The sequence below is a fragment of the Panicum virgatum genome, chromosome 2K (assembly GCF_016808335.1).
Source record: "Panicum virgatum strain AP13 chromosome 2K, P.virgatum_v5, whole genome shotgun sequence".
NCBI classification, from domain to species: Eukaryota; Viridiplantae; Streptophyta; class Magnoliopsida; order Poales; family Poaceae; genus Panicum; species Panicum virgatum.
Genome location: NC_053137.1, coordinates 34,293,234 through 34,363,247, shown reverse-complemented (window position 1 = coordinate 34,363,247; position 70,014 = coordinate 34,293,234). Strand labels below are relative to the sequence as shown.

The window sequence follows — 70,014 nt, the reverse complement described above, 5'->3', positions numbered from 1 at the left end:
CATTTGCTGCAATAACACAGTCAGCCTAAAGAAAAGTTCTCACAAAAGGGAAATGGTACTCGACAAAAGTACTCACCATAGAAAACTTGGTGAATTCCCGGACAACAGCCGGGAATTTCTTCATGTTCTCAACCGTTAGCTGCGGATCATCCTCAAGCTGCTCACCGTGATAGTACTCAAAAGGAGGAGGGGATGCCTTAATATCCTCTAGAAGGCTATCACTCGACTCCCCGTCAACCCCTGGCGAAGCACCTGCTGTCCTATCCTCGTGAAGTAGTCGAGCAAATGGAAGAGCCTTTGAACCTTTGTAAGGAGGAATGATGGGCTCACCAACAGGAATCTCCTCCGAAGGATGCGACCCCGCCCCAACAGCCCTCCTCGAAGACTCTTCCACATCAGAAGGAGTAGCAGCAGCAGGAGACCTCTCCTCAACCACCCACCTCTACTTAGGTGCAGGACCAGGACTATAATCAAAGGCAAAGATGTCAGACAGCAAAACTCAGAACGAGACAGAAACCACTCGACGGGTTACCTAACTTCACTGCTAATCCTCCTCTTCTGCACAGTTGTCCTCAGCTTCTTAGGGTAACTAGTCCCAACTTCGGGCCCCGGACTCCCCTCACGGGAAAGAGACCCGACTCCTCCCGACTTCCCCTTCACCAGCTCCGCAAGGGGAACCCAATCATCGTAGTCAGAACTCGACAGAGTCTCCGAAACAATTGGATCCAGATCGGGCCGATAATCATGAGGCTGCAAATGAGCGCTAGGCGTCATATGGCTCGGCCGATGAACCTTTGGCAACAGAGGATCACTCCAATAGATCAATAAATCATCCTACAAAAAGACCCAGAGTCAGCCAAAACGCGAAAGGACAGTTCAAAAGCACCCGATGTTACAGAACTTTACCTGTTTTGGCGGATTTTTCACATGGAATAGATCTGGAAGCACAGGAATGGAACTAACACCTTCAAAAAGGTTATAAAGAAGCACCATAGCTTCATCTCGACCGGTCATCTCCGACGAAAATCGAGAGGGATCATACAGTCCCATATACTTAAATCCAAGACGACTGCGACACTGCAAGGGCTGAACCGGCCTCCTAAGCCAGGACGAAACAACTGTAGCCCTAGTCACCCCCTCCCTTTGCTGCTTAGCAATCCGCTGGAGAAGCTCTCCCACCTGATCAGCATTACCAGCAGGCACACACCACTTGTGACGCTATTTCAAAGGCCCAGGAGTCCTCTCTGGAAGGGCAGGAGCATGGTTATCGATATAAAACCACTCCACTTTCCAATCCCCAATCTGACGGCGCAGAGAATATGGGATATACTTCTCCGCCATGCCAGGGTGAAACTGGAGATCAGCACCCCCCACCCTTGCAATATTCCTAAGATTGGGATACGGATTCAAGGAAAAGAGACTTTTGAAAAGATCAAAATGGGGATGAATCCCAAGAAATGCCTCACATAGCTGGACAAAAATAGCTATATGCAGGATTGAGTCAGGGGTCAAATGATGAAGCTGAATCCCCCAGAAGAAAAGAAGACCCCGCAAGAAGTCGCAAGCAGGAATGGCAAGGCCCCGCTCAACAAAAGCTTTGAAAAGAACAATTTCAGAAGTCTTTTCAAATGGCCTCCCGTGACCCTTGGTCGACTGCCACTAAACCAAAGTCCTAGATTGCAAAAGATGGCAGCTAACAAGGGATGAGATTGCAGCTTCCGACAACTTACTCTTCTTCCAACCATCAGCCATCATCGCCTCCTTCTCGGACATTTGGCGCTTAGACTTCTTCGGCGCCATCCGGAAGGTCACGAGCCTCTTCTCACGCATATGCTCGGGGCAGAGAAATTAAGGAAAGATAGAAGACGACGAGATGGCTAGAGGCACGAATAGGTGAAAATACAGATCGGATCACCACAGTTAAATAATAAGGTCAGTGGCATTTCCGAAAATATTAGAAAGATCAAAGGTCGAAGAGACAGCCTCGGTTTGGGAACCTTAACCCTAAATCAAGGGATTTCAAGTCAAGGCTTGGGGGCTGCGTGACATGCGTCATAAATGGCAACTTTTTTCAAAAAAAGACCCTGAAGACAAAAGTAATCCTCAGCCTGACCCTTCGGCTCAACCTAAGGCTCGGGGGCTACTCCATATGGAGCGCGAGTATATCCCGCACCATATCAGAAGAAGAAATTCGGGGCTAGAGCACCTCATAGCCTCGACGCAGCCAGGGAAGTACTCGGAAGACTACTCGAGGTGCCCAATGGACTTCAAGCCAGAGCAATGGATTCCAGAAGCACTCGAAAGCACTTGATCGACATCTTCAGAAGTACTCAATGCCTGCAGGACTCAACTACGAAGAGCTCGGGGGCTTGTCAGACCTGGAGCAGCAGGACTGCTCACGGGCATGGAATATTCTAGAGTAGAGAGTACTGCATGGGTACATCCTGCATCTATTGTAACTACTCGTACAGCAGTAGGACTAGCCTAAGTATTAGGAAACTACCCGACCCACGCGGAGTAGAACTCTAAACGTACTCGGCTAGGACTTTTCATGTAACCCTGTTCCCCAGACTATATAAGAGCGAACAGGGACCCCTCCAAATCATCGAACAATACCAGAGGGAATACAAACCACCACACAGAACGTAGGGTATTACGCTCCGGCGGCCCGAACCTGTCTAAATCCTTGTGTTCCTTGCACCATCGTGTTCTGGTCTCGGTGAGTCCCTACTCACAACTACTCTCCTCGGGATACCCCTCGGAGAACCCGACGGTAAAACACCGACAACGACTCCTGAAGAAGTAACCCCTTGGGAGGGGGAGCTCATGTCTCCGGTGATGAAATCTTCTCTTTCATCCAATTTTGAAGCACTCGAATTATTATATATCGGAATCTTACTCGGGTGGATCCATCATGGCCTTTATTGGGTGTAAGACCGGGGATCGACTCGAATATTCATCTTCTGCCAACACGAGTGGTGAACTGAGTTAGAGCTCGGGCGAACCCATCCTAGCCTTTATTGGGTGTAAGACCGGGGGTAAGCCCAATAGATGACTCGAGTCAGAGCTCGGGCGAACCCATCCTAGCCTTTATTGGGTGTAAGGCCGGGGGTAAGCCCAATAGATGACTCGAGTCAGAGCTCGGACGAACCCATCCTAGCCTTTATTGGGTGTAAGACCGGGGATAAGCCCAATAGATGACTCGTTTGAGTAACTGGCATGCTTAATACATATTGGAAAGGATTTTGCTCGTGTTGGTTCTCTTTTTGGTTGTCTTTGTTGGCAGAAGTTGTAGGTGCTCCGAGTGCTTTGCGAAGAGTGCTACATTGGAAACTCGAGTGTTTTTCTTTGGGATGCAGGAAGCATTTTGAATGGATTTTTTGGTCAGTAGAATCAATTGTCGACTGCTTTGGTTGAGAAGGAGGTGCAGCCTTGTCGCGATGTCATTTTCGCGGATTGTACCCGTAGATATCAGGTATCCGGTAATTAGATGTCGGACTATAGGCTTCGACTTCCTCATGGTCTTCCCTTTTGTTGAAGATGACTGTTTTTGCATTGCGGCCAATGTTGATAACATTGTGTAAGTCACTATTAGAGTAGTCGAACGAATCGCCAAATTGTTGATGATGCTTTGTCTTGAGAATCATCTTCGGCTTCTTGTCTAGATGGACGGTGAACGTGATTCCCGGTGGATGATTTTTATGGCTAGCTGTTGCTGCTTCGGTTATCTCCGGTTCAGAGAGGAATTCATCGTAGTCCAAGTCTTCTGGTGTTGTAGAATCACTTCTTCGGTTTGTGGCATCCGAAAGAAAAGCCATGAAAATTTCGCGATTGTGGCCGCGAATTTTCGAGTTGACGTTGTCTTCCTTGAGCGAGAGACCCTGCTGGAATGGTAGTTCTTCGTCTTCCGAAAATTGTTGCTTCTCTTCCTGATTTGAGGACTTCAGTTCTCCTTTTATAGTGACTGTAAAGATCGACTTCTTGTCGGATTCGGTCTTTTTGTCCAAATCGGGTTGTGGTATGAGTCGGTCTTGAACCGAAACCGGGTAGACTTCCTTGTCTTGTTTGTCTCGGGGGGTGAGTCCGAGAGTGTGTTGCAGAAAGTCTTCGTTATGTGGGATGTGATCCACTGGGGGCCATCCGCCTTCGATTCAAACTGATAGTTCATTTATGAATTTGTTGTATTTGTCCAAATTGTCATGTTTTTCTGAAGAACATATCTGCGGCATGCGGTGATCTTCTTGCGGGGTAGGAGAATTCAGAGTTTGAACAATGTTACACCAGTGACTCATGTAGTCTTCGATTGAAATAGAGTCTTCTGTAGGGTGAGATTGTGATAAATGTTGATTCAATGATCTGTTTTGCGAATCAACCCACAACTTCTTTGCTTTAGATTGCTCCCAGAGAGTTTCAAGTTTGTCAGGATTGGTTAATCCTTCCATAAACAAGTCAATGTTGTGTGATCATTCAGCTAGTTCGTCTTCAAAAATTGGTTCATCCAGTTCTTCGAGATATTTGATGAAGGCTTGCTCTTGTTCCAGCTCTGCAGAGTTGAGAGTCCGCTAGTCTGAAAATTCTTAGAGAGAAGTGCTGATGTTGAACGTGTTTTCAGCTTTCTGGAGGCAGTGCTCGATCTTATCATCGATGTCATCGATGTTCGAGAAAGTGTTTTTCGACTGCTTCTTTTTGCGAGTAGTTTTCTTGAAGCTAGTCTTTGAATTTTTCTTCCGAAGACTTGGTTTAGCGACGCGGATGCGATCAGAAAGTGTGGTCTTTCCGTTTGTAGAAGTTTCTTGTTTGGAATCTTCCAGTAGTTTTTCTAAATCCTCTTCCAAATCGGAGAGTGTTTTGGCTTTGGTTGCGTCGAATTCGAGTTGAATTTGGGCTTCATTGTCGAGGTCCGAAAATCCGACTTCTTTGAGTTGGTCAATGAATTCGTCGAATTCGTGTTGTTTTACTGCTTCTGAAGCTTCTGGAGGATCTTGATCGATTGAGCAGCTTTCGAAGCCGCCTGATCCATCGGTGACAAAGATCCAGGTGCTGACGCGAAAGGAAGTGCCTTTTCCAAGCACAGGATTGTTGTCGAAAGAAGCCATCGAATTCTTCTAACGATCGTTGGCGAGAAGCCTCACGGTGGGCGCCAGCTGTCGGTGTTTTACCATCGGGTTCTCTGAGGGGTATCCCGAGGAGAGTGGTTATGAGTAGGGACTTGCCGAGATCAGAACGCGATGGTGCAAGGAACACAAGGATTTAGACAGGTTCGGGCCGCAGGAGCGTAATACCCTACATCCTGTGTGGCGGTTTGTATTCCCTCTAGTATTGTTCAATGTTTTGGAGGGGTTCCTGTCCGCCCTTATATATCTCGGGGGAATAGGGTTACATGGAAAGTACTAGTCGAGTTCTATTAGGATCCCCGTCCGACGAGTTCGGCTAGTTCCCGAGTAGGTCGACTAGTTCTACTCCTATTCGGGTAGATACAAAAGAGGTAGGGCGTATCCATGTGCCACTCCCTACTCTAAAATGTTCTGTGCCCGTGGGCAGTCCCATTGTCCCGGGTCTGACAGAGGATATTCCTGGTACTGAGTCGATCCTTAAGAAGAAGCCAAAAGAAAACCTTATGTTTTTTCTGACAACTAGATTTCCAGAGCCAAGAAAAGACTGCATGTTCTTGAGCATGTCCAGTTAGGTGCAAATAGGCCTTCTTGGAAGAAAATAGTGGAGAGCCCCAAATATAGTGCCATAAATCTGTACTATCTGAAAAATGTTGTTCTTGAAGTAATTGATGAAGAAGTTCCATCTGTTGAAAAGCTTCCTCCGAAAGTGGTAAGTGAAACATTCTGTGGAAGGGCTCAACTTCTAGGGCTTTTTGCACTGACAGCAGCTTATTTTTTGCAAACAAGAATAGTTCAGGATAAGTATGATTTTGCACCTGCCCACCCCAAAGGTCAAACCAAAACAAACAAGTGGAGCCATCTTGAATGTTGACCACTGCCATTCCTTTAAAAGCATCTAAAAGCTTTAGATTATCTCTCCACCAAAAAGAACCTTTTTTGATTTGTGAGGGCAATCTGCCATTTCCATTGTGCTTGTCCCAGATCAGCTGCACCCAAGGAGTATCCACTTTGTTGAAGAATTTGTGAAGATTTTTTAACAGCATAGCCTCATTTTGAGTTTTGAGGTTGAGGCCTCCCAGACCTCCTTCTTCTTCCTTTGGTAAACAAACCATTTTCCATGCTGCTTTTGGTGGTCCTTTTGCATTGATGTTAGACCCTCTCCAAAGACAATGCTCTTCATCCAACTTAACCAGGTATTACTAAAACCTTGCGCTTTCATTATCTGTAACATGGCTGCATGTTCCATTTTGTCAAATGCCTTTTCAAAATCTAGCTTTAGAATGATAATCTCTTTTTTTGATTGACGACACATATGGAGATATTCAAAAGACTAGGCAAGACAATCTTGGATAGTCCTTGTTTTGATGAAGCCATATTGGTTTTTGTGGATGAGACTTATGATCAAACTCTGCAATCTATTTGCTAGCAGTTTGGTAATCAGCTTCATGGAGCAATTCAACAACGAGATTGGTCTGTAGTCACCTATGCCAGATGGTGAGTCATTTTGTGGCAGCAAAGTAATGTAGGAGCCATTAATGCTTTGCAAGCAAATTTCTCCTTTCTGAAATCCTTCACAGAGAGCATAAAAATATGGAGCTATAATTGGCCAACATCTTTTAATGAAATCATTGTTGAAACCATCAGGTCCAGGTGCCTTATCAGCAGACAGATTTTTCACAGCATTGTCAATTTCCTCATGGGTGAAAGGAGCATCTAGTAAATCCAGATTCTCTACTACTTTCAAAAGCTCTTCCAGATTGTCAGGCAAATGTACAGGATTGGATGTTCCCAATCTCTCCTTATAAGCCTCCCAGAGAATGTTTGCTTTGGATTCATGATTGAAAACTTCTGTTCCATCAGCTGCTTTTAAACTAGTAATCAACTTCCTTCTATGACGTAAAGTTGCATTTGCATGAAAGAATTTGGTGCCTGCATCACCAAATTTAACCCATTTTACTGTGCCCCTTTGTTTCCATTATATTTTTTGCTGATGCAATAAAGAGATCAGTCTATCATTGAGTAGATTCATGAAGTTCCATTCTTCTAGTGAAAGATCTCTGTGTTCCTCCAAGAGTTCCATTAGAGAAATGATAAGTTTAACATTTGCTATATTAGCAGAAAGGCTTGAGATGTGTTTCTGCCAAGCTTTTAAAACTCGTCTCAAGTTCTTGAATTTGGCCATCAAATTTTTCGCTGCATCTGTCTGGAAAGTAGGCAATGACCAGCCATGATGTACTACCTGTGTAAAAAGCTCATGCTCCATCCAATAATTTTCAAAATGAAAAATATTGCTTCTTGGTATATCTGTGGCTATTTCAATGATGCAAGGGGTATCTGAGTAGTTTTGCAGCATCCATCCCTAGAGCTTATCAGCTAGGTGAGCCGTATGAGCCACGTTGAGTAGTTATTGGCATCTAGCCCTCAAGCTTGGGAGCTAACACGGAGCCATTGAAGATGCATCGAGTAGTAATTGGCGCATAGCCCCCGAGCCTAGGAGCTAGCGGAGCTGTGATGGCATGCTTGTGGTCTGGAGGCTGGAGAGTTGTCACCTAAAAAATAATGCAAATATTATGTAGTCCCAATTAGAAATAAAGTCGCTTGAGTTTATTCAGTGTCAAAATAAAGTTGTTGTGTCAAGCTCTTGTTTAGGCCACGTAAATCTCCTGAGTAATCCACAGGTTATGTTTAAGCACTTGGTCCTGTTTTAGTTGTTGCTCATAACATGTATGAGACCTTTGTCCCGTGTATGCGTAGAGGCGTTAGGCGTGACAGAAGAGCTGAGGTTTCACATATAGTCGTTAGTGCCCTACCCCCCCCCCCCCCTCACCCCCCTCCCTCGCGTCGCCCTCCAGGAGACTCGGGGGGGGGGGGCGACACTGCACAGCCGCCCGCAGCCGCTCCGTCGGCGGCGGCCTGCAGCTGGGCTGAAGCCGGCGCTGCCTGCCTCTTTCCTCCTCTCCTCTTTCTGCCCAGCCTCCAAACCTAGACGACCGTGTTCCTCGACGCCAATGGTCTCCGCCGGTCGCCAGGGGCCAGATCCGGCCATCACCTCGCCGGATCTGGGCGCCCCTTGCCGGATCCGGGCGTGATGCCCCGCGCTCGGCTGTCGCCGAGGGGCTGCCCCTCTCGACTCCCTTGCTGGCCTCCGGCGCCTGCGGGCCTCCCGTCGCGGTGGCTGCCGCCCTCGCCGTGGTGGCTTGGGTGCCCATCGTGCCGCCCTTGCGTTCGTGGACGCGCCAGCCCAGGCGGGGTGCGCTTCCGTCGTGGGCGCGCCAGCCGCCGCCAGGGGGCGGGGGGTTGGTGTGGGCTGCCTTGCCGCCGCGCTGCCCCCGACCGGTGGGGTGCCTGGCCAGCCTTGCCCCGGGCCGTCGCCGGCCGGTGCCTGCCCCGGGCCACCCATTGTGTTTGGTGCTGCCCTTGCCGGGTTGCGTTGTGGCGGCGCTCTTTAGCTCTGGGACGACGCCTTGGCAATTCCCTCGGCTATGGAGAGAGTGCAGGGTGCAGGCGAAAGCCTGGGGTCCGCTTGTGGGCCAGTGATGGCGACGCCCTCGGGCGCCGTATATCTTCTTGAAGGCATCACTCGCTCCCCCTCCTCTCTTCTCTCCAGTGTGCTGTCCGGGTGAAAACCTTGACCACGATGGTCGGACGACAACGGCGCATTTGGCGTCGCTCCCTCCCTTGAGGTGTTGTTCTGGAAGCTATACTGGTCGTCGATGGTTCATGGCCGTCGGCTGTTCTTCGGGAGTTCCTGCTTCGGAACCTGCCTTCACTTCATTTCATCCACCTCGTCTGGGTTGCATTGGTCGTTGTTTGGCGGATGTTTTGCCGCCGTATCTCTGTTTGTTCTGGCGGATGCTTTGCCGCCGTTGTCGCATTAGGGCGGATGCTTGGCCGCCTTGGTTGGGTTGTTTTGGTGGATGCTTTGCCACCCTGTCGAGTTGAGGATCTTTTGCACCCTTGATGAGGTTGTATCTTTTAGCAGGTTTAGTAGTCTGGTCTCCTATGGAGTGGTCGTGTCTAGGTTTGTTGGTTTGTGTGTTCTCTCAACGTTGTTCTTGCCAGTTGTTGGAGTCGTCTGTGTTTCTGCCTTAATAGCCTCTGACTATTAAAGTTTGTATCAGTCGTATTGCTTTCCTCCTATTGAAATACGTGCTCAGGCACGTTCGCGAAAAAAAGGTTTCACATATAAGACCATGTGCTACCCAAGTAGATTAGTGACCTTTAAGAGAAAACACAAAAGCAAAAAATAAGAAGTTTGCATCGCGCAACACAAAGAATGTGTGCTGCGCATAAAGTAGTCAGGGAGAACGCAGATTGCACATAAAGTAGTTGGCGAGAGTGTGTGTTACAGTGTTTATATCCATAGGGTGTAGCCGTTGTGTTAGGCCAACACAACTCGGTAACAAGCCCATGGGCAGATCCCTACATGACTTAATGTACCAAGCAGGGGCGGAGTGGGGGGGCACAGGGGCCTGGCCCCCCTAATCCTCACTTAGCACCACTAATACCCTCTAATGAAATAGTACTAATTATCAAAATTAGCATATATTGGCCCCCTCAAAGCTGTTTGGCCCCCCTTAATCGAAATCCTGGCTACGCCCCTGGTACCAAGCACACGTCCTCTGAACTGGGTGTACCAAATGTCCAAATGCATGGATAGAGCCCTATGAACTCGAAGGTCGTAGGCTGTTAGTCAACAGATCCTAGGAGTAGTCGTTGTGGTGTAGCCTTCGAGAGTAAATCCCATTGATGGGCGTAGCCAAATCAGTAGTTAGCACGTATGGCCAATCATGTGGAGAACAAGATGGAGAATTAAACTAAAGAAAAGAATAAACGACTTAGATTGATTTGTGGGTGATTTGTCAGGACATGACTAGTCTGAGTCTATTCCGACTAGTTATTGATCACAGGGAACCCATCTCCAAGAGTTTAAGACCAGTCTCCTACTAGTTTGTAGTCGAGGTCGGCAGCGGCGCGAGCTGAAGTCGAATCGAGCAGTCAGTAATCCAGTCTAGGCATGAGTAGAAGTCGAATCCGACTCGAGTAATCTGATCTGGGCGTGAGTAAAAGTCGGGTAGGATCTGGACTAGCCTCTGACCAGATTGCAGAGTTGGATCTCATCAAACTATTCGATGAGATTGTCAACGATGTAGTGAGGAGTTGACGTAGATGCCTTCTTCTCCGTGGAGAGTGGAAGGTGGCGGCAGAAGGCTCCTGCGCCATCAGTGATGCACAAACAGGAGCTGAAGATGAATACCGTGCCTTCTTCAAACGCGACCGTGGGCTTGATGTCTAGGGGATCTTCGATGAACATCCCAACCTGGCGCATCAACTATCAGTGTTTTTACCATCGACCTAACGAGCGATACCCCAAGATAGTCGACTTGTAGACAGGGTGTCAACAAGATCAAAAACTCATCAATGGTGCACACAACACAATATATATATATATATATATATATATATATATATATATATATATATATATATATATGGGTTCAGGCCACTCAACACCCGAGGAAACCTTTGCACGCCTCTGTTACCTTTTGGGAGGCCTACGCCCCATAGAAACTATTTACCTGAGACTGTCCCTTGGCCCGCGGGTCTGACACAAGGTTAGAATCCGAGCTCTTCCAGAGTGGTATCTCACTGATGGCTCGCCCCCCCCCCCCCCCCCCCCCCGAAGGGGGCCTTCTTCGCCTTCCACCTAAGCTACGCAGGAAAGGCCCAAAGCCAATCCCAGGAAACAGTAAAGCTTCATAGGGTCTTTCTATCCAGGTGCAGGTAGTCCGCATCTTCACAGACATGTCTATTTCACTGAGCCTCTCTCTGAAACAGTGCCCAGATCGTTACGCCTTTTGTGCGGGTCAGAACTTACCCGACAAGGAATTTTGTTACCTTAGGACCATTATAGTTACGGTCGCCGTTCACCGGGGCTTCGGTCGCCGGCTTCCCTGTCATCAGTTCACCAACTTTCTTGACCTCCCGGCACTGGGCAGGCGTCAGCCCCCATACATGGTCTTACGACTTTGCGGAGACCTGTGTTTTTGGTAAACAGTCACTCGGGCCTGGTCACTGCGACCCCCTTTTGCGAGGGGCACCCCTTCTCCCGAAGTTACGGGGCTATTTTGCCGAGTTCCTTAGAGAGAGTGGTCTCACGCCCCTAGGTATTCTCTATACATCATGTTTGGTGGTTTGTATTGCTTGAGCTTGTTCGTGTGCCTTAGTTTAGGCTTGAGGTGGTTCTGCCGATCTATGTACCCAGCCCTTCTTTATTTACTCCAGGGGCAGGATTAGTAGTCGGTTACAAGGTATGAATCCTAGTAGAATTACATTGTATGAGTCCTAGTAGGATTATAGAGGAACTCTAGTAGGAGTTCGATCGTCTTCTTCCTTCCTTGCGGGTGTTGGGGGATCTAACCCCGACAGAGGGTACAGAGGAGCATCTGCAACACAAAAATTCAATGCATGAGCATATATAACCTCAATCAACGCATCAGCCCCCACAGATCTAGAAATGCAAGCGGTAGATGTGAGAAATCACAAGTGGATGCGAGATGAGGAATGAATGGGACATGCATCCCTATGTTTTGATTAAAATCTCTCTGCCCTTTTTGAAATTTAGGTCCACCCACACAGTGCCGTGGATGGAAGGCGGCCAGGCGAGTGGGCAAGAATACAGCCGGCCGTAACAAAGTTATTACCATTTTTCAATGGTAAATATTTTTTTATTTTTCTCTCATGTAGTTTGACAGTTCAGACACAAACTCCAACCCCTTTGTCACTTCTCATCCGTCTCTCATGTAGTTTGACAGTTCACACAAATTCCAACTCCTTTGTCACTTTACGTCGCTCTCCGCCCCTACTGTCCCTATTTTAATTGAAGATAATAGGCAAATCTTATGTAGAAAAAGTAAGAAGACAAACTGATGGTAACTAAAAATTAAGGGCTTTTTCTAATCAGCGAGCGTGCGCCAGGACGAGTATCAGCGAGCGATTTCAGACATGTCTCCTTTCCGTTTCCGGTTCTCCCATCTGACGCGTCGATTTCTCTTTTTGGCTTCCGGCTTCGGTTTTTCTCCCACTTGTGCCTGTCTTTTATTTCCTTTCCCGTTTTCTTTGCATGCGATTTTAGGATGGAGTACACAACTTATATATAAAACTTTTTCATACCACTTATAAAAGCAATTATGTCAGACAAATTATGCGCACTACTTTAATATATAACTTTTGTCAGACAAATTATAAGAGTATAATTTTGTAGCGCTACTTCCGCGATGCATATAACTTGTACGCATAAATTAGTTTCTTCTTATCATCTTATACATAACTTATACGGATAGCTTCTTTTTGCTAATTTCTTTACTCAATAATTTTGTGCTACCATTTTCATGATATGAACAACTTATAAGTTCTAACTTTATCTTTTTATGAATGTTGTTTAGACAATTTTATGTATAACTTAGCCACAAATGTACAAAATGGAATGTAACAAAAAAATGATTGAATGAAAAAATGAAAATGGAAAAGAGGAGGAAAAAAACGTGTGGCGCGGCAGCGTTCACGCTGCCCAGCGGCCGGCACCCCACGTGGTGGTGGACCCCGTTGGATGGTTGGAGTGGAGTGCATCAGGTGTATCGCGCGCTAGCAACGTTTCTGGCGAGCGCTAGTTAAATTGGATTTGCGAAAATTAAGTAGACTGTCAACATTGTCGGTTCCTTCTGAATTTTGATAAATGTACCTGCTGAACAGGTTTAAATGGTTGAACCTCCTCTTCAAGAAAGTAGCCTCCTCTGAAAAAGGTCATGCGCTTTAGCAATCCAGGTGTTACTTTCAGTCTGAACTCAAAATGGTCCCCCTTTGAATGGATTTCAAGCCTCCAAGTCTCGGAAAGGTTCTCTGACAATCTTGGAAACGCTTGAAAATTCTAGAATGGAGATCCAGTGATGCGTTGGTGTTAGGTCAAGAGTTCCAATTGGCCCTAACATTAGTGCCTCCAGCTGACAAGTGACGGTGCATTTCATCAGAAAAAAAAATCAACAGAATGACTCCGAACAGGGAGAAAATATTCAAATTTACGAGAGGCGGGCCAGGGCCAAAAACAGAGAGCTGGGTATTCTACCACAAACCCCATTTGTTCCACGTTTTGACATGCTTCACCAGATCGCAATTCTCTTACATGAATGTGTTTGTCTGAAAGGAAAAATGACAATCCTGCTTGATGCTAATCATTTCTCTGCTGACAACATTTGATAGGTATCTGATTCAGTAACAAACGTCTAGGAGGCAAATACCATTTACTGTCTGCACACTCTGCTCACATAACACTAACATGGATCAATTTGTTCGTCCACTGGATTCAACAGTTTATGCCAAGGATGATTACATACAACGGCGTAATATTAATATCCCAGGCTGTTGAGCATCACTGCAGATACTCGAAATCTTCAGTTATCCCCACCTGATTGTACACAAGAACAATTAAAACAGAAACCAAGACAATCCTCAGAAGGAAAAAAAAATGTCCCACAAAAGGAAATGAGGATATTGGCGTTTTAAAGTTAAATACTTCGATTAGACAAACATGCAGGATTGAAGAAAAGAACTGTTCTTAATTTAATTGCTCCTTGTAATGTGAACCTAGCAAACCATTGTACTACCGCCTACAAACAATTAAGGTTTTTTAATCAATTTTTTTTCCAGGTTACAAACTACTAAAAGAATACCAAGTGCTTCATTACTATGAAAGGCTGGGTCCTAAACAACATATCCGGCTGTAGAACTCTTAAAATATTATGATATTGCTCAAGCCAAACATGTAGGTTATAGGAGTTGTCTACAGGGAAAAGAGTTTGCAATTGAGCAGTTCATATGGTCTAGGGAGAAAAAAAGGGAGAAGGTTCTGTAATATGCTCATTTTGATGTACAACATGTTAAGTCACTCAATCATTTATTGATTTTTACTGATCATGGGTTGTAACAACATGGGTCGGGCATTAGTGCATCTAAAGGTCATCTCATACAGAATGCCATCTCACCTTTTCTTTATGTCCACAATCTTTTCTCAAGTAGAAGCATGTGTTAGTATGTACTCCGAGAAATTAGCCATGAGGAGAAGTGGGTACATTTTCTCGATGCCTGTTGCTGCTGCAACGACAGTGCGGGACACGGTGGTTACAGCACCTATTGTTAGTTCTCCTGTGATAACAATAAATAAGAACCAAGAACCTGTCCTTCAGGAGCCGACAGAAACTGTTGTCACTCATTAGGAAGAGTTGAGCCCCATGTGGAAGATGTGTCAAAAGTTGAGGAATAGATTATAATGAGATATTTTTCTAGTCTCATGCAAGAATTCTTTTAGAATCATATAATGATGTCAGTGGCACATTAAGATTTAGAGTTACATCAGATAGATAGATGAGAAGATGGTATTCCTCAATAGGAGTTTGAAAAAAAAAGTTTGCATGGCACAACCCAATGGTTTTGTCGTGGAAGAAAAAGAATGTATGGGATGCCGCCAGAAGAAATCCATTTATGGGTTAAAACAAGACTCCAAACAGTGGTATTTAGAGTTTGATGAAACCATAAGAAAGTTTGGTTTCAAAGAAAATGAGGAGGACAATTGCATTTATGCAAAGTTTAAGAATGAAAAATTTATTTTCCTTATCCTATATGTGGATGATATTCTGCTTGCTAGCAGTGATATTGATTTGCTACTAGAGATAAAGAAATTCTTGTCCTCAAAATTTGATATGAATGATCTCGGTGAAGCGTCATTTGTTCTGGAATTGAAGTTCGCCGAGATGAAAGAAAAGGGGTATTAGGACTATCGCAAAAGGCATACTTAGAAAAGATTCTAAAGAAGTATAAGTATGCATGCGAGTAAACCAATGCCTGCTTCTATAATTATGGGTGATAGTTATGGGAATTTCCAGTGTCCAGGAACCAATACATGATCGATCGAAAGAATCGGTTCCACGTGCTTCAGTTGCCAAGTGCAATGAAAGTGTTCAAGAAAGAACTTACCCTAACATAGCTTAAGTATCCGGGATATTTTGGCAGAAGTCCACTCCAGACATAGATCACTAGAATGGAGTTAAGAATGTCTTGAAATTTTTTGCAAATTACTACAAGCCTCATGCTAAGTTAGAAAGAACAAGTACTCTCAAATAGTTGAGGGTACAAAGATAGAACTTTTGCGAGATGTGTAGAGAAATCCACAGTAAGTCGCCAACACTCGCAATTGGAGTTTTAATGTGGAAAAGCTCCAAACAAACAGACAGTTTTACTATCATCAATGATGCATAACTTTCACTATAACAAGATCTGAGGACACTAAGCAGGCACTTAAAGCTAATGAAGTTATACCCGGAATCAAGTATTTCGCTCCTATGACAACAAGTCAAGTGTGCTGCCAAACACATTGACATTAAGAGATATTGTCAAGGAGAAAATCCAGAATCATATTGAAAGCATTAAAGATATATGGACCAAGCAAGTGCTTGCGGATCCGCTTACTAAGGCTTACCGCCAAAGTGTTTAGAGAACACTAAGTCGACATGGGTCTATAGTAGAGCCTATGATTTCTGGATAACAAAGGGGCCTAGTGTTTATTTCGAGATGGATAGGTGTATTGTGGTTGTTACGTCTGATGGTACGGAAGTAACTGTCATGACGGAACGTGCTCTGTATATCGATTCATTAAGAAGTAAACATTAAGTAAGAGAAGTAAGAAAGGTGGAGATCAAAGGGGAAAATGTTAGTATGATCTCTGACTCGGTCAGAGGATCGAGTCCTCCGCTTCTTACGTGCCCTGATCGGGGGTGCGCCTGCCATTAACTGGTAGTGGGCCCCCTCTCGCACAGCGCAACATATATAAAGTCAAGGGACACGGTCCAAAGTTCGCCATCCCACAGTGCCCCACAAAAACCCTAGCTCTACCCGATCTTGAGAGGTGCTGAAGTGAGGGGACTAGCCTACTGCACCGTCGCCGACCATTGACTCCGCCGCCTCTGCGACATCTCCCCGCTGTACTCCGACCTCGACGGTGGCGCCATGGTAGGTGGCAGCAGGAGCAATGTATTTCCCTGCAGAAAGTCCGTTTACCCTCTCGATCTACTCCAAGTCCGTTTACCCTCTCGATCTACTCCTAGTGATCCAAGATTAGTTCCAACAGCATGGAGCATAATTTTCATACTCCATAGTGTAATCAAGAGTTATTTGAATATGCCATAGAAGCACTATGTCCTAGCTGAGAGCCCCACTAACAAGAAGCACCTAAATATCTACATAGAGGCACTAGTTTGCAAGAAGAGAAACAGAACCTACCTCCCTGTACATATGTTCAAGTTGCTCTTTTGCTTGTGGAAATGTAGTTGAACACCATTGTTGCAAAGTGAAAATGTTGTCTGAAATGTGATTCGAAATGACAGTAGCCTTAGAATGACAGATATTGGACAAATATTGAGCAGAGTTCATCAGAAGAAGTACCAGTACCTGTCCACCTATTAGCTGCTGAATGAGCAACATCAATAGCATCCTCTGCAATTATAAGCATATGGTAGTAATTAAAATGAGAGGAAGGTTTGCATACTTAGACATATTCATCAGGTAAAGATATTGCTAGAACTTGGATGGAAAGAAGCCATGCGGAAAAAAAAACAGATGTAGGTATTGACAACAGTAATGTACTCATCTATACAAGGGTAAAGGGTTGTATATAAGGGGGGTATTCAAACTCATACTCATTGCTTCTACTGCAGCTGGGTCACTATCTGCATATGCAGCGAGTTCTTCCTGAAATTGTTATGACATTGTTGAGCTGCAGATAGCACGAACAGAACCACTGGATGGAATAAGGAATATCAGGGCACCTTGAGCTTCTTATGGTGTACTTCTACAGCCTTCAGCTCCTCCAGAGCTGATTCTCTCTCTTCCTATAGCAACGCAATACATATCAGTTGGGTCAACATGATTGCTGCACAGCTATCTTGACAATATACAAAACAACTTACAGAGTCTTCCCTGCCTCTTTTCAAGTTGTCTCTATGTTCAACAAGCTCCACATAACGCTTTTTAGAGTTTGAGAGATCAGATTCCAGCTTGTTATAAGTATTCCTCAGCTACAAAAAATCCAAGGAAGAAAGGTTGGCATTAACTTCATCAGCTAAGAATTAGAATAGGAATAAGAATAAGAATGCATAGCAACGTGCACTGGGAGATACAAAAGCAGGACCCCCTACATGCATCTTATCTTGATTCCTCAAATATTTCATCTATAATCTGCAGTACTAGAAAAGTGTACAGATGTACAGTGAGCCTGTACAAGGAATAGCAAGTGATAATTATCTTTTCATCTTGCAAAGCTTCCATAAAGTAACTAGCTTGTCTTTTTTTCTTTTTCTTTTTTTTGGGGGGGGGGGGGGGTGGGGGTGGAGTGATACTACCATAGGACTAATTATGCTATGGTGTATGAGCGCGGAGAAGAGGACATAAAAGTAAATAAAAATTACAAACAGGTCTTCGAGGGATGTCGACATCGAAAATGGAGTCGAAGCCCTCACTGCATAAGAAGATGGAGCAGCCAAGGCACTAGCGCCAGAGCTACAAACCAAGTTATTACACGTCGGGACAAGATGATGTATGCAGCTTTAAGTTGTTGAACCACTACGACATGGATGGATGGAAGATGCATCACTATGCAGACCGATTGACACACCAACGGTCCAACCAATGGTCAGCATGAAATCAGCTCTAGAGGAAGAAGAAGTTGTCTAGAGAATGTACTTGACTGCCTTTAGCAGGTAGCAATCAAATCACCATGAGACTGCATTGATGTATGGCAACCGAGCAAGAAGATGCCCTTCTGGTGCAAAGGATCTGGGAATGCAGAACAATGAGAAGCACACAGCGTGGATTGTAGCTCCAAGAGTGAGCACGCAACCTCCTGCACCACTCAACCAGAAGATTTCGGGAACAGAAAAGAAAGGAAAATGAACTGGGAATGATGGCAGTCAGGCTGTGGAGATTAGAGGAGGGGGGCACATCTGGATGGGGAATGACAGGAAGTAAGTTTCATGGTGTTTCATTAGAGGATTCCAGTGGGAAAGGGGCTACAGAAGACTGCAGCAGTAGAGAGGTGAGGATTCGAGAGCTCCTCTTGTGAAATATTTGTAATGACATCATAATACATGATCAGAAATTCAACATTTTCTCATCATGCATACGTACAGTAATCAACCATATACAGTCGACCATATACAGTACTTGGTGACTTGCATACTGTAGAAAGGATTTCACATAATGCTCAATGCATCTTTTGACTTATGGTCTGCCTACTTTCTACACATGTTACTCAGTAAAAAAATTATTTTCAGTTAGTAATCAAAATCAACAGTACATCAATTGCCAGAGTATGGAGGCAAGAAGAGCTGAGATGAAGTAAAAAGTGATCATAAGAGTACCTGGTTCCCAGCACAACTTGGAAGACTCCAAAAGTACACCTACAAGGAAACTGTTTTAGTTTGGAAGCTAGATACAAAAAGGGGTGTGGACAATCAAACAAAATTTGTTTGCAATGTAGAAACCACCTACAAGGAAACTGTTTTAGTTTGGAAGCTAGATACAAAAAGGGGTATCGACAATCAAATAAAATTTGTTTGCAATGTAGAACCCATGCAAATTGTGGTTATATGCAGCTAGTGCACATATTATTGAACAATCAAGAATCCTTCCTTGAACTGCACAATAATTAATTTTATTGCAAATCCTATATGTAAATGGTCACTCCATTGTGTTGGCAGTCCGACTACGCTTAATCCATGATACGAACTTACAGAAGTCCCTATTTTGTCTTTCAAGACAAGATCATCATCCACCAGGCTTTGCACAACATCCTTCACAGACTGACTGATTACTCCCCTTTTAGGACCCAATTTCTCAAGTTCTTTAAGCTGAAAATAACCAAAGGGAAGAGACAGGATCACATGTATTTCAATATCCATTTTCAAGAAATAAAGAGTAATGAACAACTCAACAGTCCATCAGAAAAATGTTAAATAGGATAATAACAGATATGAACTTCAATATACGTTCTCAAGTAAACATTGGAATGGGCACCTCAACAGTCCATCGCAAATATGATTGTACAAGTATAAATGGTTATGCCAAGAGAATATATACTTTTATTATATTATGATGGAGATTCCAATTCGGTAAATACTAAGGAAGCAAAGTTGCACCAACTAAACAAGTGAAATCAATAGATTAAGGAACTTGTGAAAACTGTTGTAATTTCATTGACACTTGGCATGGCCATTAGATTTATTTATTCAGTCATCTGCAGTATACAGTATAATAACAAGCAGAAGAAAATGGTGAATAGCGACTATTGGCGCATTTACATTCACAAACACTTCCAGATTAGCATGAGAAAGAACAGAACCCATGAGTACATAAAATATGAAGGGAAGTAATTAATCCTTGCAGATATTTGATATGACAGCATCAAGGGAATATAACAAATTCTGACAGAAGAATTCACCAGATAGAAGTCTTGACTCTTGTAAAATATTTGAAGCATTTGCTCCCTTTTCTCCTCCAATGAGAGACCCCTCTTCTTCGACTAAGCACAATATAAGGAAAATAACCAGTTATGTAATATCCATTACCCCCTTTTATCTTCTATACGAATTATTAAGGTGATTATTAATACAAGAAACGTAGCACCAATGGACCTGGAGGAAGAAAAACTTAATTGAACTATCTGCTGCACATGTGCAGCAGCAGAGTCAGCAGACATCTTCAAGTTATTCGCACAAACCGGAACCAGGTGACTCCACTTGCTAACTACCTGTATTTACAAAACTCTGAACGTTGACTAAAGAAGTTTACAGAGGCTACAGCCTACAGATAATGACCAACACAGATAACTGACACTGCATATCGAATTATCGATGTGCCATTTCCCCCAATGGATAGGCTCACATCCAGGAACAACCTACCCGATTGAGTTCATCTAGCCAGACGGGGTCTCCTGATTGCCTAATTACCTGCACCAACAGAAGTTCGGTAAATTTTGTGGCTCCTCCGGTCCCGGCTCCTCTGACAGCACAGTACCGCTGTCAGGAGCCGGAGCCCTCGGAAGCCCGGCCAAACGCGCCCTAAGTGTGTAATTGCTGGCAAGATAACTCGCCTAGTGCTAGATGGCATGTAGTATCATATTAATGCAAACAAAAACCGTTGAATTAGTACATGAAAGAGCAAGAATCAGGCATTCACTATGTGAGGCACCTCAAGAGTGATGAATCCAAGAGAACAAGACAACAAATTAGAATCCCTGAACTACTTCAGAAGGCCACAGAAGGTGCCAACCAAATGCTGCGGATCGAGCCTTCGAAGCCGACCACCGTATCTCTCTGAAGAAAGCGAGGCGGTTGAGAGCAGGACTTACCATCGCGACCTAGCTTGGGGCGGCGGCGGGGCGAGGCGCGGTTTGTTCCGCCGCCGAAGCCGAGGCGGCGGCTTCGGTGTTCGGTCACTCGGTGGCCGAGGACAGCAGGCAGGGCCGCAGGAGGCAGGACAGGGCGTCTAGTTGATCTGCGAGGCCCTTGGGCCGTGCTCCCTTTTTTTCGTCTTATTGTGAACGGTAGGCTTGAATTGCAGGTGCAGGTTTGCATGTTTGGTAGTCGGCCCGTTAGCTAGGTATCGTTGTGTAAAAGGAAAAAGTCTACTTTTTCTCCTTAACTATCATAAAAGGTTATTTTTCGTCCTTTAACTATAGATAGAACTGAGTATCTGGTCTTCTCCAACTATCGAAACTGTTTATTTTGTAGTTGAGGAATGAAAATTAGACTTTTGCAATAGTTGAGAGAGGAAAAGTATTTTTTTTGTGCAAATAGTTATGTACGGCTCGCATAGAGGGAAATGCAAATGAGTCTCTTCCCTGATTGACACGGCGTCTCAGCTGTCCAAATTTTGGCCCCAACCGAGATACAACAGTGCAGCACAGGAAGAAATGCAGCCATCCAATCCAAGTAAAATCTTATGGAGGCCGACAAGAAGATATGCAGCCAACCAAATTTTTCATACTTTCAGTGCAGAATTATGGCTCTCCCAATCTAACTGCGGAGTAGGATATAAATTTTTAATCTCATCATAACGTGCAGCAACAGCAGATTTAATACTTTCATGCACATCATAGTCCGAGCATACGTTTCTAACACCTGTAAAAAAATGTTGATACATCATTTACATTAAATTGAAGTTTAAGTAATTGTTATTGATTCACCTTCAAAATATTGACTGCCGTGGATATCCTCCAGTTCCCAAAATAAACTGATTGAAGTATGATCAGAAAGCACCGAGCCTCCTATAAGAGAATTCAGGCCCGTATCTAGGCACGTGCGGGCCGTGCGACCGCACAGGGCCCCCAAATTTAAAGGGCCCCCAAAATATTAGATATACATTAGATATAGTCATGTAAAGACTTTAATTTAGTTGATTGTTGATCCAATTTGTGGCAAAATATGGCCCAAATTGCTCCTAAAAGATAAATCGTTGTAGGCGTATCACTTGTCACTTCCTTTTACATGGGTGCTACTCGGGGTCACGTGTGTGATCTCGAGTGGACCTATTACAGCACCACAACCTCTCCAGGATTCCATGTTTTGAACCTAAAATCGGCCTAATAAATCAGACCCCTCAATGCTTTGTTGCTAGAACAAACTTTTTTTTGGAAATTTTTTTTGCTCAAACAATAACAATTGTTCCAGCAATAAAAGAAATTATTCCGGAACAAAAAATAGTTATTGGACCTTTTGTGATGATTTAACTGCCAGTCACACGTGTGACTTCTAACATTTGTGCTTTCACACAGCACATCGCGCTTGCCGACTGCTATCGTTTGGTATTCGCGATCCTACACTAGGCCACTAGGGCCCAGTCCATTGTTTCGCACAGGGCCCTCGAATTTGCCGGTACGGCCCTGAGAGAATTGTTTGAAAAAAAATACGAAGAAAAATCACCAAATGTTAATTGGAAAAGTCTAACCTTGTGCCTTAATGCAGACTGATGAAGTGAGCTGGAATGCACCCGACCAACAAATCCTACCACCGCTACTATGCTAAGAGGTTGTTTGGTTTCAGAGGTTAAATTTTAATCTATGTCACATCAAGGATGACCTAGCGCCCATGGCCTAGCGCACGGCCTCCCGCCGCAGCAGTGCGCGCAGGCAAACGCCCATCGTGGATCTGCCGCGGGAGGCGTGGCGTGATACCAGGGAGCACGGCAAGGCTTTGTTCTTGTACGGGATCGACGGGAGCAGGTACGGCGGCACATCGGCGGCGGACAACGGCGGGAAACTGCTAGCAGACAGGACTCCCGCGCCCGCGCGGGAAGATGGCAGCGCCGCAGATGCGCAATGACGGGCAGAGCGCAAATATATGCGTCGACGAACTCTATTTGTCAAGTTGGCTAAATTTGCCAAGTGATACGCCAAACTGTTGGAGCCATAGTTTTGTCGTTCTTCCAAAAAAACAAGGATGACAAATTTATTTGGCAAACTCATGGAGATGCTCCTCGGCATTACGAGGCGCTGCCATAGCATCCTTCAGGCGGAGGAAAACAGCGGATGATGAGGATTTCATTCTGCATTTGGTAGGTCAAATGAACTAATGTGGTGTCATGTTCTAAAGATAGGTGGTGTTCCATGTTCTTTCATTTGAGCTATCCGCAGCACTTTATATACACGAGTTATAGGATATCCAAAAGAAAGTATCAATGCTTCAATCAATTAATTTACTTAATTAAATATTTTCATAAGCAATATACTAATAATATAATAATAAGAAAGGAAATACATGCCCATCCCCTCAATTAGTTGTACGTAAAAAAATGTTTCCTTTTTGTAGGCCAATCATAAGCGTAGGAATGCTTAGTTATGTCCCAAAAGATTCCATCATACAATCATTTAATTTAGGGAGAACTTGGTGTTCTTGCCCTCATTTAAGAAATTTGGTGTTCTTGCCCTCATTGTGGATGCTAATGATGATTTTGCCCTCTTGTTTAGACTTTGTGATTTTACCTCTTCTTTTTAAAAATGAATCTTCGTTTGTCCCTACTTTAAACTCTTTTATTTTGAGATGTATTTAAAAATAAAAAGAAATAAGAAACCTCCTTAAGATAATAGAAAAGACCAAACTACCCTCACTTCTTCCTTCCTCCTTTATCGGCCTTGCCCAAGCCACTGCCCGGCCCGTGCCATACTTCCTGAGCGGACCCTGCCATCCTTCCCGAGCTCCTTGCTGAAAGAGCATCTAGGCCCCTAGTGGGTTTTTGGTGTATTGATTGACAACATGATTAAATGACTAACTTGTTTACATGAGATTATGAGTAGGGATTTAAATCAAGATGTGATATTAAATGAAGTGAATCATGTATTGCAAGCAAACATTTATATCCCATTGGCATTTATGTGTATGTGCGACAAGCAAAATTGTGAGCAAAATATTCATGGTTGATACAAAAGGCTCTAATAAATATGTTAAAGCTTGTTTGACTTATGATGGGATCCAAAATGACAAGCAAAATTTATGAGAATGAGACATGAGTGTGCTTTTGCATAGTCTCAAATTGAGAAGATTTGTAATATGAAATGTATATTGATTATCAAAGGAAGGAAGCAAGGAACACGTGAATGAGACAAGAGTTCATGCATATATGTTGTCTAAAATTAGAAAGTTTGCATATGAAATTGAATGGTGGATTCAAATTGATAAAAAAAGATTTCATGCATGATATAAATCAATGTGAGTTCAAAATGGACGGCTAGAATGAAGGTAGAGATGGCCGAGAGGCGAGTTTCAAGAGACTACGCAAGCGACGGTTTGGGGGGAGCAAGGAAATCGATATGAGTCAAAGATCGGAAATCTTAGAGTCATAGAGAGCTCCATGTTGAAGAGTGTCATTATTTGAATAAAGAAAGTGACTTGTGAATTAAAGATGGATTTCATTCTTATATGATGGAAGATCCAAGGTCATTAACTCAAAGCGGATATACTTGATGAATTAAAGATGTTGACAACCTCAAGATATTGATTGAAGAAAGTTCGGCACGATCAAATTATGAAGCTCAAGTGTTGTTTATGTGTTGATTTATGAAAACTTGAGTATAGGTATGCCGTACTATTAAGGGGATGCAACATCAGTGATTTGACATTACCAAAGGTGCTCATAACAATCCATTGTGAGAAAAACTCGAGTGAAAACAATATTAGATCAGAAATCACTTGGGACCGGTCTGACCGGGTCAGTGGACCGGTCTGACCGGTTGGAGTCCAACGGCTAGTTTATTTGAACCGACCGGTCTGACCGGTCTGGGGGACCGATCTGGCCAGTCTGACTCTGACAGAGCAACGGCTAATTTTTGAGAGAGGAGTATTTATACCCCACGACTTCACCCTTGTGTGTGTACTGATGCCATAACAGTTCTAAGCCAACTTTGAGCCATTTGAGCACTTGAGAAGTACTCTCCAATCTTGCTTTGTGAGATTTGAGTGATTAGTGTTGAATTATTGAGTTGGGTTGAGTGAAACCATTCTTTGAGAGAATTTGAGCAGGGAGAGTATTCCCTAGCTTGAGCACTTGCGGTTGCGTCGTCCAACTCGTTGAAGTATTTGTTACTCTTGGAGGTGAAGCCTCCTAGATGGCTAGGAGTCGCTGGCTAGCTCCCAAGATTATTGTGAGCAGCGGCAAATTTATTGCAGCAGCGATCTTGTGCCACGAGGGCGCATGGTCATATAAGAGAAAGGAGGTGATAGTTTGACCTTGCGGTCACCGTAAACTTCCTCAACGGGGAGTAGGATCCACACATGGGGTGTACAGGGTGAATCCGAACTTCGGTGAAACAAATCTCTGAGTCGCCATTGCATTATCTTTACTTTGATTTGTTTCATATACCTCGCTTTAGAGTCCTTGAGTTTGAATTGTGCTTCCACTCGATCTACTTGGTTGTGCTTTACTTGTGTGCAGAGAACTTGTCATATCACTAGAAATACTCTGCAGAAGTCACACACCAAGGTTCATTTTGGTTCAAGCTCAAGAAGGGGAAATAACATAGTTTGTGCAGATTTTGAGAAGGATCGGTCTGTCAAACCGGTCCGACCAGTTTGTCTGTTTTGTGCCCATTTTAAGTGCTAGACTGGTCTGTGACTGACAACTATTTTAAATTGTGTAATTTGCAGAATTTGTTTAAATGCCTATTCACCCCCTCTCTATGAGACATCACGCGATTAAGGTCTTTTCACTTGCTCACTGCCTGCCCTTGCCACTCTCCATGCTCGCCTACAAAAAAGCCGCATGACCTCACCTACTTGCACTCGAGCTCCACCACCGGCCGCCATAACCGCAGGCTCGCCCTACACACCGAAACACCGCCCGAGGAAGCTCAGACCTCCCCCGGCCCCTTGAGCGTGCTCACCACCCTCCGATGCACCTCCCCAAGCTGCCAGACCACCACACGGCCACCACCCTCACCGGAACGAGCTCAGCATTTGCCGACCTAGCCCCTGTACAACGACCACCCTCCTCTGACCACCTCCTACCCCGGTTGTTGCCTCAAATCGATCGCAGGTGATCTCCTCATGCTCTCCACTACTTTCCCACCACCGACGAGCCCTCCCCTCTAGGATTTTGGCCTCCACCACCGCAGCAATGCCCAGTGCTCACATTGCAAGCCTTGAGCTCTTTATAGGGTCTTTAGTGCAAAAACCATAGGCTCGCTGAGAATCCTTTTTTCTATCATCGGCGATGCATCATCAACCGATAATTCTTTTTTCTATGCAGCAGGTCTGATCGAGCTTTGGCAGCTGCCTATTCGCCGGTGGATCTCCTTGAGACGTTGAGGAGCCTTCATCCCCATGCGTCGGTGTAGCCGCACCCGGTGGTCTTCATTGGTCAGAAGATTAGCCAGCATATGTAACAAGTCGTTGAAACTAGTATACCCATGGCAAGACTTCAGCATGCAACTGGAGATTAAAATGCAACGCCAGCCAATGCTTCGAACAGTCTTTATACAATGGATCAATTGCCGCATGCTACATCTCCTTGAAATTCTCTAGCCACTTTGAATTCCCAAACAGAACATCCTTTTGGTCCATAAGGTTAGCAAGGTTCTCAAAAATCTCTACATCTTCGGGTCCCAACAAATCACCCTGCTCATAACCATCATTGTCTGCTATGTCTTGGAGAAGTTCATCAATGCTGACGTACTTGGGATTCGCACTTTCGCCGCCCTCTGTTGTTGCTGTTGATGACGAGGGTTGTTGTCCTCTTTCGTTCACCTTCGAGATCATTGACGAGTTTCGTTCAGATGCACCGATAACACTCAGATCTCCTTTGCCGTGAAACTTCCAGACGATGTAATTCTTGATAAAACCATGCCAGATCAAGTGACACTCAAAATTTTCTAGATGTTTTGGTACAATAAATTACATCTATAGACATGTATGATAATCTTTTTAGCACTTTTATCGATGTTTTTTTATTTTTATAGGATTTTTTATGTTTACACCGAAAGATTTCCACCAAACACTTTCCTGGGATACGAATTTCGGAATGTGGACGCATGGTCGGCCCAATAACCATCGAGGCTAATCGGCTCGGCCCTGTATCTGCGTGTTTCCAAACTTCCAATAGACTCTCGGCCCGTCCGGGACCCAAAACCCAATAAAAACCCGGGCCCGGTTCTGCGCACCGCACGCGGAAGCCGAAGGAATCGGTATCCACCCACCGTCATATTCCCCCACCTCGATCGATCCCCATCCATCGCCGTGGCGCACGAAACTTTCCTCTCCCCCGTACCAGGTAAATCCCCCCGCCCCCACGATCGATCCGATCTCCACCGATTCGAGCCCGCGCGCATCGATTCGGGATTCGTAGCTGTCTTTGGGACATTCGGGGTTCATTTTGTTTTTTGGAAGAGAGCAAGTTGGTTTGATGCGTGAAACCGCCTCTAGGGTTCTGGATCCATTTCGATCGGAAGCGAGCGTTGGTGGGATTTTTTTTTGTGCAGCGGTGGTTGGTGATTAATTGGAGTTTCATAGAATTGTAGCTATTTGACGCGGCAAGGGTGCCAAGCCATGGATAAGGGTCTCTTCGCCAACGACGGCTCCTTCATGGAGAGGTTCAAGCAGATGCAGCAGGAGCAGGAGAAGGCCGCCACCGCCGCCGCCTCATCGGCGGCGCCCAAGCCTGCGAACCCCAAACAGGGGTTTGCTGTGGCGGCGAACAAGAGGCCGTTTGAGCTGAAGAAGGCCGGACCAGTCGCCACGGGTGGCAAGCTGGCCTTCAGCCTCAAGAAGGCCAAGGTCGCAATCGCGCCTGTTTTCGCGCCCGAAGATGAAGAGGAGGATGCGGCAGATGTCGACAGGGAGGAGCCTGCCAAGCGCCAGAAATCTGTGAAAGCTGATACTCCTGCGGTGGCTGCCCCGACCGGGGCTGTTGGTAATCATTTATTGCTGTTATAATATTATTTTTCTTAGTGCTACAGAGATGCCTTTCTTGGATTTATTGGCGTTCTGTTGGTTCTATTTTTCATCTGATGATTTGAATATAACTATCCATGCGATAAGACGTTTAATTCAATGTTGTGCTCTTGAACATCAACGATACATTAACATTTTCTTTTCAAGCAATTAGGCCATTTATCCTTTGAATTTAGTTGTCATTGTGTGGTTTGTGTGTGAATTTCATGCATATCAAAGCCAACTACTACCAAATATTATTTATGCATGAACCTTTATTTGATTTTCCTGCGGCGGATAGATTATATTATATAATATATATCTGTTCGTGAAGGGAACCCCCCCCCCCCCCAAAACCGCGCAACCATAAACCTATCATGCTTTTCCTAAATACTGCAAAACGTTCTTGTTTCCACAAAACACAGTTTATTCCCCCTAATTGAGAAGTACAATTTTCAGAAACTCTGATTTTGAAATGATCTACTATCCAAAAATACCCCAGCAGTATTGAAGTCATGCATTTACAAACGATCAAATGAGTCTTTGTAGCATTAGATTACAATGTTTATCCATAGAGAAATTCACTTATTAACATTTTTAATAATCCTTTACAAGGTAACCGAAAAAATTGCTTGCCATTGCACCAAGGTGATGAGATGTGAGATCTCCTATTATGCTTCATGCAGGCATTGTTAGACTTATAAAAGAAACATCTTTCTCTCAGTATCTGCATTCATATCAGTTGCTACTGGAAGCAGAAATTTGTGAAGGTTCCGGTTTTTTTCTTATGTATGCAGCTTATAGATTAAGTGTGTCAGCATTGCTGGGAAGGATGTTGATTGAAAGAGTTGGGAGTGTGGCACTCTGCTGCAGCAATTTGCATTGCCTTGTCATTCGCTTGATATTAATCAGTTCTTTAAGTGACATGCAGCCCCCCCACCACCAAATGATATGACAGTGAGGCAAGTTGCTGACAAATTAGCTAGCTTTGTTGCCAAAAATGGGAGACAGTTTGAGAATATTACACGGCAAAGGAATCCTGGAGATACACCATTCAAGTATGGCTGCGCTACTTATTTCTGATCAACAGCATCTGTTTTGTGTGGTGTTTTTTCTTAATTAGAGAAGATCTTTAGATTACCATGTCTTCCACTTTTCCTTTCATATTCTAAAATCTGATGGTTAATAATTTATTTAAATCTTGGGTTTTCTTCAGGTTTCTATTTGACAAGCACTGTCCAGACTACAAATATTATGAGTTTCGCCTTGCTGAAGAGGAAAAGATTCTTGCCCAATCAAAGGAGGCTGAAGCATCAAGAAATGGTTGGTGGCTTGAATTTTCTTTCTTTTTCTCTATTTTAAACTTATGTGCAAATCTCTTTGATGTATATACTCTTGCAGCAAACAATGCAAGCTCCAAAGCACCGATTGGTCTGCACAAAAGCTCATTTGAACAAAAGCCTAGCTATCAAACACCTGCATCAGCTTTGTATGGGGCATATGAGGGTAGTTCTTCCCAAGGAAGCTCATCTAGTTATGGTAAAATATACATAGTTTCATTATCCTTTTCTAATATTATTTGGCAACTTTCTCTATGTTTGTCGACTGTGTTCACCTGGTTGCTAATAGTTTGGTTGAGTTTGAAACTCATCCAAGTCTGGCACTTCAACTGCATGTTATCTATGATTTCTAGTTTGCTTCAGAAGTAAATACCATTGCAAACTTGAACTTGATTTTATTATTTGTGCTCAATGCTATCTCATTTTCTAGCAGGTGATACGTCTGTGCCCTCAGATCCTGTAGCGTTGATGGAATTCTACATGAAGAAGGCTGCACAGGAAGAACGGAAGAGACCACCAAGGCAGTCAAAAGATGAAATGCCGCCACCTCCTTCCCTGCAAGGTACATTTGCTATACTGGGCGAATGTAGAGACTTCAATATTTATTTCAGGCATCTAATTCTTGTCTTGCAGGTCCTCCTAAGAAGGGACACCACATGGGTGACTTTATACCTCCAGAAGAACTTGAAAAGTTCATGACACGTTGTAACGATGCTGAAGCGCAGAAGGCTACCAAAGAAGCTGCCGAGAAGGCTAAGATTCAAGCAGACAATATTGGGCACAAACTTCTATCTAAGATGGGCTGGCGGGAAGGTTAGTCCTTGAAAACTAAATAGCATCATTTTCAATAACAGAGTATCTGGTAAAACCTTGTCATTTTTTGTTCTAAGAAATCTTGCTTGGTCTTTAAAACAGAACCTTTATAATAAGCAGTAAAGAATAAAGTGAAGAAATCCCAGATGTTTGGAAGGCTGGTTGATGTTTAAATATATGACAACAGTAGTACAACACCCATGGGTTCCGCATCGCCTTTATTCCTTCTTTATCTATCTGCTTGCTCTGCCTGTCTCCTATCTATTGATGCTTTTGTGATGTTCATCCAGCAAACTTTTAATTTCATTAAAAAAAATCAGAAAAGTCCTTGACCCAAATGCTAGAAAGAAACTACTTTATGGGAGGTCGGAATTGTGTTGCATCATCAATTGTCAACATTCCTGCCCCGGTGGAACTTCTATGTCAGTCGCATAGGCAGGAAATTAATGGTGATGTACATCATCCTGCTTGCAGGTGTTAATTATAGTTTATTTTGCAGGTGAGGGCCTTGGTAGCGAGAGAAGAGGCCGTGCGGATCCCATTATGGCTGGAGATGTGAAGAAGGATCATCTTGGTGTTGGTGCTGTCCAGCCTGGTGAGGTCACATCTGAAGATGACATTTACGAGCAATACAAGAAGCGAATGATGCTTGGCTACCGTTATAGACCAAACCCACTGGTATACTGCCTGCCATTACCTGCTTTTGTGAGCTTTCAGTATTTCTCTTTTCCTAAAGCTTTTGCCATTTTTGCAGAACAATCCAAGGAAAGCATACTACTGATGCAAGCGAGTTCATCTGGGAGGAGATGTAAGGCACCAATTTTTGCTGCATTTTTGCTCACAGAACTAACTGTTGGTTAGAGGATATCACTAATGGCATTGAAAGTTTTTGTTCATCAGCAGAAAATCCAAGAAGTTCACTTGTTCAGGATATAACTTGTAGTGCCAACAGATCTAAGGCTTCTGGGGATTCTGCTGCAGCTCTGTTCTTTGTTTAATGTTGATGCATCATGCATGTATTTTTCAAGTGCACGTGTTGAGTTGTAGATAGGTTCCAAACTTGTGATGTATTGCTTTCTTTATGGATGACTATTTTCCTTATTATTCAACTTTGATTGTTATTATTGTGGAGATATTTGATAAGGATAAGCCACAAAATTATTGCAAGAGTTCTATCTTGTCAGAATAGGATGATTGTTCCAGTGTCATTTCATTTTAGCAACACTAGTGGGTCCAAACATGTGATATGTAAAAGTTCTAAAATATTGAAACTGATTGATCGTTTGCCATCAGATAGTAGAGATTTGCTAACCAGCTGAAATATGCATATAGGATTGTTATTTGATACTTCATCGGCAAAAATGAGCAGTGCATTACTTCTGGAGTGATGGTCTGAATGATATTCAATCGTACCTGCACTATGTCAAACGTGCACCTCTTCGACTATTGACGTGTCTAGATGTCTTCCTCTGATAATTGGTGTATGAATTCATCTATAAATTATTGGCCTGATGGATAATGTTGTGGAGATAAAAATTATATTGCTCCCTACAAGTTGATAGTTAGGTTTGGATGTCAAATACTTGCATGATTACAGAGCATGCTTGGTTAGCTTACAAATTATATTGTTTCCCCTTTTTATTCACAGAACTACACTTGCATTGCCGTTTTGTATGGTCAAGCTACACTTGTACAAGTTTTTAGGGTCACAAAACTGCACTTGTGATGTCACTACATGTTTCCAAAACTGCACATTTTGTGAAATGAAGTAATAATAAAAATGTAAATTTGAGACACAAATTGTTAAATGTGTGCTTTACAACAATGAGACATAATAAGAGTGTACCTTTGAGAATTGGATTAGTAAAAGTGTGGTTCATTGTATGAATTTATGATACAAAATGAGAAGGCAAACATAATAGGTTTCTAAAACTGTGGTTTTGTGTAGTTTACTCTAAATTATATCAAACAACTACTTTGATGATTTAGTTTCTTTTTCCAAAAATAGAGACAAATTTACACAATCACATCTATGAGATTAGTAATACTGGAAAAATATATCTTCAGATTTATTAAGACATAATGTTTCTATTATTGTCAATGAACACATTGTTTATCATTGATAAACAATCATGCTATTCCTTTATGGAATAAATAAATTAGAAAGAGTAAATTGCATTCACATAGAATGCATGATAGTTGGGTGTATATTGGTCCAACAACTTATAAACTGCTTTCATTTAGTGCAATAATTTGACAAATTGGTGTATTAGTTCTATGGTAAATGTTTGCTTTGTGGTATATACATTGTGTGTAGGGATGCAAAAGTGAACTAGAATGGTATTCTGTGTAAATTATTTCGGAGGAGAAATGATCTAGAGTGACATGCTATCGTAATTAATTAGCTATTCTCAAAAAACACAATTGATTACCTACTTGCATTCTTAATTGTGCGTGAGGTTGTGGTGGCTAGTTTAACGCTACAAATACTTGTTTCAGATGAATACATTGTTGTAGCAATTTATAATATTTTTTCAAAAATTATTCAATTTTCTATCATATCAAAATAATTATAAAAAATATACCCTATATTTTAACATATATAATGATGTTTGCTATCAATCAGCAAAGTTTAAACTTTAAAAACTACAGCTATAAGCTCAACCAAACGCTATCCATACGCTTCACGTCTCTTTGTCCATGCTTATTCACGGGTCCAGAGACCGCTTACACATGTAGCTATCCCCCGGCCTTGTTGGACCCTAAGCACCGGTGGGCTCCGGAAACAGGTGCAACCGATAAGGATGGGTGTCTCGGTTGGGGTCATAGTGCCCCCTCCTGCCACAGCAAGGTTATATCTTTATCAATGTAAAAATAACGAGCTAAGATATTTAGCGGAAGCTCTTCCAAAAAATTAAAAAAACTAATGAAAGCTAAATCGTTTAGTGGAATGATAAAATAATCATAATTACATACAAAATTAGAAGCATCATTGGTCTAACACTATAAAATAGACTCAACACGTCTCTTGACTGTCCAATTGTGTAGTGCTGCTTTGTCTATAGTCCATCCTAGTTATATTAATTCTTTATTTCTTTTGACTACATCTTTAGCGAGCATAGCAGACATTTATTACTATTGAATCCTATAAAAAATCGTTTAACGGACATAGCGGACAAATGTATAGCGTAGCGGTAGATCTCCTAAAAAGCTAATAGCAGGCTATGGCGGGCTATTTTGTATCTTTATCCAATGCCCCAGCTTACCTCCTTTGATAGGTCACCGCCTATCGTGATTATATACATCATGCTAGCAACGTCCGGACTCTAGATATACCGATTGTTATTGCACCAAAAATAAGTAGTTCAGACCTACTTACTAAGTTACCGCACCAAATTGAACGTTTGTATGTTATTTGACCAATCTACGTCTCGCTGTTGTATAGTGGGTACAATCAGCACTTGTTGGGATAGAATTTGACCGTAGGGTGGCAATGTCCATCACATAGAACCTAGCAACTTCCCATGTTCCTAGCATATGTATATGCGGCATAGCAATTGCGGCTGCAGGCATTAAACTGCATAGTTCAGGCTTGTTATTTTAAAACAATTTTAGAGCTTAGGATTGGAAATTATGACCACCAACCAAAATGATTACACGAGAGGAGAGGAGGGGAGGTGCGTTGACGGCCTAACATGGTCGTGCTTTTCTACCTACGTAGCGCCATTCCATTTCTTCACATCTTCTCTTCGACTACCTCGTGCCCTCCCTCTGACCGCTGTTGATCCCTTCAACACCTGCCCTATTCTAACATTAATCAATCGAATCAATCACACCGTTTGACTGCTTCTACTCCCGATAACAATCAGACTCCGCCTGCTCCTCCTTTTCTCCAACCTTGTGATCCTAAAAAGTAGAAATCAAGAAACCCCCGCTCTCGATGCCAAGATCCTAGTTGGATTGATCGAGGGAGGTCGGGCATCCTACTTGGATAGGAGAAATGAATCCTAGAGAGTGAAAAGGCTAGAAGAATCGCGTCCATCTGTGAGATTGGGGACGAACGGGGAGACGACGGGGCGAGGAGATGTCTCGGGGCGGGAGCCACGGGGAGCTGGGGCAGAGGATCGACTACGTCTTCAAGGTGGTGCTCATCGGCGACTCCGCGGTGGGCAAGTCGCAGCTGCTCGCGCGCTTCGCCCGCAACGAGTTCAACCTCGACTCCAAGGCCACCATCGGGGTCGAGTTCCAGACGCGCACCCTCAACATCGACAAGCGTACCGTCAAGGCGCAGATCTGGGACACCGCTGGACAGGAGAGGTTGGTAATCAATCGATCAAATGATCGATCCATCTTTTCCAAAAGTTAAAATAGATAAGCATAGAGAACAAAAAATTCCATCTTGATCCAGTAACTGATGATGTTGCTTTGCTGTGTGGTAAAGTATAATATGCAATGAAAAATTTATCTGCTATACCGATGCTATTTGTGATTTAATTACGCTGATGGTGATGGACAAGGATACGCATAACAAAATGCATCCTTTACTAAGTAAAAGTTATGTACAAGTCTACATAATGTTCACCTTTTGGGTTCTGTCCCTGGTGATGCAGATGGAATGATGGGTAGGTAGTTCATAATAAACATAATTGGATGGTCCTTGAGTCTGATGTGTTGAGTTAGCTGCAATTTTTAAGATTTCATGTTTTGATGTTGGACCACAACTCATGGCCCCGTACTATCTCAATCAATGCCTCTGTTGTCTGTTTCCTACATATATAACAATAAAACAATTTTCTTCTTACATGTATAATTACCCAACAATCTTTCTTTCTTATATGTATGTATGTTCTAGAGTTACAATGATAATTTGGGGAAACGGTTGGAAGAGAGGTTTCATCATCATCTGAATTTCTTGCTTTGGTTATAATGGTATGTTGTCAAGATAAAAAGGTCACACTCACACTGAATAGAATTTAATAAATACTGAATGCAAGTGGTAAAATTTACAGAAAATATTAGTTTTATGCTTTCAGCAGCTTGAATTAGGGGGCTTGAAAGCAACTATTATAAGATGTGTAAAAAATACTTTCCTGAATATTCATGTGTTTTTCGTTACACATTATAGATCTTGTATTCATGTAAAGGTACATTTAAATTTTAGGCTAGTGATTGCTTGCCTTGCTTAGATAGGCTAGGTGTCTGGAAAAGCCTAGAAGGGACGAACTTTCGATATTACCAAGCTTGTACTGCCAGGAAAATCATTATTCTCGGTGAAGAGTCAAATTAGCTCCCCCTTAGCGTCATGCAGAAAGTTGGCCTATTCCTCAAATTCCAGTATAATTGGTCAAGCAGGTAGCAAATTCTTGCAATGCAGCTTGCCATCAAGGCAACTAACCAAACATTGATCCTGGGCAAATATGGAACAAAACATACCTGTAGTTTATAATGATTCAACGTTACCTGATATGCACTAGTGTTTCCAATTGAGCTACGGTTAAGCTCAGCAAGGAACTAATCATTCCTGTAGTTGATATTACAGAGCAAATATTTTTCTCATAGGTAAAATTTTAATCAGACTAATGTGAACCTAACTGCACAAGCAGTTATGTGTTCGATACCTTTAAATTTTTAATTTCTTAATAAAGACATGATTTTGTTGGATGTACTCATTCTATTTTATTGTGTATTTAGCTTTCCCTAAACAAATAAGAAAAACAGCATGATGACCAAATGTCCCTATAAAAGTTGTGTATGTTTTCATATAGTTGAATTCGTTTGTCGCTTGGATAATCTGTCTTCAATGTTAATGAGCATTGAAGAATGATACTTAGTTAATGCTAAATGGGCTAGTGACGCTAGAAAGAGTTAGCCGTATCTGTTCTCAAGATTCTACATATTATCGAAGGTAAACGAAGAGTCACATCTTTCACTCCTAGTAAAGCATGAGATAGAAGGAAGTGGAACGAGTGTCTATTAGTTCATCTACGCCCTCTCATTCTGCAACATTCACGCTGTTTCTATCTAAACCTTTGCTCATTGTGGTAATAGGTATCGAGCTGTAACAAGTGCCTACTACAGAGGTGCAGTTGGAGCTATGTTAGTATATGACATAACCAAGCGCCAGTCCTTTGATCATGTGGCTAGGTGGCTTGAGGAACTACGTGGCCATGCAGATAATAACATTGTTATCATGCTTATTGGTAACAAATCCGATCTAGGCACGCTTCGTGCCGTGCCAACAGAGGATGCTAAGGAGTTTGCTGAGCGAGAAAACCTTTTCTTCATGGAGACCTCTGCCCTTGAGGCTGTCAATGTTGAGAGTGCCTTCACAACTGTCCTGACAGAGATTTACCGGATTGTCAGCAAGAAAAACCTTATTGCCAATGAGGAGTCTGATTCTAGTGGAAGTTCAAGTCTACTGAAAGGAACCAAGATTATTGTCCCTGGTCAGGAGCCACCCCCTGCATCCAAGGCAACATGTTGTATGTCCTCCTAGGAATGATGTTGTACCATGCTGTTTCTGGTAGCTGGAGTTTCTGATTACTCCCTACCGAATCTGCAGACTGAATAGCTGGGATTCTTGGGAGTAAAGATGAGAAGGTCTACAGGAATATTTAACTCATATGCATTGTAATTTTCTCGCGACTGCCCTTCTTTTTTGTCTGATCATGTGATATAGTGCAGTCATTAAGAATCCTTCTCTTCAGGTAATACGTACAGCATTTTATGTTTGCTATACTGTTCTTGTCCCCAGTACAAACATGAGCTGCATACATTGTCGGCACTGTACTTGGTCCTGTAAGAAATGCTGATGGCCGAACATTTGGAACCAGTGTGGCTATCATGTCCAGAAGCAAGCCTGCTCCATGTAATAGGCCACAGCCCAGTAATTCTATTAGTATACAGCAGAACAGAGCATGCCAAGTTTACTCTGGATGTGATTTTGCTAATTCTTGGTTGCTTTGAAATCGAAACAAGCTATGGCGTGTAAGAAAAACTTTTACTCCCTGGTAAAACATTCATGTTTATTTTTTACTTCGGCTGATCATCCATGAAATATGTGCTCAATAATTGTCGGCTCAGAAGAATGCAAAAGCCTTATATCCTCAATGGCCCACAACCATAGTTTAATTCTGGAAGCAATCAGTGAACCATAGGGGACCTAACAAGCCGAAATAATTTCTCTCGTCAGATGAGCTGCTCTTGTTCATGTTCATATCCTAACATTCGCATGCCCTTTCAATAGATCATTGGTGTTCTAGATACGGCAGAGTTTCTTTGAACAACTAATTATTCAAATTGAAATATGGTGGGAAAGCAGGTTGATCGAGGAGGAATTTTTTTTCTTCTTTTATCTAGAACCGATATGGTCTGGGGAATCAACCAAGAAGAGCCCCTTGTTTCTTTCCTCTTTCAAGTGAAACTTCTAGACGCACAAAATCCAAAGTTGGCCTCCCTCCAAAGTTCCATATAAGTGGATCTTTCAAGGTAGGCTCAAGACCTCAAAAGTTCCATATCCTTTTCTCCCTGCTGAAAACCTGGGAAGCAATGTGTTATAAGATAGCTAGTGTCTCAATTCAATATTTCTGCGTGACTTCAGCTCCGAGTAGGAGGATAATGAGACTTGGTTTTAAAATAAAATGAAAATAAGAACAATTTTTATAATATTCAGTGAATATAACAACTTCCATTTGAAACCAATTAAGTTAAACATCTATCGATTCCTATATAGAAGTTGTTGACATGCAAAGGATATTAGTCAATCCATGATATAGTAAAGTAAGCTGCAAAATCACATAGCCAGAAGGCTTCATAGATTCTCTCTGGTTCGCCCTAACATATTTGTACCCCTAGGTTTCTTCCACAATACTGAAACTGCTTCTAAGTTGAAGTATCAGTGGTTCCAGCCTTCTACGAGGGGGGAAAAATCACCGAAGTATGCTCCTAAATCGAAGAATCAGTGGTTCCAGCGTTCTACGAGGGATCTTGCATCTAGCTGCAACTCCCAAGGCAAATCCCAGCGGAAGTTGGCTCATTTCCCTCGAGGAAGTTGGCTAGTTCGATAGTCCACCATACCTGCTGTTGACTTCGCATTCTTTACCAGCAGTATTGGATTCTGGTCTCTCAATTATATATTGGTGATTTCCCCCCGAAGAATTAAGAAGCACTCAGAACTCGCCTAATACAGTGTACTACCACCACACCAAGCTGCTAAACAATTTGAAACAATTGCTCTAAAAAAACAATTTGAAACAATTAAACATGTATGTTTGACAACTTCTGCAGCTGGCCTAATTGTAAATCCCTTACCACTTGCAGAAGATGCACACCAAAGTAAGGCCACTTTGGGGTATGTTGCCTGCATGTTAAGGATGTAGAATTGGTTGGTCCTGAAAAGATAACTACCAATTCGTTGGAGACCGCAGTTCTCGATGTCAGAAAACAAATGCAATTTGTTTTGCAACATCTCTTCCTTACAAGCAGACTATTTGCATCCTAGTAGCTCTGTACTTCGATGATTGACCTTGATGTTCAAAAGGTGATGTTGATAAATGATAAGTACGATCTAAGTGTACTTGAAGACTGAATCTTGGTGCTATGGATCCTACCAATAAAGTGAACATTTTAGTTGCCAGAAGTTGAGTCCTACGCTACCCAACACATTTACCAGGGTTACACTTTGTATCATACTGCATCTTCTTCAAGAACATGTCACTCGTAAGGCTACAATTTGAAATAGTTTAGTAGTGATTCTAATGGTTGGACTGTAAGACTGGAAAGTTTTGATAATAAAAAACTAGGCATGCAGTTGACCCAAAAATATGTGATCTAGCTATTTGGCTTGGCAAATATGTTTAGTCGAATACATGATTGGATTTTAGAATAACAAGTGTTGCTTTCTACAATTATCTGGTAATACTTTCTAATTTGACTCTGAAAAGGACGTGGATCAGAAAGCAGATCTGTAAATTCTCCGAAGATCATTATGTCCTTGTAAACCCCGCTCGTGTCTCCATCAGCCTTGTGCTAAGTTACTGGTTTCCAGTCAACTTTGGCTGTGAAGGAAACAAATCAATCAGCTGGACAACCGTCACTCCAATACATTTCTGTCGGAAGCTGGAACAATGTAGAAACAAGCTCTCATCTATTTACTATTTTTATATTATTTAATATTCTTTTTACGATGTCTCGTCTTCAGACTTCAGACAAACTAGTTGCATTGGAAGTAATGGCATTTTGCTGTTGGAAACTTCTTGGTATATACAAAGGTATAAGATCACCGCTGAGACAATAAAAACTGGCATTACATGATCCCGGTCTTCTTTGTGAAACCAGATATATATACCATGTAGGAATTGCTTCAGCTCAATTCATTCCTAAGGTATATAGGACCGTCAGAAAAAAAACAGTGATTAGTTAGGCTCTACTCCAAGAGGCTAAGTTCATTGGCATGGATTGGAAGATGAAGCGATCGAAGAGCGTTCCTAAGCTCAAGAACTCGTCACCTACAAGCCCGACTAAAGGTAATTAACATTTCCCGGACTAAGTTTGGATGGACGTAGTCTTTAAGGTCCCTTGTGTGCAATTGCTTTTTATTTAGGATTGAGTGTTCTTCTCTTTTGGTTCAATTGCAAACAAAATATTTGTGCTGAAAATTTCATTTGATGCGGCAAATAGGCGGCAGATTATCTTACATGCATGTATAAAGGGGTTTACTATTTCTGGGAAAAGATATTGGTACTCTTAATCCAAAATAATATCGAATGTGGCTGCAAAGAAATGAATGTTTTTGGCAGAATATAGAGGGTCAAAGTAAGCAGCAGTCTTGTTCTTTTAAGTCTAATAGGCTAGACGCCAGATTTGGACCATAAGTCACGCTACATGTGTTGATCGACCGGTTGACCCTTGCAATTAGTCTTTTGGAGATTCCAAGGTTATTAGCATGCAATTTACTAGCAGCGCAGGAATTCGGAATTTTTGGAATGTCAAAGTTAGTCTTTGCCGACTCGTACAAGAGCATGCACCTCTTTTAAGCTGAGCTGAGCTTTCTGAAACTTGATGGCACTTTCTTCAAGAATTTCGGCAACATGTCCTGGCAGTCTCTGATATCTACTCCATTTGAGGTGTCAAATTTCATCCGGATTCCTAATTATCTATTGAATAAAATGCATGGATCGCTAGAAGGGGTTAAAACAATTACTTCTTCCGATTCAAAATGTATGCTGATTGTCAAACTTTTTTCCGCTCTGACCATCAATAAATACACAATTTATTGTGCTGATTGACTATGTAAGACGTACTCTGTTCTAAATTATAGGTTTTTTTATTTTTTTAATCTCAAGTTTGACCACTTGTCTTATTCAAAAAATTACGCAAAGTATCACTTCTTTTGTTGTGGCTTATTTTATCAACACAGATTCTTCCGAATGACTTAAGTTTGATTATATTTGCATTTTTTAGAAAAGACGAGTGGTCAAACATAAAGTAAAAAAATCAAATGACCATTAATTTGCATTTGGAACGGAGAGAGTACATATGCCCCAAGGTTTATCTTGAAAACATCTCATAACATCTGGTGCAAATATAGTGGATATTTGCTTCAAATACGGGGATAAGATCCACCACGGGATAAGCGAAGAAGTATCTTGACGAGTTTGCAATTCATCGCGGAACAAAAGGTCCTTCAATGCGAAGAACAAAAAACGGGATGGGATTTATGTGTCAAAGCAATTCATGCATAACCACTTCTTGGTAATGTACTTTTTATTTGATAGAACTCGATAAGAACAAAGGTTAATGATTTAGCCCGCTGCTGGTTGCAAGAATCTTTGCAGCTCATCTCCCAGCCGACTTGTATAGTGGTTTAGCTCTTCACCATTAATACATGGCTCATTTGTCTCTCTCACAAAATTTATTGGTTCCTATGCCTGAGCTAGCTGTAAGCTTACAACCTGCTTCTCTTCTCTCTCCTCCACCTAAGTATTTAGCCACCTTACAGTCTTTCATCATATTTGCTCTAAGAATTTCAGCTATACTTTAGTGGGTAATTACAAGAATTATCCAAATGTGGGACCACTGGGAGTAGATGCAATGCACCGGTGACCTGCTCGCGCCAGAAGGCCCAGCTAGCGCCACAGCCACCAGGTCTTGCAGTTGTGATATATAGACAAAATAATTCGTCGCTAGGCGCAAAAGTCAAGAATCTACAAGGAGATGCGCGTGCACAAAGCCACAAACCAATTAAAAGTGATCAGATATTCCATGGAAACTGACAGCACTTGTATCATGTTGAGAAGCAAAAGGGCTCGTGGAGAAGAACATCGGAACATGCTTGATCTTGATGTAAACTGGAACCTTTTAATAATTAGTCGACATACCTGTTAAAATTGTTTTTGAGGAAAGGAACAGTAGCTAGCCGTTCGATGTTCATTCAACCGGCCAGAGCAATTGACCTTGACCGAGGTTTTAATAATTTCCCACTACTTGTGAACCATTTCTCCAATCAGCTTTATTGGCTGATGCTGTTATTGTTTGACAGAATTAGTTTGCAAAATTCTTCTCAATAAAGAGATGGAAAAAAGATGCATGTACCTCTCCTTAGTTATTTGTTTGGTTAATTAATTACAAAATTATCGGCGAGCTATTGGTGCCGGCACCAAAATGGGGGGTGGGGAAGATTAGGCCGAAAGAATCTTAGAATGCCTTATATTTGGGTACAAATTTTAAATTCTCTAATACTTTATATTTCAGGTCGAAGGGAGTAAGTCTACTATCTAAATGGTATTTGAATCCAAGTGTTAACTACTAAACTTGAGCCATGATTCAAAAAATTTAATATAGATATATGTGCTCCTCCAAACAGACCCTCAATCAGGGACATTCTAGCAACTAAATTGATACCATTAGATAGTTATTAAGACTCCAAAATTCTCCCGCATCTCACATCCCAAGAAAAAAGACTTTTATCCCCTCCCTCCTTCCATTTTGTGTGTGTATATAAACAAGTGCATCACCACTCTGCTCTTCTGTCCGCACCTTCCCTCCATTTCTCACGCACCACCTCCATAGTCCATAATAGCCAAGAAACCCCCAAGAACCTCTCGTCGATCGCCGCCCATGCCAAGCGACGAACCGGAGCCGCTGGCGCTGGCGCCGGCGCCGTTCGAGCTCCAAGCCGGCCCGGCGCCGCCGCCGGCCAGGAGCGGCGGCGGCAAGATGCACCGGCTGCTCAGGTCGGCCTTCAAGCGCGGGGACTCGGCCTCCGCGGGTAGCGGGGAGGAGGCGGACCAGCTGAGCCGGTCGGCGTCCGGGTCGTCGTCCTCGGCGGCGAGCAGCGGCCGCCCGCCGTCCGGGAGGTGGGTCGGGCGGCGCGGCGGCGACGGATCCGTCGACGGCGACCGGTCCAGCCGCGAGAGCTTCGAGCTCGACGGTGAGACGGGCTTGTCCTTCCTTTCCCTTGCCGTGCTCGGTTCATCCCTTCAGGAATTTTTTTAAGGCGAAATTTTGAGGTTTATTAGCTAAAACAAATTGCAGTATTGCACCGATTGGTTATAGTATGTGTTCGTTGAATTCTGCAGTTCTTTTAATCTATATATACATGTAGAAAAAAAATCCTAAAATCATCCCCTGTTTCTAGAACTCGCTAAAATTTCCGAACCTAAGGAGCAATTTGGGAAAAAAAAAGAGAGAGCAGTTTAACTGTAAGTAGCACAAGTTGAATGCAAGAGAGAAATCTAGTCGTTTTCTTTCTTTGCTTAAGTTATTACTCAACAACTTTTAGCTTGCCATTGAGTTGTCGCGGCCTTGTTGGATGCTGGTACTTCCAAGGCTCTTAATACCTTTGTTTAAATCATAAATTGGTCATGTACTCACGACGAGGACGCGCTAGGGTTAATTATGATGTAAGCAGCTACACTAAACAACGAAAAGTCTCCTTCTTTTTCTGTAGTTCATAAAACAAAGATAAGGTCATCTCTCTTGGAAGCTACATGACCTTGTCAATCTGTCTAGGGACATTATGTTGTCTTGCCTTGCACAAAACAGAGAAACTTGAAACAAATTGCTACTCTGAAGTTCTTATTGTCCCCCTGTGAGGCTGTGAAACTAGCTGGGCATGAGCACGTCCCTTTCCCTCTTGTTGCTTTCTCAGCTCAGAAAGTCCAACAATGCAAGCAGGTAGTGGCCTTTTCTGCGAGCCCTTTTAAGGTTGTAGACCATGCTAACAATACCTTGGGACCCATGATACCGAATTGGCGTTGCTTTGGCAGGAGTTCACATTCATTAGTCGGTCCCTTTCTTACAGGGAAAATAAAATGCCCGGCGGCATATCCATTGAGCGAACAGTACGTGCTTTTGTTTGCGTGCTCCTACACTTGACAGTCTTCACTTCACTATTACCTGCACTGTCCAGTATGCAATTTGGCTTTTGTACCTTTGACCTGCCAGTGGTAGCAACAAGAACACGGCTTGCAAATTGCAAGCATGTCTTGAACTTGGTGATGTTATGAAGGTCAAAGCACCAAATACCAAGATTACATCTCTTCTGCTAGATTACTTGTGGTCAGCTTGTTGGTATTTTAGTAATTGTTGATCCTAGATCCAAGGCCTGTTCCATGATTGCATTCTTATGTTGATTCTTTGCACAGCTTCTGTCCTCATTCTAAACCACTAGGTTGCAAATTGACATAGTATAATTTGTCAAGTATGGCTAGTCTGTCGGTGGCCATGAGCTCAAACAACTGCCATATATATGCAGTGTTTTCTGATGGAATCATATACTATAACTCTACACAGCCGCATTTCATAGGCTCTGAAATTGTTTGCTGACGTGGATATTATTCCCATTCCCTGCATACATATATAAAGCAGGTCCCAAGAACAGCAAGTTGCTGTCTGCGCTGCGCGACGCCAAGATCGGTCACGCCTACGAGCCGTTCCCGTGGGAGAAGAAGATGAGGGAGCTGCTCCCGGTGCCGGAGGCGAGCTGCTTCCTGTCCCTGCTGCTGCTGCCCAAGGCGACGGACGTGTCCAACACGCGGTACAACTCCCTGGAGGACACCCTGGCGCGCGCCGACGCGTGGCTCCGGTCGTCGCAGGCCTCCGGCGTGCCCATCGTGTTCATGAACGTGCAGACGGAGGCGCTGCTGACCAAGATCTCCGGCGAGACGGCGCTGTCGACGGTGAACATGGGCTCGCTGTCGGACCTGGCCGGGATGGCGAACGGGAGCCTGTACGGGTTCGAGGACTACCACGGCGTGGACATCGGCGTTGTGCGCGCCGTGCGGCTGTGGTACACGGCGGCGGCGGGTGAGGCGGCGCTGGAGCTGCGGCTGCGCCCCGGCGACACGCGGCTGGGGTTCGCCATCAGCCGCACCGAGGAAGGCTTCATCTACGTGTCGTCGGTGGCCGAGGAGGGCACGCCCGGCGTGGCGTCGGCGCGGTCGGGGCTCCTGGAGCTGCACCGCGCGGCGCGCGCGGCGTCCAAGCTGCTGGTGGTGTCCCGCGTGGGCGGCGACAAGGTGCTGCCCTGGATGGCATCCACGGCCGGGGACGTCAAGTGCTTCGACACCGTGTCGCTGAGCCAGAAGCTGTCGCTGCACCGCCACGCGCTCCGCCCCATCACGCTGCACTTCCTCATGTGGGACCACGACCTGGCCGCCGCGCTGCCCGGGGACGCCGACGTCGCCGAGAAGCCGCCGCCGGTGCTCTTGCTGCCGTCGCCGCTCGCCGCAGCGGAGGCCAAGGCTGACGAGATCGACGGCGACGACGGGCCCGGGATCGCCGGCAAGGACTCGAGGGACTCGTCGTTCAGGTTCCAGAACATCGGTCTCCCCGATAGCTGGTTGTGAATCACCGATCACGTCGCGAAGTAGTTAATTATGCACCACTGCATGTTTCTTTTCTTTTCGTTTCTTTAAAAAAGATTAGAACGAACCGTTAATTATGTAAACATGATGATGGTAGTCCCAAGGGTTGATATTTCTTTTTCTTTTTTTTTGTCACAGAGCACCGGCAGAGAAACCACCGGATTAGACTTTAAGAAGAGTGCGATCCTAATATTTGGAAAAGAAAAAAAATCTCACAGAAGAATGCAATCCTTGGAATTGAACAACCACTATTACGAAAAGCATTTGCAGGGGCGGGTAAAATCGCATTTTTTAGGAGCGGATAATGCACTCGTTACTAGTTTTCGCTGCCAAAAATATCTTTTAGGGGCGGGCCACCACCTCAACCGCCATTCGAAATTTTTTCTGCCCGCCAAAAAATTTACCGATTTGAATTTAAAAGTTTCGATTATGTTTCTGCTATTTTTTGCAATTTGCATTCCCGTCAATTTTGATCATTCAATCTAGTTGACTGTCGAGAATGAAATATGTTCAGTAACTAAACATTCTTACGCATACAAAATTAAATTATATGAAAACCAAACATCATTAGAGTACATCATTAAAGTGCACATTGAATACATATTTTCCCCCTAATTCTCTCTAGGACCGCTGCTAGTGGCGACACAGTGCAGTTGATTGTCTCATTCACGAAGCCCAATGTATTTATCTTCCATTGCCAAATCTTGTGTTTCATGAAAAACTTTGCCCCTCATGTTAACCACTTCATGCATAATAAAAAGGCACAAATCGTTGACTACATTTAGAAGTTCTTTCTCGTGGAGCTGGACATCGTGTTTGTCAAGGTGAATATGTAATTATTGAATCCATGATAAAATTAAGCAAGTGCTAGTTATAGTAAAAAACAGTGTACACATATGCATATATCCGTAATAAATATTAGCCCCTTAGATGTTTGGGATCTGTAGTATATCTCCCTTGCACCCTTAGATGCTCGCACATGTAGTATACGGAACACATGGGTTGCTTGTGGCACGGGAACCTTGTGCGTAGAGATATTTCATTTGGTTTGTCGCGGGATGAGCTCCTCCTTTACGAATGAAGAACTTGTAAGCCCTGTTTTAAAATGAAAGAAATCGAAAGTTAATTTATATATGTATACTTCCCTAGAGAAATAAGCATGATATGTATGGAGAAGATAAAAAATTCACTCACAATTGTAGTATATTTAAGAATTCTTGGTATCTCTTGGTTAACCAATCCAAGGAGTCCAATACGAGAATTTTTTCGAGCTTTGGTTGTATATGGAAAACAATCTAGTGACTTTTGTAAAAAAAATATTATATAAGTTTTGTAGGCATGGATCGAAGCAATGGTTTATTATGAAATGGTTGATATTAGACTTACTGGCAATTGCCTCGAAGATTGTTTATTATGAAATGGTTTTGTAAACCATTGCTTCGATCCATTTCTGAATCCATTGCTCTAAGTTACATCCAGTAAGTCTAATATCAACCATTTCATAATAAATGGATGTTTTATTATGAAATGGTTTATTATGAAATGGTTGATATTGTGAAATGGTTTATTATGAAATGGATCGAAGACTTTCTCTAAGATTCGAAAAGAGGTCAAACCAATTGCCGAAGAGATAGTTCAAAGCTTAGAGCAAGATGAAGAGAGTTAGATTCTCTTTCTTGGACTCCGATTGTATGTACGCAACTGCCCGTGTGATGTGTGTAGAGTACATGTTTCCAGAGGCAAATATCTACACAGTTTATAACATGAGCAGCATTAATTGCATTTGTTAATGGGTTTGGATTTTTTACCTTTAGTTGGGTAGTTTCTTCCAGGTTCTTGGGTTTCTTGGTGTTCCTAGCCATTTCGCTTGCAGTCTTGACTAATTCTCGTGCTCCTTCTTTCAGCTACAATAGGACCCCATTTCTTGTTGTAAAAATTGGATATAGGACATCACTCAAAGGTGGCTTTTGCCACAAGACACTAAAAAACATGTCTTTGCCACAACACACCCCACAACTATGTCAATTTACTGTAGGACACAAAGCCCTACATTTTATTCAGATTAAATGGAAAGTTTGGAGAAATGACAAAATTGCCCTGGTTACCCTTCATCTTCTCGCCACGCCGTCGCTGGGTGTGGGCTCTGTCACCACCGATGCAACCCCTACGTGCGGGCGCCATCGCTGCCGCATCGTGCAAGCACTGGGAGTAGGGAAGGGCCGCCGCCACCGGTGAGCAGGAGCCGCCGTTGGGAGCAGGCCGCGTGGGAGTAGGGGTGACGCGGTTGGGTGCGGGCGCCGCCACCTGGAAGCTGTTGCCACATGTGAGAGCCGCCACCGGGAGCAGGGGATGCCGTCAGTGGGAGGGCGTGTTCGCTGGGATGAGGAGGCAGAGGGTGAGGAACGGGAGCACAGAGAAGAGGGTGGGGAGCGGGGAGGCCAGGATGAGGAGTCAACATGATAGTGGTTCGGTGGGAAACCGATATTTTTGGTTCAGCCTTCCCATAGTTGAGCTTCGGTTTGGTGCAAACGGGCTGACATTAGGAAATAGTTTGGGCCAGTTTGGTTCCATGAGGGAAACAGTTCGAGTCAGTTTGGATTGGGCCTCAGCGATTGCTCGTTGATCCAATAAAGTAGAAATCATATATACTAAAAAAATAGAGGTCTAGAACCGGTTTGAGCGATATGGTGTAGTTTGTTTTGGTTTATCCTGCTGTTGGGCTGGTCTGGTTTGGACTTAGAAAATCTGTGGGGTGGGGTGGGGTGGTTTGAGGCATACGTGATTTTGCAAAAAGTTTGGTGCGTCTTTGTGCGATTTTGAAACCATTAACAGCTTGAATGAGGAGGCAAAGGTACGCAATGACGGTTAGAATTGCATGTGGCAAGCAATGAGGGGTAACTTTATCATTTCTTCTTCCATTTCCATTTAATCTGAATATCATATAGGGTTTAGTGTCGTCCAGAAAATTGTCATGGTTGTATAGTGTGTTGTGACAAAGACATGTTTTTTTTAGTGTCTTGTGGTAAAAACCACCTTTGAAGGATGTCCTCTAGCCAATTTTATCTTTCTTGTTGTTTCTCTTCTTAGTGACCTCCTTCGTATGTATTTGCACCTTCAGTGGAGACAACATCCTTTAAAAGCTTTTCTGTTCACCTTCTTGTGGATCATTTCAGTCTTCGGGGGTGGTTCATCATGATCTTTCTAGGGTTGTCTGACTTGTCCTCACACCCAGTCAACCCCTGACTGATGGAAATGTCCTGAAAACTTGGCATGATATCCTCGGGCAAGTCAACCTTAGCACTTTCATTTTCTTTTGGTAAATTCACTTGTTCAATATCTTCCATTCCAGATTCACTTGGTTCTAGCATGCCCTCATTGTTTGCCATAGCATCTGCCCAGATAAATCACCGTCCTCACCTACACCTTCCATGTCTCTTAACAGTTGATAAATTTGGTTTTCTAACATTTCTTCACCCAGACCTTCTACTCCTACCTGATTCTTCTTCACTGGTTGCTCATCCAATTCACCGGTTAAGGCAACTTGCTTTTGACCATTGGTACCAATCTGCTTGCCAGAAGGACCTGCCCTAGGGGTGGAACCACTACCAGACCCAGTGCCACTCTTTTTTTTTGAAGAGAACGGCAAGAGATTTGTCATAATTTTTATTAGAAATAGAAAAATAAAGAGATACAAACACACTTTCAACCCAACACAACTGAAGCCTTTTCAACCTACAATTGACTGCAAAAAAGAAAATAAAGAGCTCCTTGTAAAGAAAGACCAGAAAAACCCTAGCAAAACCACTAAGTAATGAAACCACACAACAAACAGGGGGGATGGTCAAGAGCTCCTTCTTAGACCGGTGGCTACTTGATGAAGATGAATATCTTCTTCGATAAGGTACGCCACATCTACAATTCTTTTGACTCTTGTTGAAAAATTCATCTCCATGTTTTCAGCACTATCAAAAAGCATACCATCAAAGTCTTCGTCTGCACCATCCTCTCCATCATCCTCATCATCTCCATCGTCACCATCTTTCTTGGTTGTATTGTTCAATATTAACTGGGTGTTCAACTGTTATAGCAATATTGTACGTGTTCCCCTTCATGTAGAAAAGCTTAGACTTTGGTATCTTGGTGAAGTGCTTACACTTAATCTTGAGTCTAGAAACCTCATAAAGCTTTGGAATAAGCCCTGCCAATCAACTTCCTCTAGCAATCCAAACCTTGAAGCAATCTGGTCAAAGACTTTCCACACACACCACTTGGGGGGGCACACCCCTTACTTGAAGCCAGACATCTTGCAGGAGTGTATGAGGCTCAAGGTCACCATCCCTTACTTCCACTTTGTTCGATACACCTTCCTTATGTAGGTTGATTGAATAGACAAGTCCTGGACCTTCTTGTTTGGTGGAAATCTCACTAGATAACACCATTCATCCAACTGTCATACTTGCCAAGGCCACTCTTGATTGAAGCAGACATATAACTCCTTGATCAGCTCTTCTTTGGAGACCTCACCAGTATAGATATAGACCTTGCCACAGCTAGTAACATCCACCATCAGCTGATCCTCTATATCTGGCAGCTCAATGTTGTAAAATCCCAGACCATAAGCAACACTTCCAACATACCTTGCCACAACATGTTTTTGTTGTCTAATAGGGCAACCATGCACCACATAACTTGTCTTCTTGCCAATGAAACAAATGTTCGGTTTCGAACATCTGGCCTTGTGATTCCAAGGATCCCACAGTTGTAGTAGACTACATCCACAAACTTCTCCCTCTCACTCTTCCCAACATCAACAGTTTTTGTTCCTAAGAGAACATCAGTCTCCACCTCTTTCTTCTTCCTAGGCTCCACCCCTTTCTCCCTCCCCCCCTAGCCCAGCTGTAGAGCTATTCTATAGCTTTTTGTCTCTCTGAATATTGCTCTGATTTGGGGGAGGGTGTCTAGGGGGTGAAAACCTAGATGGAAACCCTAACCCTAGTAGTAGAACTAAAGGGTGGGGAAGGGTAGTCTGAGTATGGCGGCCATTGCGGGTTCCTCTATCCTATCCCATGCGGACCTCCTCTTCTAGCCATCTCGACTTGTGCTCTAATCTGATGCAGTCGTGGCTTACTTCTCCCGTTCCACGGATCACTGAGCCGCACCAAACATGGAGTCGTCAGCTGATCACCGGGAGACAAAGGGTAGCAGTCTCCTTCAGAGAAACATCTTCCTTCTATGAGATCCTTCCGAACCTAGACTAAGATTGAGTTGGGGTTTCTGGTGGCGGCGGTGGTGTGGGAAAACCTAGCAGTGGGGGAGAAGACAATGAGATTTCCCAAAGTTGGCAAAAAAACTCCTCCACCTCACAATCATCGGGCATTGGGGCCGCTTGTCAGCTTTTCGCCATCTCCGAATTTGAAACGGGGGCTCCTAGTTCCCGCTCTCAACCTGCAACTCCAAGTCCCTACGTAGATTCTGGTTGATCTCCTCATATGATTCGCCAATTGAGATCGATCCTGCTCATCTAGATGCAACAGTGGTGAGTTCGGAGGGGGGGGGGTCCTTTAGGATGCGAGAGTTACCTGTAGGAAATCTCCTTGTTGGAGGCGCGAATGGAGGGAGCCTCTGACCCGCGATCTGGAAGTTCCTCCATCATGGGATCTGCTTCTTCCTAGATATCTCGATCAACTCGCTGAGATCCACTTGCACTGGGCCAGGAGGCATGTAGGAATTCCCATCCGATCTATCGTCCTCGAGGAGGATGCTGAAATCCAATCGTGGGTGGGGATCCCTCAGCTCCGGGGAGCATCCCAGCGGGGATGCCCCTGTCTCCATCTGCTCACGACCTCAATTTGTATCCGTCGTAATCCCAAATGTGGGTCCAAACGTGTCCGCTCATCATCCCAAGTGTTAAACTTTGGAAGGCATATAAATTGAACTAGAGCAACAAAAGAAAAGGGTGGAAAGGAAAATATGAAGAGACACTTGAAGTGAAGAATTCGTAGCTAAAGATGTTAAATTTTTATGTGCAAAAAAAAGATGTTAAATTTTGAAAGGCACAAAAATTGAATGTCTCCACAGCCCTCTTCTCTTGCCGCTTCTAGTCACTCTAGCCCCAATCTCCTCCTCAGCAGAGTAGATTAGGCTGCAGTTGTGTACCCTTGCTGACGGCTCCTCCGCCCTCGCTCACCACCTGCCAACCCCCGTGGGCCGTGGCTCCGTTTCCCATTGTTGCCCACCACTATCATGTCGTCAAAGACTCCCAAGTCCTCCATCTCCTCCGAGCGTGAGGATCTGCATTGTGCTCTTTTTTATATACAATTTACAAGCTAAACCACCTTAATCTGATTTGTATTCTAACTTATTGAGTATACACATGGAGGACGAGTAGCGCTGAGGATTTGCGTTTGCAGAAATAGAAGGCGAGCTCTGGCTTGGAGATCCATGGATAAGCTGCTGATGTGTCTAGTAGGTGGAAATTAAGAGGAAGAATAACTGGTGATTGTGCTGCTATTTTCTTGGATTGAGAAGGAGAGAAGACGCATGGTGTGCAGCTGCTTGTTGTGCTGCTTTGGTTTTTGAGGAAAGAGTCGTGTAGACAAATTGATAAGGAGCTGTTGCTTGATTCGATGGAGGGAAACTTGTGGACCTGCAGCTTGCTGGAGCTTTGGGGGCTTCTCTAGCTGCAAAGATTTCCTGTCACAAGGGGATCACATAATCTATGCACATCCAGGATCTCTATATCTTTTAAAAATGTTCCATCAAGTTAGCACCTGGTATAAAATCTATGAACATTTTTCCTTGTGTAAACTTATCTACATCTTTCATTTTCCTTGTGCGGAATTTAGGGAAGGAGAAAAGAAAAGTTAGCAAAAGTTGTAGGAATAGCACCAATACTGAGCTTAATAGCTGAGTCAAACTTACCTTTCTGACGTAACTGTTCATCATTTTGTTTGAAAAATGAGTTCACAGCTAGATTTCACATAATTGCAACCCGAACTATTTTACAGCCATAACACTTAAGTTGTTTTCTTTGTCTACTACGGAAGGATTGATATTTCTTCCGTTGCAGAAAAAAATGTGAAGGCGCAAGAGGTTAAAATGCATCAAAGTATAGCTCTGGAAAGTGTCGTAACACCATAAAACATGAATAGGACTCAGAGCGAGCTGATGATAACTTTGAAGCAATAAGAACCCATAGCAACACTGGACATTTCTACTAGTAAAAAAAATAACAAAAAGCTCTAAACATACCCTGCGGCCTTCAGTCATTCTAAACACAACTTAGGATGTCCTGCTTGTACAAACGAAATGTGTCAAAGTCCAATGCCAGTTTATCATGTACACCACCAAACATGTCACATCCACCCTTGTCTAGATTAACAATCTACAAGACAGTCAGAATACCAACTCCTAAATGTGCCATCCAGCAGAAAAAAGGTAAGAGGACTACAACAGTTCAGATGATACAGAAGACCAGTTCCCGAAGATCTTTTTTTCATCCCTGTGAGCAACTCCACCTTGATACATTATTAGCCACGCTACCTATGTTACAGACTACACACTCAAATGGGCTAAGTCAACCAACACCTTTATACTGTACAAAATTGTCAATCTGAACAAGCCTCAGGCTGAGAAGCTGCCCCAGCAACAAAATGTAACAAGTCCTTTCCATCTGCACAGTAACAAAGCCAAAGGCCAGCTGAGTATGACGACAGTCGGCTCATCGATGGCCTCATACAACAGAGCTCATTCCATGTACGCTCAGGATGCAGTAGAGCCTGCAGAAAGTGGGCCGTCTCTTAGCTGTTGTAGACAGAGTTGGAGTTGCTTTTGGATCATCTCGGCAACCATTCGCAACCTTCCTTGGCTTACCTCTCCGGCCACAGCAGACCCATTCACAGTCTCCACAGCTCTTGCAACCTTCTGCTTACATCTTTCCCACTCCTCAAGTTGCAACCAGCAGGCTCTCCCACCATGGCTCCCATCCATTGCAAGGAATGCTATATGATTGTTGTCCCCAAAAGAATACCGAAGTCTCACAGATATGCAATATGGAAGCCAGGCAGCTCCACCAGCTACATTCATTTGAGGAATTAGAGCATGGTCAAGTACAAATGTCAGGGCAAACTCTACTGAACTGTGGGCTCTGTCATGATGAATGTTACTTTTGGCTAAACTGCTCTCTGTGTTATCAGCTGAAACTGATCCTGAGTGATTCTCCAAACAAAGCTCAATCCGAGCCCTCTGAGCAGTAGCAATGTCCCCATGAGCCTGGGAAAAACCTTTCTTCCATGCGATGAGCTTTAGAAACTCACGCAGTACCGAAATTGGCAATGTAAGCAAAGTGATAAAAGAAGCAACTCTAGAAGCATCATATGGTTCAGATGCAACACGCCTACTAAAGTAGTCGCATATTTCATTGATTTCAGCTGCTGCTAGCTCTTCCTGAGCATTGCTCTGAGCCTGCTGTTGCTGTTGCTGGTGGTGAAATCTTTTAACACTCAAAACTTGAAGAAGCAGTTGAACCCGATGAACACTGACTGCAAATACATAGCCTCTGCAAGATGAAAACAGGAACCGATTTAGTGGCAGTCTTAATTGTAAATTTGTAACTGAAAGCAAAAGCAAGGAAGATGAGTTATTTTAAACAGTTGACACCTGACACTAGCAAGCACCTTTCAAGCTTATAACTCTTGCCTAAGCTCAACCAATTATGGGTCCATAGCATCAAGAAATAAACAAATAAACAGAATAACAACACCCGTGTCCAGTAAATATGAAGTCTTAAGTCATAAGCAAAACATCACAGTACATATTCAGCGCACATTTCCAACATGTAAAATAGATTAATTCATATAATCTGAAGAGGATATACAAAGAGAAGGCGCTATTTTGAAAAGAAAAGTAGGGATCTCAGTATCGCTAACACCAATATCGATATATAAACTTCAATTCACAATAGAATGCTAAGGATACTTTGCCAGTGAATATTATGTAGACACTGAACCCAAATCGCAGTGGAAAAGTGAATGAAATAAATTTGAAATATAATGATGCTAGAAACTAAGAATAGTTGGCCAGCCTTGTACTTCTTACCCTACATAGAACCGAAGCGCAGGCTGCTCTTGATCCAAATTCAGGAGTGCACCTTCATTGTCCTTTAAGATTGATCCCAGTATTTCTTTCAAAAGTTCAGGCAATTGTGCAAACAACCAAAGAACTCCAAGATATTTTAGGATCCCTCTCAGAACCTTTTTCAGAGCTGCCAAAGGAACCCAGCCACCACCATATCCGCCATCATCCCCAAGCCCTATAAAAGCTGTGTTAAGTTCCCCTTTCATGTGAACAGGGAGACCAGCTCCAGGAGTAAGTCGTACAGAAGCACCACTGATCCCTGAAGCAAGAGCTGAAGAAGCCAATATGGCATTTCCTGCTCGACTCAAACTGGCTGCTACATGGTTAGCAACACCAGAAGTTGGCCTGGACATAGAAACACCAGGGGTAGCACTTAAACGACTTGCACCGGGAGCAGTTTGTGGAGCTCCAGCATTACTATTTAAGTGTCCACTAGCCTGTGTAGCATTCATGAAGCTGGGTTCAAGAGCATTCAGACCCTGAGCAACATGTTCCATTATGAAAGGTCGGAATTGTGGGCATGGCAATGATCCACCAACTGATGGTCCACCTTTAGGAGGGGTAGCTGGTTGGAGCCAAACCTGATCCCCAGCAAAGCAGCGCATGTCAACAGAAAATTTCTTGCGATATATAATGCGTATCCAATATGGCCCACGAAGTACAACAGAGACATCAAAAGGCAGTAATGAACTGGGAACAAGTCCAGGTCCACCACGCCCAGCTGCTGAGAGCATGGCAGCAGCATGGAGATTATGACTGCCTAAATGGGCAGCTGCAGCATTTGAGGGGACAGGTGCGTGATGTATGGTTGATGAAGATGATCCATTTGCTAACGGCACTTGTGTCAGTATGTTGGCTTGTTTCGGCATAGTGCTATATCCCGATGAAACAGTTACAGGCATCCTTGCAGGACGAATTGCACCTCCAAGGGCAAGTAATGGTCCTGCTGTAAGACGAATGCAATCCAAGAAGGAGGCTACCTCTCCACCATTCACGAAATCCTCCAGAAACTGCATTTATGCAAGATTGATTATGAGATGAACTAGGCAAATAGAGATGAATGTATCACAAGATCAATTAACGAATCTCACAAACTTTATGTCTAAACAGAGCATAAGTGTTTATACTCAGGCTATAGCTATTTAGAACACATACATGCTGTGTGGAAGCCAATTGGAATGACCCATTTGTTAGCCTCCCTGAACTCACACACACATACACACACACGAGAGGTAGAGTATGAACTGGTGAGAGGAAGAGAAGCAGAGGGTAGACACGAGGAGTGTTGCTGCTTGAAACTTCTGAGCTGCAGCTGCTCTTCTCTATATAGCCAAGCCAGTAAAGGTGAGTTAAATTACAAGGTATGGCTTCTATAGTGCCTTGCAGCCTCTACCACTACTTGCTGCTGCTGCTACTACTACTTGCTACTGCTGCTGCTACTACTTGCTACTGCTACCATGCTGCTACTTGCAGCTGCAACTATATGCACCAGTCTTTGCCGCCCAAATTCAAGTGGCAAGCCTTGGCTGGTCAAAGTGCAAGTGCTACTAATACTACCAGGAAAGAAAGGCAAGCATGAGCTTGGGTAATTATCTAACATTTCTTCCCCTAATTGCACTGCTCTTGCTTGATCTCCTCAACCCCAATCTTGGTCCTCAACTCTGTGAGTCGAACGCACCCAAGTGGCTTGGTGAGGATGTCCCCGAGCTGTCGAGCTGTCTCGACATACTCGAGCTTGATCTGTCCTCCATCGACACAGTCACGGATGAAATGGAATTTGGTGTCGATGTGCTTGCTCCTGTCATGGAGGACATGGTTCTTTGCCAAAGCAATGGCGGACTTGTTGTCCACCATCAGTGCAGGCGTGCAGGGCTTCTCCTTGATCACCTCCTGCAGCAGCCTGCTCAACCATACTCCGTGGCAGCACGCTGTCGCCGCTGCAATGTACTCGGCTTCACAAGTGCTCAGCGCGACCACCCTTTGCTTCTGTGACTGCCAGGAGATGGGGCAGCCATCGAGGAAGAACAGAACACCAGTTGTGCTCTTTCGACCGTCGATGTCCCCGGCCATGTCGCTATCACTGAACCCAGTCAGCTCCAGCCCAGCCCCTCTCTGCCTTGGGTAGACGATGCCGTATCCAATGGTCCCTGCCACGTAGCGGAGGAGCTTCTTGACGGCGGCAGAGTGGTCCTCACGCGGATCCTCCATGAATCGGCCAAGATAGCCGACGGCGAACATGATGTCCGGCCGAGTGTGCGTGAGATAACGCAGCCCGCCAATGATGCTGCGGTACTGTGTCGCGTCCACCTTCTCCGCCGTGCTCTCCTTTGAGAGCTTGATCTTCTCTTCCATGGGTGTCTGACACGGCTTGCAGCCGCTCAGACCACCCCGCTCCACCAGCTTCCGGGCGTACGAGCTCTGGCGGAGCGTGATCGCGTCCCTCCCCTGCTCCACCTCAATGCCGAGGTAGTAGGTGAGCAGGCCGAGGTCACTCATGTGGAATCGACCCTTCATCTCGCGCTTGAAGTCGTCGATGTCACGCTGCTCCGACCCGGTGATGATCAGGTCGTCGACGTACACGCCGACGATCAGCCGCCCGTGCGCTGTGGACTTGCCGTAGAGCGCATGCTCGGTGGCGCACTTGGTGAAGCCGAGGAACGCCAGCGTCGTGTCCAGCTTGGCGTTCCAAGCCCTCGGCGCCTGCCGCAGCCCGTACAGGGCCTTGCGTAGGCGGAGCACTTTGTGCTCGCTGCCAGGGACGGCGAATCCCGGCGGCTGCTGTACATACAGCTCCTCCTCCAGCTCGCCGTTGAGGAAGGCCGACTTCACATCAAGATGATGGACGCGCCAGTTCCTCGTCGCTGCCAGAGCCAGCACCATGCGCACGGATTCCATGCGCGCCACCAGCGCATCGACTTCCTCGAAGTCGATGCCCTCGCGCTGCACGAATCCTTTGGCCACCAGCCGCGCCTTGTGCCGAACCACGTCGCCGTGCTCGTTGCGCTTCACCTTGTAGACCCACTTGAGCCTGATCGGCCGGCAGCCGACCGGCGGATCCACCGGCTCCCACGTGCGGTTCTCCTCCACCGCCGCCATCTCTTCCAGCATCGCTGCCCGCCAGCACTCTTCCTGCTCTGCTGCGGCGAAGCTTGGCGGCTCCTCTGCGCTGCCCAGATGCAGCTCGAGGTCGTCCAGCACCCGGGCTGCCTGCCCTGGCAGACTGGAATCGCCGACGAGGTCGTCCACCGCACGGAACCGATGTGGCTCGCCGGTGTACTCGGCGTCGACGTTCGTGGAGGTGCTCGATGGAGGCGTGACGAAGTGGATCGGCGCGGCTGAGCTCGGTGTTGGTGCCGGAGGTGTAGCCGGTGATGCCTGCCCGGCAGGCGAATCCGGGGCTGGCGCGACTTCCCCTGTTTCCGAAACAGGGGACCCTGGAACATGGGAGCCGTCGCCTGGGCTCGCCGCCGCACCTGAAACAGGGGAGCCGCCACCTGGGCCCGCCGCTGCTTCCCCGCCACCGTCCTCCAGGTCCTGGTACTCCATGTGCTTGATGATGAAATCGCTCCAGGCACCGCGCACTGCTTCCCCATCGCCGGACTCCTCCCAATTCCAGCTCGCCGCCTCGTCGAAGATGACATCGCGCGACACCACCATGTGCCGTGCTTGCGGATTGTAGAGCCGGTAGGCCTTGCTGCCGCGCTCGTATCCCAGGAACACCATGGGTGTGCTCCTGTCCTCCAGCTTAGAGAGGTTGAGCTTCGTCTTCTTCACGTGCCCGACGCTGCCGAACGTCCTCAGGAAGGACCAGGGTTAACCAAACCGGTGGGAACCGGTCCGGTTTGGACCGGTACCAAACCGGTCCAAATTCAAAATTCAAATTTGAATTCAAAAAATAAAAAATTCCCAAAAAATTCCTAAAAATACTTCAAGGTGCGACGAATCTAATGGTGTCAAATTTTCTCAAAAATTCGTTCATTTAGTATAGTTTGCGGGAATTTGAAGTTAAACAAAAAAAACGTGCATACAAAAATATACAAATACAATGTTAAAGTAGTACAAAAGAGGATTGGAGGGTTCATTTAGGCTAAAATATGTTATACAAACATTTATTTAGTATAATTTGCGGGCATTCGAATTTAAACCAAAAAAGAAAAAAAATTTGAATTTGGCCGGTTACCAGTCAAACCGACCGGAAAACCTGTCGAACCGGCCGGTAAACTGGTCAAACCGACTGGTAAGCCGGTCGGAACCGATCGAACATGCGGTTTTGAATTTGATTTTGAATTTGACCGGTTTCCGGTCAAACCGGTCCGGTAAACCGCTACCAGACCGCGCCGGTTTGACCAGACAGGTCGGTTTATTTAACCCTGGGAAGGACACGCCCGGCTTCCTCCCGTGCCACGCCTCGAACGGCGTCATGCCCTTCAAGCTTTTGGTGGGCGTGCGGTTCAGGATGAACACCGCCGTGCTCACTGCCTCGCCCCAGATGCCGCCGGCATCCTCTTGGCCTTGAGCATGCTCCTCGCCATGCCGACCACCGTCTGATTCCTCCTTTCCACGACACCGTTCTGCTGCGGCGAGTACGGCGCCGTGAGGTGGCGTTCCACGCCTTGTCCCGCGCAGTAGAGGCCGAACTCGACCGAGGTGAACTCGCCACCGCGATCCGTCCGCAGCACGCGCAGCTTCTTCCCCGTCTCCGTCTCCACCTGCGCCTGAAACTCCTTAATCGCCGCCGGCGCCTCATCCTTGCTCGACAGCAAGTGCAGCCACATGAAGCGGCTGCAGTCATCCACCAAGAGGAGGAAGTAGCGCCGCCTGCCGTGCGTTGCCGGCGTGATTGGCCCGCAGAGGTCGCCATGGACGAGCTCGAGGATGTCGCCGGCGGTAACTCGCCTTCTTGGGGAACGGCAGCCTCCTCTGCATCCCGGCAAGGCAGCTGTCGCAGAGCTCGCCGGCGTGCTCGATCAGCGGCAGCCCGCGCACCATGCCTTGCCGCGCCATCCGTGCCAGAGCATCAAAGCTCAAATGGCCGAAGCGCGCATGCCAGCGCCACGCCGCGTTGTCGCACCGCGCCGCTAGGCACACCGGGCGCGCAATGCGCAGCGCCAGGGTGTACAAGAGGTTCTTGCTGCGCTCCACCTTGGCGAGCAGCTTCCGCTCGCGGTCTTTGATCCGGAGCACGCCGCCGTGGATCAGCACTTGGCAGCCACGCTCATCGAGCTGGCCAATGCTGACGATGTTGCTCCGGAGCTTGGGGATGTAGTACACATCCGTCAGAGCCTTTTGCTCGCCGGCCTTGCACTAGAACACGACCGTGCCGCGTCCCTGGATGTCCACGCCGGAGTTGTCGCCGAACTTCACCGTTCTGACGACTTCAGTGTCGAGCTCGGAGAAGGCCGCGCGGTTCCCGGTCATGTGGTTGCTCGCGCCGGTGTCGAGGTACCACAACTCCATCTCCTCCTCTGCTCGCCGGAGGTTGACCCGCGGCGCGGCTCGTCGAGCACGACGCGCCCGCCACGGTCCTCTGCCTCGGTGTTGATGGCGCAGACCTGCGCCATGAGCAGCGCAGGCTCTTCCTCGTCATCCTGGGCGAGATGCGCCCGCTCCTAGCGCCGCGGCTCGTTGCAGTCGCGGGCCCAGTGCCCGATCTTGCCGCAATTTCGGCAACGATCCTTGTCGGCGACGTGATCGCCGCCTTGTCGCCGCCGTCAGCCTTCCGCCGCGGCTTGCCGCGCCGCCTGCCGCGCGCACCGCCTCTGCCGCCGCCGCGCGAAACAGAGGAGCCCTCTCCCTGCTTCCTCTCGCGCAAGCGCGCCGCCCACTGCTCCTCCGTGAGCAGCAGCTGGCTGCCGGCAGTCGTGCGGGCGGGGGCCTCCGCGTGGTCCTCGACTGCCTTGAGCCGCCCGGTGACGTCCTCGATCGAGTGCGTGCTCATGTCGAGCAGCGTCTCGATCGAGAGCGCAATCTACACGAACCGGGGCGGCACAACCCGCAGGTACTTCGCCACCGCTTCCTCTTCCCCGATGTCGACGCCGACCTGCGCCAGCTGGCTTACCAGTGAGGTGAGCCGCAGCGCGAAGTCGATGGCCTCTCCATCGCGGAACGCGATCGCCTCGTACTCCCGCCTGAACTGCTGCGCCTTCGTCTTGCGCACGCGGTCACCGCCCAGCCGCATCGTCTCCAAGCTCTCCCAGGCCTCCTTGGCGGAGTCCTTGGCGCCAAGCGAGACGACGTACTCTGCCGGCACGGACTTGAGGATGGCCTCCATGGCCGACTTCTTCGTCGGCGGTGCCCACAGTCACCGCCGCCCACAGGCGCCTCGCCTTGAGCATCACCTTCATCAGCACCACCCACTCGGCGTAGTTCGTGCGGGTGAGCATGGGGTACTGCGCATTGCCGACGTCCCTCACCGTCTTCTTCACGACGTACGTCGTCTCGCCACGACGTCGCCCCGGGGAACGCCCACGCCCACGCTCACGATCAAGGGAGGCCATGGCCACCAGGCTCAAGAACTCAAGCTCTGAATACCACTTGTTAGCCTCCCTGAACTCACACACACATACACACACACGAGAGGTAGAGTATGAACTGGTGAGAGGAAGAGAAGCAGAGGGTAGACATGAGGAGTGTTGCTGCTTGAAACTTCTGAGCTGCAGCTGCTCTTCTCTATATAGCCAAGCCAGTAAAGGTGAGTTAAATTATAAGGTATGGCTTCTATAATGCCTTGCAGCCTCTACCACTACTTGCTACTGCTGCTGCTACTACTTGCTACTGCTACCATGCTGCTACTTACAGCTGCAACTATATGCACCAGTCTTTGCCGCCCAAATTCAAGTGGCAAGCCTTGGCTGGTCAAAGTGCAAGTGCTACTACTACTACCAGGAAAGAAAGGCAAGCATGAGCATGGGTAATTATCTAACACCATTTGCCACTTCCAGTGAAGGGGATCATAGACATTGTCCGGTGCGACAATAAAAAAAAATGCCAGCACTCATGTATACCTCCAGGTATACAATAATGATGCAGATTTCAAAAGATAAAACAACTTATGTATAGAAAATATTTCTTGTGAAAGAAAAAGTTAGCAAGTATACAAAATGCCTTTTTATCCCCAAAAGAATGTTCAAGAACATGTTTTCAGAGTAATATTGACAGTTCGAATTAATGCACACTGATCTGAAGGTTGCTAAAGCACGCTGCAAGGTTTGATGGTAACTAGTAAGAGGCTAAGCAATGTTCAGAAAAACCATCACAATAGAAAAGAAGCAAAAGAAAGAATTTTGTTATTTCTCTTCAAAGACCAGCAAAATATCAGCAGTGAACTTCAAAGCTGAAATATATATGAAGTATTGGTAGTAAACTATGTTGAAAGATCCGATCTACACATCAATGAAACAGGAAGATAAGTATGGGTGAACCTTTGTGTGTGGCCAAAGCTGATCCGGAGAAACATGCATTGTGCAACCTCCCTTAGCAATCTCCCATTCAACAACAATGTGTACCATAGGCATGGTGCCATAGCTGAACCACAAGCTCATTAGACCGACAGCTTCAATCCTGAACGTCTTTCTCATCTGCTCAGATAGTTTGTCAGAACCATCGCTGTTGCTTTTATTAACAGATTGTGGTTTCATCTCCGTGGATAACTGATTGTTGTCTACTTTGTCATCAACTTTCACACCAATTAGTCTCCTCATTCCGCAAGCAAATGAACGGGCATTTGAAAGTCGTCGTAAATCCGACACAAGCTTCTGGACGCTATCTGCCTCAACACTGTTGTAAGTTAAAACAACCCCATCAGAATCAAAAGATATATGTGAATCCATTTCTGAGGTATTTGCAATGCGAATACCAACACCCCATTGTGTCGCGGTGCTTCCTCCATTGAGTTCCCAAAGTTCCCTGAAATGTGGATCATTTATCCTAACATCCCAAGACATGCTTCCAGCCTTACCAAGGCGCAGGCATATATGTTTCCATGAATCATCTTGTGCAAAAGGTAATCTTAACCAAAGAGTAGATGGTGGTGTCCGCAGACCAACTTCTTCCACATATGGAATTGCAAGCGCATCCATCTGAGCAGTTAGTTGAGCATGTTTGATGCATAACGAACAGTGCCTTATGACATGTAGTAGCACAGAAGCATATATAGTTGCCGGAACACAATTATTTCTTTCCTCGTGAACATCTCCACAGGTAAGGCTGGCTCTTGATTGTAAACTAGATGAGTATGCATGCAAAGGCAGGGGACTCTGCACTGATTGTGATATTTTTCTCCGCTTTCTTGGCTCACTAGGTTGCAGTCCTTGTAATGAAGGGATACTTGGTAGGAAATCTGAAAGAGAGCGTTTCCTAGATGCACCTTCAGAGCCAGCAGTGATGAGCTTCTCTAATCCTGATAATTGCCCAAGTAAGATGATCATATTTTGCAAGAATAAATTTATAATGTAGCCTAATCTACTTCACCACAAATGATTACCGAAAGATTTACATCTGATTCTAATATATGGAAGAATGTTTTGGTAAAATACCTCCTGTAGTAGTTGAAGGTCTAACCAAGTGATTAGACACAGAGTTTCCAAGAATGCCTGAATGGGAGCTTTGAAAAGGGATTTGATTGCTGTTACTATTGCTTGAAGGGACAAGCTGAAGTGATTTACTTACATCTGCAATACATTGTCACATGGATAACATAGTAAATCAATGTCATGGTTAGAATTAGAGCCTGACAATTTGGTTGCAGATACATGCACGGACAAAGAAAGAAAGGTGTACCTTGTATAGGTCTAAAGTTACTTGGGAGATAGCTGTGCAAACTGACACTAGGATGAACCTTTAAAGTATTAATAGCTTGGGTATGAGAGCCTACTCCATCAAGCATTGGTGAGACAGCCCTAGGATTTATTCCTTGAATACCAATTGAAAGAGAATTCAGATGAGACGTCGATGGTGAAGTAGATGGTGGTACAGGATGGTTCTGTGCAGCAGTAGATCCACATTCATATTCGAAAACCTCATCAACAATAGAAGAAAATGATGGTGGACAAGTAGGAAGTTGTGGAAGAGGCTCGATTCCATTCTGGACAGGAATATCACTCTCCATTAAGTCTGCAGAGCTCATTACACTTTGTAGGGCCTGCAGCTTCACATCAAAAGGATTGGTATTTGACTCATTTTTAAGTACTTGCATCTGCCCAACATTGATTTTGTTACACCTAATAGCTTCTTTAGCATCTGTATTTGCATTAGTCTTATCACTTGCATCACACTGTGTCTCAAGCAAATGAAAAACAGGCCTGAAATCCATATCGAGTTGCATCAACAGATAGTAGGCATTTCCACAATGTGGAAATCCCATGACCATCAAATCTGAACGATGTAATATGGTTTCTGGAATCTTCAGAGTGCCCTGAGACTGCTGATAAACCTGGAATAAAAATAATATAGTTTAGCACCTTTATGTTTCCAACAAGCAGACTCTGGCATGTTTTAACAAGTCATCTGGTAATAAACTGTATTCTGCCTTGGTCAATGATAACTAACCAAGGAAAGATAAGTGTGTAGAGTGTTTCTTTTCTCAGAGGTCAAAAAAAAAAACTCACTTCCAGAAAAGGATCATTCAAAGTAAGAGAAGGTACAAACATTTACTACTACTAAGTCATACTTAAAGGATGTCATCTTCTGGTCTCAAATACCAATATCATTGACCTGCTTAATAATATGCTTACAAATAATACTAAAAAAACTGAAAGCATCATATTACGAAATGCCAACTAATCATTTTCATCATTACATGCCACCAATTTAAATATTTGTAAGGATATTATTGATCAAAAGTGCAACAGTGTGATTGTATGCATCCCATGGTGACATTTCAATGTTATGAAAGAAGCACTAAATGACACATCAGTCATATTAAAAACTTCAGACATTATGGTAAACAAGGTGACAACCTTAAGGCCAAAAAAACTTCCAGCTACTGCAAAAAGGTGGAGGATGCTTCTGGTCCTTAAGCTTGAAAAAACCTCAGCAGCTGAAGTACTCCCTTTGTTTAGAGCTTCCTCACAGTCCGTAAGTGCAGCAGGTGGTAATATATTTTCCGGTGATTGGAGGAGAAAGCGACCACTCCTATTTAAGAGAAAAGAGTTGCAAATTTAGGAAGTTGAGAAGGCTAAACAAGATTGAAGACATTTAAACAAATATAACATCTTATTTGCCTTCAGAGAGAAAGAAAGTACCCCTCCTATATGACATCTAGCAATCTAACAGCTATAAATATTGTCCACACAAATGTTGACAAAATATTGCAAAAGGTCTATGTGAGCCCTGAACATTAGGATGTATCTACTCTGCCCCAAAACAAAAATGGTCCAAACACATTCCTCATGTAGAGTTGTAGATCACAAAAAAATAATCCACTTGGCCAGTTTTTGCAGTGTGTTTTTTCTTGAATGCAGGAAGAATTCCCTTTCGCCATGAAGGATATGAAGATGACCCAGCAAACCTCCCCTCCCCTTGAGAAGTTACGATTGACGAATCTATATTTCTTACACATTGACCCCTACTGAGTTATTATAGACTTTAATTTTATCCTAACGATTCCTATACAACATTCTAAAACACCAATCCACCATCAGGTAGAGTACTAGAGTACACACACCATTTAATGGTTGGCATTTATGAAATCGCTCTCATCACACATTTGAGTGATGCAATTGCGGTTGAGAAGCTTTTATAACACAAAATAGGGTTTATAAAGAATGGTAGATGCAAGATACCAGGATTGATGAAAATAGTAAAACACCTTATATTTATTCCAAGACTAATATACGCCTGGCCATATGCTCTTACTTGAAGCACTTCATTCCCAAAACAATCTGAGAAGCCCTTCTTCCGTGTATTCTGCAAAATTCATAAACATAAAGAACAGATCAATTCCACAAACAAGTATGCTGCAACAACTGCAAAAAGGGCATACACAAGAAAAACAAGTGTCAGATGCAATTGGTGGCTGAACAAAAGCAACTTCATTCCATGTAATGTGGCTCATTTACAGGCCACATGTTCTGGATACACAATATGACCAGAGTATTTTGGTGTAACAATTCAGCATGATTCATCATGTTAACAATTTTCACATTAAAATGTTAAGAAAAAAGAGCTAACATAATTCAATGCAAATATGCGACAAATCAAGTACACATGAAAAGCATCCATATAATCTTTGATGGCAAATAAAGAATCATTTAGGAACAAGAAAATTAAACTAGCATATCGGTGCCTGATTAAAAACAGCATTCCAACCATGGTCAAAAGGTATTAATCTAATAATTGTTTCTAGAGGAATGTCAACCCAGCTTTTAGTTTGTATACTGTTTAGCTCTTTCTGGGCATGACCAAAAAGACACACATGGGAGTGATGAGACACATAACTTGACAACAAGATTTTATGCAACATGACAACAAGAGATATGGTATGCTAAAGCACAGTAATCTCAATTTCAGTCCTCTTCCACATCACCCAAGCAATTTATAGAAATCCACAACAACTAAATATGGGAATACATGCAATGTAACTACTGGCTTGGGGAAATATGTGTAAACAGATGGTACAAGAAACTGAACACCTAAAATACAGTTTAGCCAATAGTAAAGAGGTAAGGCCAAGCAAATGTAAAAGTTAATTAACTAATTATTTTCTATCATTACCTTGTTTGTGTCCTTAGCTGCTGCGACATCTCGTTTCAGGATAACGTCTTTTGGGGACTGAGAAATTTGGACATTTTTGCACAGCTGTCTCTGAATATTAAGAAGGCGTGTGTGCCTATTGCAAGCGATAGCTCTCAAAATAAGTTGTTCAACATCAATACAGCTCCAATCAAGAGAAAGGTGAGCCTCTTTATCAGTAAATGGGTCAAGTACAAACGAACTAAGCTGACACTTTATCTGCATCTCTTGCCCTGCCTCAATTTTGATAAAAGGAGACGAATCAAGTTCTGCTGTGCTAGTGCTTTTTCCATCTAGCCAGTAATTAACTTTCAGGCCTGGTATCTTAAAACCACTTGAATCGAATTCCCCATCTTGAACAAGCTGCATTAGAGAAGCATTTCCAGTTTGTCCAGTTACACTGTCAGAGATAAGTTCAGATCTTATCGCATCTTTCCACCTTCCCTGTCGAAGAACATTAGCCTGCCTAATAATAGTGTCCATAGCAAGAGAGATGCAGAACTCATGGAGTATAGCATATAGCACTGTGAAGGGATTATCAGAGGCTGCCATTCTTCTTTCTATATCATCACCAAGAGAAAATCTCCTACTTTCATCAAGCTTAATAGGACCTTTCTTCTCACCAACCAGTAATTCCATATGCAATATCCTCCATAAATCTAAATTACCACGGTAACCTAATGTCAGAAGAACTTTAAATTCTCCATCCACACGAAAAATTGCTATTCCATCAGTTACCGAAACATTAGATACTTCCTTAGGTCTTGGTGTCACAAGTACTTTGTACCGCACGCTAGCATCTAATTTCCGCAGAGCACATTTTTCTTCATCTGGGGAAAGTTTATTTTGACTTCCTATGTCTTCTATGCATCTTGGCAGCCTCTGATAACCCCCAGTAAGCATGACTTCAGTAGCAGAAGGAACATCAAACATAGGAGCCCGATGTTTCTCCAAATCCTCACGCAGAAAAAACAGACAATCAGCTGTTTGAGTGAAGCATGTTTCATGGCTGTTGAGAGTTGATCTGAGCTGTTGACAATAATGGACCAAAGGAACCTGCGTAGATTGAAATTAAAAAAAATATATGGCTGCTAACTACAATAAGAGCTATTTCTAATAAAAAATAGAATACTTCATCTTAATTCTTAATTTATTACAAAAAAATGGTCTGCATGGTTGAACCAGGACTAGTTTGCATCAAATATGTTACAAATAGTATAACAGACACATTAGCACACTCAAACCATATAGTACAATCTGAAATTCTGAACTGGAAAAAATAATCAAGACATTCCCCTGATCTCTACTGCCATATCCATGGTTTAAGGGTGTATTTAATTTCTATTTGTTGATTTTACATTACCCTTAGCTCTGTGTGCAAGGTGGTGGGCACTGGGCAGTATTTTAAAACGGAGTACAGTACATTGTAAAATGAATTTCTTTCACTTGCTTCATCTATCACAGAGCACACCATGAGAGCACGAGAAGGATATTACAAGTTTCTTGAGCCAAGCAACGTAAGTTTGTTCATACTACCATTGCACCAAATCAAACTAAACAAATAAATAATTGTGCCAAGATATAACTGGATTACTTTTTATCCACCAATCAAATTATTACTGTCCAGTGTCCACTAGGAACTGAACTACAGACCCTACAAAATCAGGAGCAAATCTGCTAGCACATCCATCAACACTCACAAATCTTTACTAGCCCACTACACTGCAACAAGCCAACAACTATGGATGGTCCATCCTTAACCCACTCGAAGACCACAACTGAACTTGTTATTTTACACCATAATATCAATAGTAAGTTGGAGCCACTCAGAACAGTCAAATTGAATTCATGAATTATTAATACACTGGGATTATGGCACGGAAAATAAGAAGTGACAGGAAACAGGACTGCCGAGACTAGATAATATTAGGTGGGGCACCTGCTGGCACCACTTGGCGAGGACGTGGAGACGAAGCATGCGCTGGCGCGTGCGTGTGATGAACTTGAGCAAGTCGATCTTCTTCTCCGTGTCGGAGCGCTGCCAGCCACCACTGGCTCCAGCGCCGATGCCCTTCCCCTCGGCCTCCGCCTGCGACTTCTCAACGAGCTCCCGCAGCGCGAGGTAAGACTCCTCCGCCGCCCGCCGGACCACCGCGCCCAGCTCCACCGACTGCTGCCCAAGCTCCACCGCCATCCCCGCCCGCCCGCCCGCCCGCTCCGCAGCTAGGGTTTCAGCGTCTCGCCACCTTCGGCTTCTTCAGCTCCTTCGCCAGCCGGAACCCCGCGCGCGCCGGAGACGAAACCGTATTCCCGCCCCCACCAACGGGCGCACGCGAGGACCTGGAGGAATCGCGCGGGATTTGGGCGCGGCGGGCTGCGAATTGGGGTAGAAAGGGGGCGAGCAGGACTGAAATTGGGAACCAATCGACCGAGGAGGGTACAGCTCCAGGAGGCGGCTGAGGCCAGCGACGAGGAAGTACGGAAAGGGACGATAGGGTGGAGGCGAGAGAGGGAGGTCGCCGGCGGCGGCGGCGAGAGGAGCGGGGGTGAGGCCTCTCCTTTCTCGCTCGCTTCTGCGATCGGTCGGAACCCGGCCGTGAGTGTGGCGCTGGCGCCCTAGTCGACGGGCCCACGCGAAGGCCGAGGGCCAGGAGCCTGGAGGGGTTTGCCGTCCGATCGGGTTGGAGGCAAAGGGATCAACGCCTTCACGGCTTCTCTCTGACTAACCACCACCCAACAGCCACAAGGCTGTCTAGTTTTTCCATATCCCTAATGCTCTATACGCCATTCTCTATCCCAACTGCTACTCATCGATATGGACCATAAGTCAGCCTTCTTTTTTTTTTTACTCCCTTCTCTCTACCACTTCGCGCGCCCTTTATCCCTCCCAATTCTCTCTCTCCACCGAGCATGCCCCTACATGCCAGAGCCCCTACACGACGCGGGAGGCGCAGGAGTCGGCGTGCGGCGTGGCCGGCGGGGCGGATCCGGAGAGGGAGGCGCCGAGCCATGGCCACCGCACACGAGCTCCACCATGGCCTCCTTGCCCAGATTCGTCCGGCGGAGCACCGCCGCACCATGGCCTCCTCGCCCTCCTCCGCCTCCGCTGTGGTGGCCGGTCGGGCGGAGATCCGCGCTCACCTCGACCTCCTCCGCCACGGTGGCCAACTGGTCGGAGATTCGCGCCCGCCTCGGCTCCTCCGCCACGCTCGATCATCCACACTCGCCTCGGCTCCTCCGTCGAGCTCAGGGCAGCAGCAGTAGCAGCGCTGGGCGAGGCACGGCTCAACGGCGCGCAGGGGCAGAGGCGGCTCGGCTCCGCCGGCTCCTCCCTGCTCCTCCCTGCCAACCTCTCTTAGTGCCGCCCCTACTCCCTCCGCCAGCTCACGGGGCGGAGGCGGAGAAGGTATTGACAGCCATTATTTCATACTTTGACCGTCAACTTATCAGGAATAAATTGAGCTTGACACCATGTTCCATACATATTTTACTTATTCTATCAAATTCTACAAGTTTTGGATGAATTGTGCTTGTAGGAGATGATGTATAAAAAATGAGGCAAAATGGGCAAAAATATAGGCCGACCGGCCTGGCACCTCAACATACCATATTGTCTTCGCTACAGGAGCTAAATGACACATTTACAAAGCCTCTAAACCGTGGATTGCGAGTTGGTTTGATCAAATGGACCGAAAGATCTAGCACATGGATTGAAGGACCTACCTGCAGCACATACCCTAATCTTTAGGCCCGAAACCACCTCTCTCGATTTCATGCACCCCTTTATTAAGATGTCGGTGAAACGTAGGGCCGAGACATGCCAATCCCAGGCCGGCCAGCCAGCCTATCAACTGTCAGCTTAAAACTGAAGCAATCATCCACTGCCATCTTGAGAAGATCAAAAACGTCCACGAGATGGACAACGCAAAACGGTGAAAATCTCATGCCGAGGAGAGGCCGGCCGGCCCCACTTTGTAGTCTCTCGGCCTCATCTTTCGAGGCTGCTTGCTCCGCAGCTAACCTTCAGTCTGTTATTCAACCTTCCAATAGTGAGAACAACATGTTAAGCATTGAATTGATGGCCCTAATGGCAATTATTATTGGAGCTTCGGACTTTATTACTGTTGGGCTTCGGCTGTACACTCTCTATTGAGCATCAAAGTTGCCTTCGATTCAAGTCTCCATTCACAAAATAAAAAATGGGCTTCGGCCATTCAGGTTGTGAAAAACCAGTACCTCCGGGTGACCATGCGGTCAAGATGGTTAAGATATAATTTGTGTTAGTACTCTTAAACAAAGTTTATTATTTATAAAAGTAACCATGCAGAGCGAAACTCTTGGCTCCAGCATCTATGGGTTTCTTTACCGTCGCTGACTATGGGCTCCGGCATTTCCAAAATTAGATTTCGGAATTTTCACGTTTATTAGGCTCTTCGCCAAGAATATCACCTTCGAACTATTGGTTTTCACCCTGAAGAAAATTTTATACAAAGTT

General features: G+C 44.7%; 5 protein-coding genes across 25 annotated transcripts; 3 read left to right on the top strand and 2 right to left on the bottom strand.

Moving 5' to 3' along the window:
* Positions 1-13,171: 13,171 nt before the first annotated feature.
* LOC120674141 (meiotic nuclear division protein 1 homolog) lies at positions 13,172-20,727 on the bottom strand. Of its 6 annotated transcripts, none has more exons than XM_039955274.1 (12): positions 20,566-20,685; positions 20,117-20,164; positions 19,657-19,737; positions 18,950-19,066; positions 18,578-18,616; positions 17,129-17,236; positions 16,988-17,050; positions 16,859-16,910; positions 16,611-16,655; positions 16,443-16,522; positions 14,153-14,261; positions 13,172-13,575 (listed from the first exon to the last, which is right to left on the bottom strand). In XM_039955274.1, exons 1-11 carry the CDS (start codon positions 20,566-20,568, stop codon positions 14,196-14,198), a joined length of 702 nt encoding a protein of 233 aa, XP_039811208.1. In that variant the 5' UTR covers positions 20,569-20,685; the 3' UTR covers positions 13,172-13,575; positions 14,153-14,195. The 6 variants fall into 6 exon arrangements, with proteins under 6 accessions (XP_039811208.1, XP_039811229.1, XP_039811223.1 ...); XM_039955283.1 differs by having other exon boundaries at positions 13,207-13,575; positions 14,153-14,258; XM_039955295.1 differs by lacking the exon at positions 20,117-20,164 and having other exon boundaries at positions 20,566-20,727.
* Positions 20,728-26,821: 6,094 nt separating this feature from the next.
* LOC120674068 (SURP and G-patch domain-containing protein 1-like protein) lies at positions 26,822-31,317 on the top strand. 15 transcript variants are annotated; one of them, XM_039955264.1, is made up of 10 exons: positions 26,822-26,975; positions 27,215-27,614; positions 28,566-28,692; positions 28,851-28,957; positions 29,036-29,173; positions 29,408-29,536; positions 29,608-29,787; positions 30,287-30,465; positions 30,542-30,595; positions 30,691-31,079. In XM_039955264.1, the coding sequence occupies exons 2-9, from the start codon at positions 27,251-27,253 to the stop codon at positions 30,566-30,568; spliced, it is 1,251 nt and encodes a 416-aa protein (XP_039811198.1). In that variant the 5' UTR covers positions 26,822-26,975; positions 27,215-27,250; the 3' UTR covers positions 30,569-30,595; positions 30,691-31,079. The 15 variants fall into 15 exon arrangements, with proteins under 15 accessions (XP_039811198.1, XP_039811157.1, XP_039811163.1 ...); XM_039955223.1 differs by having other exon boundaries at positions 29,405-29,536; XM_039955229.1 differs by having other exon boundaries at positions 29,405-29,536; positions 30,688-30,973.
* Positions 31,318-33,461: 2,144 nt separating this feature from the next.
* On the top strand, positions 33,462-36,720 carry LOC120674058 (ras-related protein RGP1). The gene is made up of 2 exons (XM_039955148.1): positions 33,462-34,104; positions 35,836-36,720. Exons 1-2 carry the CDS (start codon positions 33,872-33,874, stop codon positions 36,281-36,283), a joined length of 681 nt encoding a protein of 226 aa, XP_039811082.1. The 5' UTR covers positions 33,462-33,871; the 3' UTR covers positions 36,284-36,720.
* Positions 36,721-41,815: 5,095 nt separating this feature from the next.
* On the top strand, positions 41,816-44,776 carry LOC120674047. 2 transcript variants are annotated; one of them, XM_039955136.1, is made up of 2 exons: positions 41,816-42,217; positions 43,657-44,776. In XM_039955136.1, exons 1-2 carry the CDS (start codon positions 41,905-41,907, stop codon positions 44,634-44,636), a joined length of 1,293 nt encoding a protein of 430 aa, XP_039811070.1. In that variant the 5' UTR covers positions 41,816-41,904; the 3' UTR covers positions 44,637-44,776. The 2 variants fall into 2 exon arrangements, with proteins under 2 accessions (XP_039811070.1, XP_039811062.1); XM_039955128.1 differs by having other exon boundaries at positions 41,830-42,217; positions 43,654-44,776.
* Positions 44,777-51,819: 7,043 nt separating this feature from the next.
* On the bottom strand, positions 51,820-68,217 carry LOC120674042 (mediator of RNA polymerase II transcription subunit 14-like). Its single transcript, XM_039955116.1, has 9 exons — positions 67,459-68,217; positions 65,502-66,575; positions 64,597-64,694; positions 63,746-63,920; positions 62,568-63,219; positions 62,324-62,458; positions 61,211-62,187; positions 53,751-54,799; positions 51,820-53,211 (listed from the first exon to the last, which is right to left on the bottom strand). Exons 1-9 carry the CDS (start codon positions 67,711-67,713, stop codon positions 52,416-52,418), a joined length of 5,211 nt encoding a protein of 1,736 aa, XP_039811050.1. The 5' UTR covers positions 67,714-68,217; the 3' UTR covers positions 51,820-52,415.
* Between the last annotated feature and the right edge of the window lie 1,797 nt (positions 68,218-70,014).

Coding starts and splice junctions, on each gene's coding strand:
- LOC120674141 (XM_039955274.1), bottom strand. Junction 19,067..19,656: donor AGAGTCAAGACTTCTATCTG/GTGAATTCTTCT, acceptor GGTTATTTTCAG/CTTAAAGAACTTGAGAAATT. Junction 18,617..18,949: donor AAGACAAAATAGGGACTTCT/GTAAGTTCGTAT, acceptor GTTTCCTTGTAG/GTGTACTTTTGGAGTCTTCC.
- LOC120674068 (XM_039955194.1), top strand. CDS start 27,251: ATGGATAAGGGTCTCTTCGCCAACGACGGCTCCTTCATGGAGAGGTTC. Junction 29,537..29,607: donor GCCACCTCCTTCCCTGCAAG/GTACATTTGCTA, acceptor CTTGTCTTGCAG/GTCCTCCTAAGAAGGGACAC. Junction 30,466..30,541: donor GTTATAGACCAAACCCACTG/GTATACTGCCTG, acceptor CCATTTTTGCAG/AACAATCCAAGGAAAGCATA.
- LOC120674058 (XM_039955148.1), top strand. CDS start 33,872: ATGTCTCGGGGCGGGAGCCACGGGGAGCTGGGGCAGAGGATCGACTAC. Junction 34,105..35,835: donor GACACCGCTGGACAGGAGAG/GTTGGTAATCAA, acceptor TTGTGGTAATAG/GTATCGAGCTGTAACAAGTG.
- LOC120674047 (XM_039955128.1), top strand. CDS start 41,905: ATGCCAAGCGACGAACCGGAGCCGCTGGCGCTGGCGCCGGCGCCGTTC. Junction 42,218..43,653: donor CGAGAGCTTCGAGCTCGACG/GTGAGACGGGCT, acceptor ACATATATAAAG/CAGGTCCCAAGAACAGCAAG.
- LOC120674042 (XM_039955116.1), bottom strand. CDS start 67,713: ATGGCGGTGGAGCTTGGGCAGCAGTCGGTGGAGCTGGGCGCGGTGGTC. Junction 64,695..65,501: donor CAGCTAAGGACACAAACAAG/GTAATGATAGAA, acceptor TGAATTTTGCAG/AATACACGGAAGAAGGGCTT. Junction 63,921..64,596: donor AGTCTTGGAATAAATATAAG/GTGTTTTACTAT, acceptor TCTCTTAAATAG/GAGTGGTCGCTTTCTCCTCC.